This window comes from Scleropages formosus, chromosome 19, assembly GCF_900964775.1.
Source record: "Scleropages formosus chromosome 19, fSclFor1.1, whole genome shotgun sequence".
Taxonomy (NCBI): domain Eukaryota; kingdom Metazoa; phylum Chordata; class Actinopteri; order Osteoglossiformes; family Osteoglossidae; genus Scleropages; species Scleropages formosus.
The window spans coordinates 17,227,350-17,297,814 of NC_041824.1; the positions used below are offsets into that span (position 1 = coordinate 17,227,350).

General features: G+C 46.5%; 4 protein-coding genes, 1 long non-coding RNA gene and 1 pseudogene across 10 annotated transcripts; 5 read left to right on the plus strand and 1 right to left on the minus strand.

The window, feature by feature from the left end:
- Nucleotides 1-5,956: 5,956 nt before the first annotated feature.
- On the plus strand, nucleotides 5,957-10,059 carry LOC108939226 (uncharacterized). Of its 2 annotated transcripts, none has more exons than XR_003797132.1 (3): nucleotides 5,957-6,991; nucleotides 7,096-7,143; nucleotides 7,316-10,059. It is a non-coding gene; the product is annotated as an uncharacterized LOC108939226 (long non-coding RNA). The 2 variants fall into 2 exon arrangements; XR_001966491.2 differs by having other exon boundaries at nucleotides 5,971-6,445.
- Nucleotides 10,060-16,933: 6,874 nt separating this feature from the next.
- Nucleotides 16,934-18,491, minus strand: cebpb (CCAAT enhancer binding protein beta). Its single transcript, XM_029246137.1, has one exon. It carries the CDS (start codon nucleotides 18,215-18,217, stop codon nucleotides 17,303-17,305), a length of 915 nt encoding a protein of 304 aa, XP_029101970.1. The 5' UTR covers nucleotides 18,218-18,491; the 3' UTR covers nucleotides 16,934-17,302.
- Nucleotides 18,492-19,263: 772 nt separating this feature from the next.
- On the plus strand, nucleotides 19,264-29,933 carry peds1 (plasmanylethanolamine desaturase 1). 5 transcript variants are annotated; one of them, XM_029246181.1, is made up of 7 exons: nucleotides 23,045-23,118; nucleotides 23,379-23,419; nucleotides 25,373-25,492; nucleotides 25,960-26,051; nucleotides 27,225-27,369; nucleotides 27,518-27,730; nucleotides 29,153-29,274. In XM_029246181.1, exons 1-7 carry the CDS (start codon nucleotides 23,045-23,047, stop codon nucleotides 29,272-29,274), a joined length of 807 nt encoding a protein of 268 aa, XP_029102014.1. The 5 variants fall into 5 exon arrangements, with proteins under 5 accessions (XP_029102016.1, XP_018616001.1, XP_029102017.1 ...); XM_029246183.1 differs by lacking the exons at nucleotides 23,045-23,118; nucleotides 23,379-23,419 and adding an exon at nucleotides 19,264-19,355; XM_018760485.2 differs by lacking the exons at nucleotides 23,045-23,118; nucleotides 23,379-23,419 and adding an exon at nucleotides 21,702-21,840 and having other exon boundaries at nucleotides 29,153-29,933.
- Nucleotides 29,934-33,049: 3,116 nt separating this feature from the next.
- LOC114909180 (uncharacterized) lies at nucleotides 33,050-36,085 on the plus strand (annotated as a pseudogene).
- A 383-nt stretch (nucleotides 36,086-36,468) lies between these two features.
- LOC108939130 (ubiquitin-conjugating enzyme E2 variant 1) lies at nucleotides 36,469-46,843 on the plus strand. Its single transcript, XM_029246483.1, has 5 exons — nucleotides 36,469-36,475; nucleotides 37,114-37,206; nucleotides 39,191-39,339; nucleotides 41,067-41,192; nucleotides 42,571-46,843. Exons 1-5 carry the CDS (start codon nucleotides 36,469-36,471, stop codon nucleotides 42,715-42,717), a joined length of 522 nt encoding a protein of 173 aa, XP_029102316.1. The 3' UTR covers nucleotides 42,718-46,843.
- A 3,957-nt stretch (nucleotides 46,844-50,800) lies between these two features.
- On the plus strand, nucleotides 50,801-52,963 carry slc52a3-1 (solute carrier family 52 member 3-1). The gene is made up of 3 exons (XM_018760375.1): nucleotides 50,801-51,786; nucleotides 51,949-52,072; nucleotides 52,751-52,963. Exons 1-3 carry the CDS (start codon nucleotides 50,801-50,803, stop codon nucleotides 52,961-52,963), a joined length of 1,323 nt encoding a protein of 440 aa, XP_018615891.1.
- Nucleotides 52,964-70,465: the final 17,502 nt, after the last annotated feature.

Here is a 70,465-nt window from a genome sequence, read left to right on the forward strand (position 1 = left end):
GTATTCGAAACAAGATTTTAAACATCCGTCAGGTGCAAGAAATTCTTTTTTCCTCTACGCTATCCTTCGTGGAGTGGAGTATGACCAGCTGTTCTGGGCTGTATCGGCTAAGTTTGATTTGCACGTATTTACAGGAGAGGAGCAGATGGGGCAACTGGTGGTGTAGTGGTTAGCGCTGCGTCCTTTGCGCCAAAAGGTTGCAGGTTCAAATCCCCTCTTCTAGTTGTAGTACACAGCGTAAGACACTGGGCTTATCCAGCTGGATAAACGACTTTAAGTTCTGTTGAAGAAAATCATCAGGTGATTATAAACTAGCCAGGGGGGTGCGGTGGTGCAGTGGGTTGGACCACGGTCCTGCTTTCTGGTGGGTCTGGGGTTCGAGTCCCGCTTGGGGTGCCTTGTGACGGCCTGGCGTCCCGTCCTGGGTGTGTCCCCTCCCCCTCCGTCCTTACGCCCTGTGTTACCGGGTAGGCTCCGGTTCCCCGCGACCCCGTCTGGGACAAGCGGTTCTGAAAATGTGTGTGTGTGTGTGTGTGTGTGATTATAAACTATGGGGGCACAGTGGTGCAGTGGGTTTGACTGGGTCGTGCTTTCTGGTGGGTCTGGGGTTCAAGTCCCACTTGAGGTGCCTTGTGATGGACTGGCATCCCGTCCTGGGTGTGTCCCTTCCCTCTCCGGCTTTGCGCCCCGTGTTGCTGGGTTAGGCTCCGGTTTGTCGCGACCCCACTTAGGACAAGCAGTTTCAGTCATTGTGTGCATGATTATAAACTCAGATTGTAGTGCTGATCATACGCCAGAGTGTTTCAGGCTGCGGTCAAAAGTTTGTATGTGAGTGGGATGCGGCCTCCAAGTATTTTAGAGGTATTTCCTTCAGTTCTTTGAAAAACTCAGAAAACTTCAAAACTCCTTCAGTTCTTGGAAAAATGAACCATTTCCATTAGTGCGCCCTTATCATATAAAACATACTCTGTAATTAATGGCGCGGTCATGTGTTGCCCAGAACAACTGAGATTCCGTATGGGGAATTACACGCATGTGTTCAAATAATGGTCTAAAGAATGAACAGAGGTTTGACTCGTTGTTCTTAGAATTCGAGGAATTCCAGGAAAACAGCGTGGTGTGATGGCGGTAATAATGTCTCCTGCTTGGGGAATGTGCCTCGAGCGAGACGTCTCCATACGGGCCCAAGCACTGACCCGGCGCTCCCTCCCAGCAGAGCCCAGTTCGCCTCGCCTCTCCTTTCACATGACATTTTGACATGATCTGTCACCTGTGAAAACCACACTTTGCCTTAACACGTGGCATGTTTTTACTGTGTTGAGACGTGCACCTGGTTCCCCAGCTCAGGACCTGCTTCTTGGAGTTTACCACGTCCCCACCGGTGTGCTGTGATGAGTGTTGGCCTCTGGAGTGCATGGACGGCGTCCAAGGGTCTGCTTTACTCTTCTGCACTTTTAGGCATCAATTCTTGGCAATTGTATCAAAATCACAAGCACAACACTGACATTGTGCATCTTCTTGGACAAAGGCCGAGATTACATAATAATAATAATAATAATAATAATAAGCCAACTTTAATATATGGTTCTGTAAAGGAATACTGGGCCCTCGCACCTTGCACTTCCAGGACTGGCTGTGGCCAACAGTGAGTGGATGTGAGTGAGTGGGTGACTGAGTGGAAAATGCAGTAATATACTGTAGTAACATATAACCCTATAACTGTGTCATACAGACTTTATATATTATATATTTTACAGTTTGGCTACAACTATAACATAAAAACAATGTAATTACATTAATTAAAATACAAGCTGCAAGGCTGTGATGCAGCGGGTTTGGCTTGTGCCTGCTATACAGCAGGTCTAGGGTTCGAGTCCTGCTTGGGGTGCCTTGTGATGGACTGGTGTCCCGTCCTGGGTGTGTCCCCTCAACCTGTGTTGCTGGGTTAGGCTCTGGCTCGCCATGACCCCTCTTGGGACAAGTGGTTGTAGACATTGCAACAAGAATAACACAGTACACTGTAATATCATGTCCAATGAAAAATCTTGGGCCTATTTGGAGAAAATCCAACAAACTTCCAAATACTCTGTTGTTCAGAGTTATGTTGCATTTTAATGTTTAGTTCATGTGAAATTAGAAAGAATTCTTATTTACTTGCAGGATCACATTACACTATTATTTTACTAGTAATAATATAATGATCATGCTACATTATATTATTATGTGGTGACCACATGACATTATAATAATAATAATAATAATAATAATAATAATAATAATAATAATAATAGGGAGTGCGGTGGCACAGCGAGTTTGACTGGGTCCTGCTCTCTGGTGGGTCTGTGGTTTGAGTCCCGCTTGGGGTGCCTTGTGATGGATCGGGGTCCCATCCTGGGTGTGTCCCCTCCCCCTCCAGCCTTACGCCCTGCGCTGCCTGGTTAGGCGCTGGCTCGCCGTGACCCCACTTGGGACAAAAAGTTTCAGCGTGTGTGTGTGTGTGTGATAATAATAATTATTTGGAACAGGGGGCCTGCTCAACAGTCATTGTGTTCCTTTGTAGAACTGTCTGCTGTAGTGGAGACTTGCCCTACAGAGCCAGCCAGCCAGCGCTTCACCGTGGGTTAGTCATTAACGCGGAACTTCCCAGCTCCCCGCCAAGGGGTTCAAGGTGTTGGCGCTGGAGGAGGGATCACGCCTCCATTCCTTGCCTCTTTTTTTCTGCTCTGCTTCCTGGACGCCTGCGTTTCTGGAAACTCCAGAAAGTAAAACCATGTGGCAGAAGGAACTGACAGGCCTGAGCACTCGCCCGGCCAGCTGTGAATGACGCATCCGGGTCGCCGCTCCATTACTCTGTGTGTGTGTGTGTGTGTGTGTGTGTGTGGGTGGGGTGGGGACTGACACCGATCGCTTTTGTCGTATTTTATCTTTCAAGAAGAATTCCACTGTACTAAAAATATCTCATATTCCCGAGGTCAAGTTTCATGCCTTTTGTGCCTCGGGAGTTTGCGCACAGCTGATTTCCCTCCTCTTGCGTTCTGTCTGTCGTCTGTTCATCCGTCATTTGTCACGCGTTCATTTTGAGATAATAAAAGGTATTTGTGGTCAGTGTCCTATAGGCAGTCCTTTTTCCTGGTTTCTGTTACAGAGGAATTTTTGACGTTCAATACAGTAGTAGATGCCTCTACGTTGGGAAAAGTACACGCTGTACATAGGAAATAATATTCATAAAAGGTATTTTCACACCAGTTCTGGACTCATCTGAGCAACAGATAGTCTGGTTCATCCGAAAACAACTTTCTTCCTTTTCCACTCCGTACCTGTAAGTTTACACCCCTCCACAGAGTGACGTACACGTGCATGTGAAGCGAGAAGCGGCGAAGTGGCAAAGGGGCGAAGGAATATTCGTCCGTCGCACGTTTTTTGTTACGAGAAACGCCGCTGGACGGCGAGCCCAAGCATACGCACACTTGCCACACACTGTGCTGAAATCCAGCTTTTGCCTCTTCTTCCCCTTCTTTTCTTTTTTAAAAATGCTCGTTTGCGCCGAGATCTGGTCACGCTCCGCAATTTATTTACAAACACTTGACAGCTAAGCAGGAAAGTATTTACAATCTGTGTCAGTGCACAAATGTTTTCAGTGTTCACAATATTTTTTTTATTTTTTTTTTGGGGGGGGTGGGGTCAAGTTTCCCAAACTGCTTGGAAATTCAAAACAAATGCTGTTGCGTGTCTTCACCCCAACCCGGCAGAAACAATCCTCTTGACCTCCGGTGCCGTGTCACTACGGTGACGGTTGCCATGACGCATGGTTATGTTTAAAAGCTGTTTGTATCTGATTGCTCTGGATCCATGCAGCGGTCGCTCAGATGGGACTGGCTTATAGTGCGTAAACAGCGAGGGTTCGACGTGAGCAGGCTAAGGTGGGGACTGTGGGGGGGCTTCCCCTAACGCGTCCTCACACTTCCTTCTGGTTGCCTCGAGCTGCGTTGACGTACACACCGATGCGGCGTCTGTGTCAAGCAACCCCCCGTGCCTCTCGTTTCATGGCCGCTCCGGCGTCCGGGGTGGCGCGAGAGTCCGCTCGGGGCCGGACGAGCCGATGCCGCCGCCCGGTTCCGTGCGCGTTCGCCGCCGCTCGCCCCGGGCGGTCCGTGCTTCGCCGTGTCCCTACGCATCGCCGCGGGGGCCTTTGGCAAGACCACGCATCAGCAGCGTGCCGCACGCATCTCGTGCATCTCAGCAGCACTCTTTGATGTCAAACCACAGCGCTGCGCGAGGACTGTTGACACAGAAAAGTCCCATTTGCAGTGTTTTCACCGCGAATTCCACCGCGTTTGCGGCGTCTTTGTTTGTTTACCCCTCAGTGTCACATTAACGCCGACTCGCTGCTGGCGGCTGGTGGCCCGTCAGCAGCGTCTTACCTTCGGCCAACGAGTGTTTTCCGTCCCTGCAGCAACAGACGACCCCAAGGAATGGGATCAGGTCGCTGTTTCCTGCACGGGCTCCGTCAGCAGCGTCTCACCTGTAAACGGCTGCGTGTCCCTTCCTTCCTACAGAGGTGCTTGGGAAACGCAGCGTTCCCAACCAGCGTCTTAAACATTATGTCATTTTATTAAGCAACCGAAGAACGAATGATGATTGAATGTGAAAGTTGAACAAAGCGCCGCCCGATCAAACGGCTCACTACGATTACTTGCAAAAATGCAGGAAAAAAACGTTTCGGTGTTCACACTGGTGGCATGCAGCTTTACAGGAGACACCCTGATCAGACACCCTGTAAATTACCTTTTCTACCTTGTGTTGTGGAAATTCAGCCTGCTCGGTGCAGTATGACACCCTGCAATGGCCAGAGAGCCCAGAGCTGCTGTTTGCTCCATGTATACCATGTATATATAATAAAACTATTGCTTAATTGACATCGGGGGGGGGGCGCATTGGTGCACCGGGTTTGACTGGTGCCTACTGTGTGGTGGGTCTGTGGTCCGAGCCCTGCTTGGGGTGCCTTGCAATGGACTGGCATCCCGTCCAGGGTGTGTCCCCTACCCCTTCGGCCTTGTGCCCCATGTTGCTGGGTTAGGCTCCGATTTGCTGCGACCCCACTCAGGACAGGTGGTTGTAGACTTTGCATTAGAGGACATCCGAAATGGCTTATGGTGTTACATTTGCCCAGAATATTGATAAGTAGTTGTACTTTCGGTCATTTTTACGGTACTAGATTGCAATAAATACCTTCTAGTACAGCAGGACAGGAGATACAAACCCAGCTCTTTGGGCTGGAGGGCAATTTTTTAATCACTACGCCAGCTGCTGTCCAAATTCTTTAACCCATAGAACTGGTATGTCATGTGTCTTTTACTTGGTATTTTACCTCGTAACGGTGTTCTATGTTTCAACAGTTTCTTCCTGGAAACGTACTTTGTTTGAAACCCAAAAACACTTTTATGAGAAATGCGATCCTTGGTCTCGCTGCTCACTGAAACTTTGCCTTCTAAATTTCCTTAATTTCTTATTCGGCTTCAGATTACGCCTTCCGCAGCAGTCATCCGCGGAAGGAAGACGGAGTAAACAAAGTTACAATAAAGTCAGATAAAAAACAAAGGTAGCTTCAGCGCAGGTGCTGACGACCTTGTGTGGACAGAGCAAACATTGTTCTGTACCTGCATGGCTCGTGCTGAGCTACGCTGCTGTTGTGAAACCGTGCGGAGTTCCTGCGATGAAGAAATCCTAAATCAGAGAGCACGTACTGAGCATGCTCTCTGCAGGCCTGCTACATAACCTGGCCAAGTTTCAGCATATCCCTTCTTATCAAATATTGCTGAGTCAGCTGTTGTGTCCAGTCAGGGTCATACTGTGAAGAAACAATAGACCAGGTTGATGAGTAACGAGGTCTCCTCGGTATGCCCACCGAAATGCATATGGTTGAAAATGAAATGAAAATCTTCCGTTCAGAATATCAGTTTCGGCATTCGGTGCATATTTATGAAATACCTTGTGAACCGAATGCATTTCCTTATCTGATTCATGCTCATCTGAAAGACTCCTTTCATTCGTTCAAAAACCGAGCTGCTTCTGGGTTTACGAGGTGAAGTCCAGACCAGTCCTCCGGCCAGAATTTGTGGAAGATGTTTACCGTGCCTCTTGCGTAAACTGAAACGGTTGGTATAACAGCCAGTTACATCGTGGCACATGCCGTGTCCCATTAGGAGGACAGAGACACGACTATGGCCACAGTAGGACTTCCTTTATGGTGACTAATAACAACCGAAGGAGGCGAACCCTCGGAGGGGAGACGGAAACATAACCGCGCAGCCCTTTGCGCATTTCTGGTCCCGGCGATTTGAAACTCTTCTGCTGGAAGTGTGTTGGATCAGTGGGGGTTTAGATGAAGGACGAATGTGTATTTACCACAGACTTTGCTGTACCACAAAATAACGCAATCTCAGAGGTAAGGACACATATACTGATTTCATTCATTTATATATCCATTTTAGGCCCTTTTCCCCACAACCCCTTACACATTGCGTGTAGAATAGTGTGTTACTGCAGGCCTGGACCCAGGGGTCACGGGCTGTGTAATGAAGGACACTGCCTTGTATCCTTAAGACTGTTGGTTCAAGCCCCATTTCTCTTACTGCTGTTTCAATTTTGATTGTGAAAACTGAAAATTTTCTTTAAAATGTCTTACGCTGCTAAGGTACTTAAAGTGATTTACCCAGTCATACAGTTGGGTAAATCTAACTATCTGAAATGGACGAGACTGGGAGACAGGGGGATAGGTAGGCCCAGTCGCCAGAACTTTTATTAAGAACACCAAAAGGGCAAACTAGAACTGTAGTCGTGGGGCAGGCAAGGGTCAGTGGAGGGCCAAACGCTGTTCCGGGGACAAAACAGGAGCAAAGGTCGATTTAGCAAAGCAGAGGTCTGGAACCGAAGCCGTGGAGCCACGGCATCGGGAATGAAGGGGCGAAGAGGATCGAGAGGGCCAAGGCCGGTATGCTCTGTAGCTGCATGGTCAACGCTGTGGTTTCAAAAAGTTTCCACAACCTGGTGAGTCGACTTAGTTCTTTTATACCCTGCTGCTTTGCTTCTGTGCAGGTGCTGACACTTGGGCTGATGGCATGGGTGTGACACCATCGGTCGAGGGTAAGTACATTTCTCAAGGCTGCTAGGCTTAAAATCCAGCAGGAGGACCGTTGAGTGCAAGCTGGCTACCCTAACCACTATGCCACTTGCTGCACCTACTGGCTCCACTTTGTGTACTGGATTGCAGTCATCCAGGCATCCGTGTGCATGACGCGAGTCCCTGCGTCCCCAGGATTTCAGACGGACCGGCGCTCCGACGAAACCTTGGGGTTCCCTGGTGCAACAGCAGGAAGGGCAGCTGTTACTCAAGATTTCCCCCCCCCCCCGCCCCACCCGGTACTTTGGTCCCTCCAGCTCCCGCCGCCACCCCAGCCCCCACAACCCTTTGCGCGTCAACAGGACCTGACAAAGCTGATGCGCATTCGTGAGAGGATGGAAAAGCAGAAGTGGGGACATGTCGAAATTGTGTTCGGCACTTCGCCAAGGCGGCTCTGGTCACTTACGGGAGCTCAGCAGCTCTGGATTCCCGATAGGCCGGAGGTCCGGATATCCGTAGGGCGTGATCTGAACACCAACCGCCGCATATGATCCAGCTTGCGTTTTGACTCTACATGCCATGCGTGCGCAGGTCATTTGGTGAGGCCGACCATGCCCTCGACAGCAGCGTCCTTGCCGTAGGGCGTCCTCGCCGGCCCCAGCATTTTGCTGCTGGAGACGCAAAATTTCTTTTTTCTTGGTTTTATCTTTTTACATGTTGCATGACTTCCCTAAATGCAAAAATTTGCACTTTTCGCTATCGTTGTGCTTGTTAATGCTCACTTTTTTGAGCCTAGTAATCTTAGGTTATTCAAACCGTTGTGTGACTTCCTCAAGTCAATGAATTTGCACCTTTTGCTGCTGCTGTTTGTTGTTGGTGGACTGATTCTGTTAGCTTGACGGGGGGGAGCAGGATATGGACAAATTTATGGAAATTTTCAACACCGGCATAAACATACTTCCATTATACCCATGCAGTACTGATATGTGATCCGATAGAGTCAATGGGCACCAATAGCTTTAATGTTTCCGCAGTATCCATATCGGTCCTAGGTGTAAACTGTGTAAAGGCAGTGGGTCATTGTAGGAGTTAAGGCCTTTGCCTTGCATTGTGGAGGTCCTGGGTTCGAATCCCACTCCTGCTGTAGTAACCTTGACCAAGGAGCTTACCCCGCAATGCGGCCATACTCGCTGAGTCTGTAAATCGCAAGCAGTTTGTCGTTGTACCATCCAAACATTTTAAATTGCCTTGGGTAATAGTGTCAGCTAATTATCACATTATCATATAAACAATAAGGTGGTCATGATATAAAGCAGGTAATAATACTAATTTGTCATGGACTGCAGCATTAGATCAACACCAGATAATATTAAACTGCTTTGAATAAAGGCATCAGATAATTATACAACATTATAGATAGTAATATAAAGCTCGTAATGGCAACAACAAATAAGTGTTACCCTTGGTCAAAGGTGTCACCTAAATACCAGAGTAATAACAGAAAACATGTTACTGATTACAAGAGATGCTTCACAAACATCCAGATTTGTACTGTGACAAACAAAATTTTGAGCCAATAAAATTCTTATTTCAGGGAAGTTTTCACTCGCTGTATTACTCACACAAAAAATGTGGCACAAGTGTGCATTATAAGACTGCCAGCAATCACAGCAGATTCTATGAAATGCTGCTCCAGGGTTTTCAAGGAAAAATGAGGCTTCTGTGTTTTGGGGAAGTCGCTTAGTTTTCACCACAAAAAAAGAAAATCGAGGAAGGGTAAGTAAAATTTTAAATTTCACAAGATCACATTTTGCCAGAACCAGGCAATACGGTTCCCCAACAAGGAGCAGAGGAAGTCTCAAAATAGAATAAAAAAGGCTACCAGTGTCCCACATGCTTCTAGGCAATGCAGCAACTTCAGAGAGTGGGCCGGAGCGCCGAAGAGGTTAAAAAAGTTTGAGATAAAGGGTGACGCAACACGTAGTTTACGGACAAGCTCTCCTTCGCTGACAGTAAGTTTGTAAGGAAAAAAGGGGCGGGACTTTTATTCTAGAACAAATTGAACTCTTCAGGGAGTGTGGGAAATCCCCAGAACTGCTCAAAAGTAAGCAAGTACACCGCGGGAGCGGGGAGGGTGTACGGGGGCTCGGGTCCAGAACTTTGACCCCTTGTGTGCCGGACGGAGCATTGCGGCACGGCGCATGGCGCACGCACGCCGCGGAGTGACGCGCGCGGTCCCCGGATATTGTCTCGATTGTCGCCGGGCTGCCGCTGTCGCCGATGGTGCGTCGCAGCGTTGTCCGTTTATTTTCCTTTTTCTTTTGGCTCACTACGGATCCAGGCAACCACACGGATAATAACAATACCATGCAAGACGCTTGGCGGCAGGTGGCACGGTGCTTAAAGCTGCTGCCTTCCACTTGAAGGCCCCGGATTTCAATGAGGTTTCATACTTACCCAGAACTGATACAGTAAAACTGCCCTGTTTCATATTTTAGGTAAAAACATCTATTGATGGGCTCCACCACGTGCTATTCATTAACAGAGATGATATTAAATGGAAGAAGTTCAGATGACATACCCGCTCTAGGGTTCCCCAGCAGGGCCCCACCTGAGACCTGGAGCAGTGACCTTGAGGCTGCAAGCCTGTGTCCTTAAACACACTGCAAGCTGCTGCTTTACCACTTACTGGATATTCATTTCAGGAGAGCAAGTTCAGAGCCCCACCATGTTGCTGTAACAGTACAGACACACTGACACTGGGGTGTAAAATGACCAGAGAGGCCAGTTGCGTATGTAGACACGCACGGACCGAAAGGAACACGTGTACTTAATGCTGAAACGTCTTGCACCCATTCCTCAGCTGTAAGGCTCCAGCAAATTAAAATGACATAATTCATTCAAAAATTTTACATTTTATATATATATACATTATATATTCCTTGCATAAATACATACATTTTACATTATATATTACATTTCACATCTATCTATCTATCTATCTATCTATCTATCTATCTATCTATCTATGTTGTTACAGGGCTGACTTTTTAGTAACAGTTGAAGTTGCAGGAAGTTAGGGATCTTGTGCAATAGCAACTCTGACATCCACTATGGGAAGTGTTTTGACATTATCTAAACTAAAAAAAAAAAAAAAAATCAAAACTAATTTGGTCAATTAAGTTGGAAATGAATGAATAAATAAATACACACACACTTCCAGAACCGCTCATCCCATACGGGATTGCAGGGAACCGGAGCCTACCCGGTAACACAGGGCGTAAGGCCGGAGGGGGAAGGGACACACCCAGGACGGGACGCCAGTCCGTCGCAAGGCACCCCAAGCGGGACTTGAACCCCAGACCCATCGGAGAGCAGGACCCCCGAATAAATAAATAAATAAATAAATAAATAAATGCTAGCTTTAAGGGAAGGGACAGTTATTCACTCCAGTGTTTGCTGATAATCTTAAAACTTCTTGGCAAACACTATGTTACTGCTTTCTCAGCTTTCCATCAGGCACTGGGATGTTTTCAGATATGTGCAGTTATATATTACTGGTCACTCTGATGACTCTTGAAACCGCTATGAGATCACATTTTACAATGTAAATTTCAAGTCAGTCTTTTATATTAATGCATTATATATGTTTAGTGTATATAACTTATGCTATTCCATATTAAAAATGTATTTTGATTGTCTTGACATTAAAACGTTGCAATTAACTGCCACGGTACTTACAAACGCATCAGTGATTCTTTTTTTTCCCCCTTAGATTCACTGCATTTAATGTATTTTTAAGACCTTTCCTAAGATTGGGGATCTTGGATTGCAATGGCTCCTCTTGCTGGGCGGCATGTCGGAGGCCTGAACCCGCGCCAGTAACAGCTGTCGGACAGCCCGACGCGGTCATGTTACGGCTCTCAGAGGCTCGGCCGTAGGACAGCGCTGGGTTCTGCACCTCATGGCCCACACGCCAACTCTGGCACATCTCATGAGGACTCATTTGCGGTTGTGTCCTCCTGCTGAATGATGAGAGCAACACACAACCATTTGCTCGCCTACATATGGACACATCAATAGTAGATGATAGCAAACTAAAGCAGGGCAGACACACACGCAAATAAATGACCGACTTGGCCTTAGACGTAAGTAAAGCTTGAGATAAACCTGTTTGCACATTGTTAATCATTTACGAAAGACGCAGGATTTGAGGGAAACAGAATTTATGAACGCGTGCGGGTTATTTACGGGGCAGCAGATAGTGCAGTGGTTAGAGCTGCTGCCTTGCGATGGAAGGAACCAGGTTTGAAACCCACCTCCTGCCTGTAGTACCCTCGATCACGGCACTTACTCTGAATTTTCCCAATATAAATGACCCAGCTGTAAAAATGGATAAATAATTGGAAGCTGCTTATCCTTGTAAGTCACTTAAATAATTAGGTAATTATTAGATAATTTCAAAACTCCGTTCGGCATTACTTCCTACATTGTGTTTTTTTTATGTTCTTTGTATAAATGCAGCTGCTTTTGGAGATCGCCAAGGAGTGGTCCGTTTTAACGGTGAGCCCAGCGTTTCCTGCAGCGGAAGGAAATTCATCGAAAGGGGGAAAATTGTCCACATTTGCTGTGTTTTTTGTCCATTTGGCATTTTCGGTTCCTTCTCTCTCACGCAGATACACACATTCATTCAGAAAGGACTTGATCGTGAGTTGGGTCATTCTTGGGTTTCCACGTTTCTTTGTGAAATGCATAGGTGTAACGGCGGAGTCATGCCCCCCAGTGTTTACCGAAGCACTCAATTATCCCCATAATACTGAATAAATCTGACTCCTGCCCCATTATATGTGCACACCATCCCTCAACACTTGACAAGTGTGTACCCTACTGGTAAAGTATATTATATCGAAATCTTTTCTGATGGTGTATTTATATTCAGGGAAATCTGTATTTTCTTCTCTGTTCATCTCTTCATAGGTTGGCATGAGGGCCATTGCTATCAAGCACCAATGTGTAAGTGAATGACACGAACACATTGCCCAGTTTTGTGTCTCCTTGAGAACACATTTAGATTATTTTTTCTTTATTCTGTTACTTAACCAACGTTCTAATGCAAGATCACTCGTAGCTTGACATAGCTGGGTAGAGCCTACTTCACTGAAGCAATTGCAATATTCATATCATTAATTCTAGCAGCACCACTGCTGGGACTGGAACCTTCAGGTTGTTATCTGTCCACGAGCACCGAACCACTAACCATCAACGTGTGCTAGCTGAATCATTTTCCTTTTTTATCGAAGAAGTGTGATGTTCTGCGATGCTGTTTAGGCACCCGCTGATAACCGAACTGTGAACCGTGCCTTATGGTCATGTTGCCAGTATGCTGTAGGGAGGTCCAGCCTGTGTTGCAAGTTTTTCTTCCCATTTTATTACTCAGCAAAAGTTTTAGGGAATCAAAAGCATCTAGAAAGCCAAACTTCTTCAAAATCACAAAGTTTAACTTAAATTTCAGTATTTTTGTGCTGAATGCTGAGTGGAAGCTGCACTTCAGCTATTAAAAGGGTCTGAGTGTGAATGAAAAATCACTGCTCTTCCAGCAATCCACATTCTTTTCACATGAATATTGCGAACATGTTTGTCCCTCAGTTTCAGTTTCTCAGCTGGTTTTGTAAAAACGGTTTTTTTCTTCCCTGCAGCAACTTTTGTTAGGAGTCTTAACATCATGCAGAACAAATAGCCTGCTGACAGTCCCAGCTGGTCCCAGCTGGATGTTATTTTTGCAAGAAAGATTGCCTTTCACAAAACTGGATATATCCTACTAAAATGCCTTTTTTCAGCTTGTCGTCACTCCAGACACACACACACACACAAACTCAGTCTCTACACTACTGTCGATCAGCATATGTTCATACTGAGCAGGCAACGTAGATTACTCACAGTAGTACTCAGTGTAGACAGATCTACACAAAACAGTTTCTGACAATGTATTTCTGAAACATATACCTACAAATGCTTACCACTCGCCACGTGAACGTAAGTCAAGCATCTTCTTTGAAAAATATGTTTTAATGGTCCGGACACAGACACATGGTACAAGTGAAATGAGGTGGAGCTGAAATAACAGCTATTGTAATCTATCTATCTATTTATCTATCTATCTATGTTTGTTCGTTCAGCTAAAGCCTTTGTCCAAGGAAATATATAGGGATATATGGCCCATTTTGCTGAAACCCTGCAGTGTGTTTGTCTGCTGCAGTAGTGTGATGGATAAGTTCTTCTCATCACAAGACAAGTGAAAAGAGGAAGAGGTGAGAATCAAGCACGATCTCATGGAAACAGAAAGGACAGCTGCTGACTTTCACCCCCATGGGTGCAGTGCATCTCCTTCAAAAGACTTTTTCAGCACTACCTTGGTGAAATTCCTGAAAGGTGTTAAAATATATTTATAATGAAAAGTCAAAGAAATATGTATAAAATGTCTACTGTTTAGCGACTACAGCTGTGGTACATACCGTCCTCCACACACCTTTATTATGCATACATCTTCACCCTGTTGTACCCCAAAACCACAGCTCTTTCAGTATGATCCAGGTTTCTCTCTGTTTAATTCTAATGGGAGGCCTTGTGGTGAAAGTTTTTAAATCCAACCAGTGAACCTATTTAAACTTACAGCAAATGCCATCTGTGTCAAACAAGCAGCTTCCAAATTTTCTCTTTTTGTGGTCAGTTTACGAGCATAGTTTATTTTTAATTTACTTTATACCTTTGCTGAAGACAGCTTACAGTTATGTACCCATTCTCAAAGCTCAATATTTTTCTACAGTAATTTTAAAGTACATTTACATTACTTCATTTAGCAGACCCTTTTCTCCAAAGCGACTTCCAGTGAACATTATGTAGCGTTACCAGCCCACACACCTTATTCACCGCGGTGACTTACACTGCTAGATACACTACTTACAATGGGTCACTCATCCATACATCAGTGGAACACACTCTCTCTGTGTCACACACACACTATGGATGAACCTGTGCAGCATGTCTTTGGACTGTGGGAGGAAACCAGAGCACCCAGAAGAAACCCTCACATACAGGGGGAGAACAAGTAAACTCCACACAGACTGAGTGGGGATCGAACCGACATCCTCTTGCACCACCTAGGCACTGTAAAACAAGTACTCGCTTAAGGATAAGACAGCAGGAGGGGAGATTCCAACCCAGGATCTTTACACTGGGAACCTTAACTACACTATAGAAGCCGAGTGACTGTGGTGATCTGAGTCCATGACGCTCTAAGCAAAGCCTTTAGCTATTTCCATGTTTATGTAACACAGTATAGTGTAGAATCTTTGTTACATTTGTAAGCTTACCAAACTTAAGCAGAAACAAATATATCTGATTACATTATGTTCAAATAAACAGTGCCAGAAAGGAAAAAATGATAAAATGTTTAAACTCCAAATGTCACTTGAACATACTACTCTACTAACTGTGATGTTCACGTTGTAAATGTAGCCCTATCTAGTTTCTCATCTTTACTTAGCAACACTGGTGAAGTTTTTAAACCATTGTGTGATATCTGAAATCATTTCTAAAAACTTTGTCATTTCAAGGTTACTGTGTTAAAACCATTAAATACCCCGTATAGTCTCAGCCCATTGCGTGCCACACTCTCTAAATGCCTTCAGCTCATATACATGATTATGATACCACGTTTACACATATTTAAAAAAAAACAATTACCAAAATGTTCTGCTTAGTTTTTTTGACAGCGAGTTAATTTTTAATGCTTCTGTGGCCTTGAACCTAATTTCATGTGGAGCAGTGATCTTATCTGAATAAACTGTTGATCTCAACTTGGTCTTGTGCTGGTTCACAATGCATGACATGTGAAGAAGGCAGCGCGTGGAATGTGTTAACAGGAAACGAGGAGCCACCCTTCACGAAAAAAGCCAGCACGAGAACAGGTGACACTGCGATAAAGCGTAACATTATAAAGGTTGCTGGTTCAGAAAACGGCCGAATGATTCAATTCTGTATTACTTCAATAAAACACTAAAATATAATAAAATAATACTAATAAAAAAAAATACATGCATCCGTACGGCTTCTCAAAAAAACTGCGCATACATTTTAATACAGGAGAATTCAGAGGTGCCTAGATGTTACGGTGATCATTTCAAACATGTGGTCTATTTCACCATTTATCTCAAACCCTTCTTTCATTGTACACCAAATATCTACCCGCAGTAAATTATTTTGAAACACATTGTGAGACATTCTGTACATACATACACACATACATACATACATACATACATACATTTCTATGTTCCCAATTTCAGTGGATGCCAGTTATTATTCACAGGAGGGTCTCATTGCTGCTGTAAGACAGTTGACCAAAGTAATAATTTTTCTGGCAAATGCTGAATTGCCAAATGAAGGTGAAAGTAGTTTTATCTCTGAACTTTGTATAAACTACTGTGAAAGCAACACTGGACTGTCAAATTATAGTCAGGCTTGTGTTGAAATAATACAATAAATTAAACATTTTTAATGAGGATACTCTGTATGCACTGTCATCCCACCCAGGGTACCCCCCCCCCCCCATGTTGTCCCAATGTTTCCAGCGTAGGTTCCAGATCAATGCGACCCTGCTAACAAGACAAAGCAGTTCCTGAAATTGGATTAATGATACTGTATATGTAGTATTTCCTGAGGTGGCACATTTTACTGGTGCTCCTCAAAATATACACAACTCAAAACAGAGGGCCAGATATCACCTGGGGACCTCCTACAGAGTACAGTTTTGTACAGTTGCAGACTAAAAATATCAGCTATAGTTCATCAACAAATTTGCTTGAATTCTGAGTCATATGTCTGCCCTTTTTTACACCTACACTAATTAAAAATATTAACAGTTTGTATCAATTGACCTGCTTATTCCAGACTGCTGGCAGTTTGTTTCTATGTCTCTCAAGCTAAATTATAGATATAATAATACGCAGGCAATTCCTGCAGGTCAATGGCCTTTGTTCAGAGCCAAATCGGGTCTAAGACCAAAGATGTGAGTTAGTCGATTTTATATACAGAATGCACCGTTTGGGAGTAGGGGGGCACGGTGGTGCGGCAGGGTGGTGCCACAGGTTCAGCCGGTGGCCGCTGTATGGAGGTTCTGGGGTTCGAGCCCTTCTTGGGGTGCCCTGTCCTGAGCGTGTCCCCTTCGGCCTCGTGCCCTGTGTTGCCAGGCAAGGCTCCAGCTTGCTGGGACAAGCGATTGTTGACAATGGATGGATGTTTCTGAGTATATCCTGTTAACTGTATGTCATAAACTGTATGTTGATTTTTCCTAAAACAATGTATGTGTGTCATTGCCATGGAGGATGGGAGAAAGCACTGAATGGTTAAGGATTTAATAAATTAAATCGTGCTTTGACAGGGTCGAGAAACACATAAGAGCCCAGCATGAGGACAGGCGCTTACAGTCTTCTGCTGCTAATTGAATGTACAGTTGACCTAGTGTTTTATTGACTGCTCTACCTGCATTATATATTTCCTTATCATAAATGTGCTGTTGTAGTCTATGTATTTAAAATAAAGACTGCTATGTTGAGTCACCAGTCAACAATTAGGCACACGTTATTTTCAAAGTAAAAATATTATTTATTCAGATAAAATACTTTAACGTTACAAAAAAACATGTGTACGGTTTTACATCTTTAACAGATTACTTCATAGTATTGGCAATGCATTGAAGTAGTTACATACAGTTGCATCATACTCATGCAGACCAATTCTTCCCTTGACAACACATTTTTTTTAAAGAAAGAAGGAAACGGTGATGTATTTAAATAACATGATAATACTCGGTGTGTTTAAAAGCAAAACGCGTACAAAAAAATGAAAAATTTAAAAAAAAAAAAAAAAAAAAAAAAAAAAAAACAACACACACGAAGAAAGAATCACAGTGGCGCGCCGTCGTTGTGCGCGCGCTGAACTTCGTCCGTTTGTAAACAGTTCACGCGCTGCTGTGGCGCGCGTGGCTAGAGCGTGCCCACTTCAAAGTGTGTCCTGAAGTCCCCCCCCCCCTCTCCCCTCTCCCCAACGGGTGCGAACCTGTCCACAGTTCCAGCCTGAGTCGGAGGTTCTCGGTACCATGCCGTGGGAGCGGGAGCGGGCACATTAACACTGTCCGGTGGCGGAGAGCAGGTTGCGCAGCGTGGTCAGCTCCCCCGACAGCTGCTCCACGCGCTTCTGCAGCCGGTGGTTCTCCGCCGTGAGCTCGAGCACTTTGTGCTGCGTCTCCATGTTGCGCATCTTCGCCTTGTCGCGGCTCTTGCGCACCGCCAGGTTGTTGCGCTCGCGCCGCTGCCGGTACTCCTCGCTGTCCTTGTCCAGGCGCTTCTTCCCCTTGGCGCTCGAGGACACCTTTCCGTTCGGCTGCGCGCTCCTGCCCCCCTTGTCTTGCGGGGCGGGCGTCCCGGGCGGGCTCGAGCAGGTGGACGAGGCCGTGGAGATGTTGCCGAGGCTGCCGCTCGGGTTCGACTGGTACTGCAGAAAGGGTCGCACCTCGTAGCCCGAGGAGCCGTTGTCCATCCTCGCGTCTTCCTTCTCCGCTCGCTCGCCGCCGGCCTTCAGGTAGCCGCCCAGGAGCTGCGGGCTGAACACGGTGTCCACGCGCGTCTCCAGCAGCTCGGGGTATCCCAGGAGGCTCTGCTCCCTCCCGCCAGCGCCGCCGCCGCCGCCGCCGCCGCCGCACGCCTCCTGCTCGCTCCCGGGCAGGTAGTTCCTGCAGTTCTGCAGAGCCGCGAGCCGCTTGCTTTTGTGCTCTTCCGCGAGGAACTCGGCGAAGATGTCGTCGGCGCGCGACGCGTGCAGGCTCTCGCGCTGCTGCTGCTGCTGCTGCTGCTGCTGAAAGTGCGCGGTGGGCTCCAGGTAGATGCTGAAGTCGATGGCTTTCTCGTGCTCCGCGATGCCCAGCTCCGTCATGGAGGCGCCAATGGAGTGCTTCCAGACCCCGCCGCCGACGTGACCGCCGCTGTTCTTGCTGCCGTGGAGAGCGAAGCAATCCCCCTCGTAAAAACCGGCCACTTCCATGGATCTTAACACCCGCCGGATTGGGGGGACCACGGGAGTCAGGCGCGCACCACCCCGCCGCCGAACTTCGCCCTTATCAAAGTGCGGAGACGCCCCTCGCTGTCGCTGAGTTGCGCGCGGTGCCTCGCGAGCGACGCGACGCTCCGGAATCAGTGTGAGTTTCGCGAGACGCGGTCCGTGTGCGTGAGTGTGTTTACTCGTATGTTTCTGACTCCGAGTCCAGCGAAGGAGGCGTTAAAGAAAGTGCAGTTCGTGTTGACGGTCCATCGTGAACGTGCTTATATAAGGACCGTGGGCGGGAGGGCGGCGCTCCCGGAGGCCTCGGATGGCTGCGTGACGTGTTTTACCGGCTGAGCCTCCAGAACCTGAAATCCGAAGGAGCTTCCCAGGGTTCATGAACCGAAGAGACGTGAAAAAAAAAGCGCAAAAAAGGAACGACGGAAAAGGAGCGGAGATCGAGATGGGCTCCCATCGCGGAGCCGACTGAGAGTCTCGAGAAAAAGTTCTCCACTGCTGGTTCACCAACCATCAGTGATCACACACAGTACCCAACTTGCGTCGTTGGTAGGGAACTTTTCTTAAAAAACGGTTTTCTTACTTCTTATCAGGGTTTTCCAGCTTTAAACAGATGACACGTATAAATTCGTTTTAGCCACACACTTGACTTATAACTCAAGGTAAATAAAGTGTTAATGAAACTCAGTAAAACTCAGGAGGCAACCGGGTAAGGGGATTGTGTGCTTCTTTGTCATCAGCCCTTTAGTGGTTAAACCTAATGTGCCCCCCTGTGTTTTGGTATAACACTCTGTTAATAATACTTCTTTATCCAATAATTAGCGGTGACACCAACAGTTTTTTGATACAATTGTATACATGTCCATTTGAACAGGTGGGGGGCACGGTGGTGCAGCGGGTTTGGTCAGGTCCTGCTCTCTGCTGGGTCTGGGTTTCGAGTCCTGCTTGGGGTGCTTGTTGTGACAGACTGGCATCCCATCCTGGGTGTGTCCCCTCCCCCTCCAGCAGCTCTCCGCAACCCCACTTGGGACAAGTGGCCTCCGACAGTGTGTCTGTGTTTGGACGGTTAAACTGATCCATTGGTTTGGGTTACGAAGCAGTCACCCGCAGGTGTACGCTAGAGGTAAGTTCTCACTAGATGTGGTGTAGAGTAATGAAGACCAAACACCAGCTGAGGCTGGTTCAGAAGTGAACTGGTGAGTAATGCAGACTAGTCAAAACCAGCTGAGACTGTTATTGATAAGGCCTGCCTTTACATGGGAGGAACACAAGGGTGCATAGAGGACATTTTTACAGGATTCAATACTCACCCCCCCCCCCCCCCCCCCCCCCAAGGTGCGGAACACTACAGTGGAATAATAAAAGTATAAAGGGGAAACAGTTTTAAAAAGGTTTGTCTGTTAGACCATGTTTGCTGTGAGACTGATTTGACTTTTCGCAGTATACTGCACACATCCTGTTAGACCTGTTGATTACTTAAACACCCTAAGCTGGGTGTCTAATGTCTTTTGTAATATATACAGTAATTGATAACTGATCCTCTAGCAAGATGTGTACAAACTGAATTACTAAAATAGGTTATAATAAATAAAGTTAAAAGTAGTAACTCGGGCCTTTCAATAAGACGCTGCTTTGTGTTACCAATTATTAAGCCACAAAATATGGAATAATGTAATAATGCTTCTTTATTCACGTTTTAGACGTGTAGAGTCACAAAAAACTGTTTTCCGAGTAAACATCTTAACCATATAGGGCCCTTCCACGGAGAATTGTACTGACATCTACTGGTCAACAAATTATTATTTTTCCTTGAGTCGTCTTTTTTGAAACAATAAATAAATAAATAAAGAAATGAATAAATAAATAAAGGATTCGCGGTCGGGATACTGCTGTTGCCCAACGATTAATGAATACGAAAAAACAAATCAATTGATGCATCTGTTTGTTTATCGTTTAAAGCTTCTTGCAAAAGTCCTTATTGAATTTACCAGACGGGATTGGATTTTTAGTTTCTACAGTGTCAGTAGTTTATTCTCTCACTGCAGAACGGCTGTACTACAAGCTCTAACAGATCCCTCTCATGGCTTCTTTTATCCAGCATTGTATCATACAAAATGTAGCCTTGCATACAGTATTAAAGTCCAGCTCTGGCCTAAAAGCTTGCTTTTTTGTTAGTTCTTATTAACTAACCTAAACTTATCAAATATTGAGAAGTAGCTCTTAGCTGGTGTTGTTTTACTGCCACATTTCACAATTCATCAAAACAGTTATATTAAAACACGCAATTGTGAATTGTTTTAATTGGTATCTGCGTTTTTTCCCTGAGGGGGGCGTGATGGCGCAGCAGGTTTGGCCCGTGCCCGCTGTGTGGGAGGTCTAGGGTTCGAGCCCTGCTTGGGGTGTCCTGCGATGGACTGGCCTCCCGTCCGGGGTGTGTCCCCTCCACCCTTGGCCCTGTAAGCTGTGTTGCCGCGTTAGGTTTTGGGACAAGTGGTTCTGGACATCGGTTGGGTTAGTTGTTTCTCCCTTAAATTCACTAAAATTAGTAATATATACGCTAAAGTGAAAACCCCAATCACAGAATTGAAAAGTAACGTTTTACATGGCATCATCAGGTGTTTTAATTTAAACGGTCGTATTTAGTAATATATTTGTAGGAGTGTATAATCTACAACTTGTTTCAGAAAACGTATTTAGAAGTAATAGGAATAATAATGCATCCATCCTTCAGTTTGCATTAGCCACTTGTCCTGGTCAGGGTCGCGGGGGTCTGCAACCTATCCCGGAATCACTGGGCGCAACGCTGTGGTTACAACCTGTACAAGACGCCAGTAATAATAATAATAATAATAATAATAATAATCTAAAGTTACAATGTTGGCTTGGTGAAGAGCGCCATAATGAAAATGAAAGCAAAATCGTATATAGTTCAAGATAAACTTATAGTAATGACTACACACTCGCGCTTTGTTTGTAAAACTGGTTAAATTAGTCATTAGAACAACTTCAATTTTTCCTATCCAGAACGAATGGAGAAGCATTTTTAAATGGCAGAAGCTCGTTTAAATCCGAGACCAAGTCCCGTCAAATTTCCCGAGCGATCGGCTTTTCTAACAGGTGTCACGAAGTCAAATGACGGACGCGTGGGGCGCGCGAGGCGAGCGCCGCGATCTTCCGCATGTCGCCGACCAAGGAGGCGTCTCGTCTCACCCAAAAGCCCGTCGAGCTCTTGTCAGCCTCTCTGTGATTGGTCCGCGCAAGGGCGTGGTGAGGAAATTCCATCCCTCGCACCGCCGTGATCCTACGCGCCGCGCATCGCCGATTGGCTAAGAGGAGTCGCGCGGTCGGCGCGATAGGCTGCGAGTTGTGACAAATCGGCGCTCTGGGGGAAGCGTCACGGAAGGACTGCGATTCCGCCTCTCCTGTTGGTCGCTCGCCCGGACGAGGGGGTTGGACGTGCTGGGGAAACATGGCGAGTGAAGAGAATGGAGAAGGGTGTAGGCAAGACGTCCAGGAAGAGCCCGAACCAAGGGGCCCGGGCCGGGGGGAGCACCGATGGGGCTCTCAGCACGCAGGTGCCCGTGAACTTGCGAACCTGTACTCGCCAGGTGAGGCTCAGGTGACGCGCGGTGTGTGCGGGGCAGTTCGAGGAGGAGGAGCGGGTACGGCGTACGGTACGGTACACGCTGTGTCGCTGTGTGTGTGTGAGAGAGCCCAGCCAGGTCAGGTGCTGCCCTGCCTGTCTCTGCTGCTGAGACACGGACGGCGGCCGACGGCGACGCGCGCTCGCACTGGCACTTTGTCACAGTCGACACGTGCGCGTTCCGCTGTACTTCCTTCGATCATTCCCATCACTCACTGTGACTCTGTGCTGCTGCTGCTGCTGGCTAGAAACCTTAATTTACTATAGTATGGGGGACGTGGTGGGCGCTGCACTGGGGGGCTTAATGAGAGTTTCAACTTGTCACTTTTAATCTGATCTTGTTCTAATTATTATTGTATTACTGCTATTTGTAACTTAAAGTTAAACAGTCTCAAGACTCAGCCTTAACCCGAGCAAAAAAGTGTGTCAGTCAGTGTTTGATTATTGATTTTTTTTTTTTGTTTTTTTTTTTTTTTTAATTATTTCCATATTACACGTTTGTACAGTTGGATGGTCCCTGAATCAGTCAATGCAAAGATATGAACCCTTTCTGGTGCGTAGGCTTGGCTTCCTGGGTTTCTTATCTCCGCTTTCCTAACCTGTCAAATAAAGGTTGTAGGTGAAGTCTTGGCTAATTTGACTAGTTTTATTTGTCCAAAAATCATTTGTTCTTGTTCTGCGCTTTAAGCTTCTGAGTATCGTCAACATTACATCTGCATGCCCTGCTATGTTTAGCAAACAGTAAGACCTTCTGAGATTAATAAAAACAGTGTGATTTTTTTCCCCCACGTGGAAAGCTCTTCTATACAAACCTTTTTTTGAAATTTGTTCTGTGATCTTATCAAATGTCAGGTTATTCATCTTGGTGTAAATCAGGGCAGCGTGTTTTATTATGGCTTTTAATAACAGCTGCTTTTTTTTTAATGGCCTGTATCTATTAATAAACTATCAGCACTGATTTGACCTGCGGTGCTACTCTGACACCAAGGGCTACGTGACTGCAGACAGCCCTCATTCAGGAACACTCTGGAATTCTGTCGGCAGAGGTGACGGCCTTTGTGTCTTTTCAGCCCTTTGGGATTAGAGATTGCCAAACAGTTGTCCCAGGTCAGGCCAGCTATTTATATTCACCCTGGCTCTGAAGTGTAGCTGTGTAATGTTACCGGAGTATGACGGCCCATGGGAGCGAACTGCACCACCGCGTTCGGTGGGATGCTGAGGACTCTCCTCTGCGTCGGAACAGGTGAGCCGGCATGTTCGAAAGCCCTAAATGAAAGGAAGCATTTTAAAGCTTCCTTCATGGATCACTCATTCTGACCCTCTAAGTGTGGACAGCAGCTGTTGATTTAGGCCATTTGAGCTGTTGCCATTAGCTTGGTGAAGTTGCGGAAATCTCTTGTTGTTGTAACATATGTGAAGGCCGATGCGTCATCTTGAATTGCTTCGGCAGGCTGCGTACCCCGTACGTAAAATGGCCTAAACCTGTCCATTGTGTTTCCTTAGAGCCCCTGCTCCTGCTTCACTTGAAGTCTTCTTGAAAAAAGGTGAAAATCAGAGCCGAAGCAGGGCTCCTTGACTCTTTGTCCGCGGTGGCAGGTTCCCCATGTTCTGCGTGTACATCTATACCCCTGGCGTTGAGTTCCATGTAGTCTTTTTTTTTTATTATTTATTAAATGTTTGGGCCTCTTCTGCCAGGAGGAACTTCCGTGTCCTTGAGCAAATGAAGAAGTCTGCAGCTTTTGTCCGGGGGGACTCGCCGAGCTGGAGGACGGTGCCGCGGCAGAAGGCCGCAGAGCCGTTTGTCAGCTGGGATAGGGCAGGTGTTTCACAGCGCGCTGCTTTTGGTACGCGTGAGCGGCTTTGCTCGGGCAGGGTGGAAGCAGGTTTGACGGATAATCTAACTGGAGCCAACCTTTTTTGGTAGTCTTTCTTCAGAACAAGCCTGAACTGGAATGGAAGTAAACTTATGGCCTGCAGTCTTCTTTGACCGGTCTGTGTGTCCTGAGTAATGTAAGGACATGTTATTACCATCATTCTTGGTTTCAAATAAATGGTATATCAGACATCTGTAAGTGTTGTAAGGAAGATGCTGATTTATATCAGGCACCCCATCCCCAGTCACTGCTCTAAGTACACTCTTTATCGAGAGGTCTGAGCTGGTGAACCGGCCACACCTGGTACTCATTTCCCGTAATGGGCTGTGGCTGTCAGTCTGAAGATGGGGGGTGTGGCCAAATCCTGGCCTGTTGAATAATCGCGCGCACTCACTCGCACACTCGCTCTCTGTTGGAAACCGCTTGTCCCGAGCAGGCTCACGGCAAACCAGAGCCTAACTTGACAACGCGGGCTGCAAGGCTGCAGGGGACGCGCCCAGGACAGTACGCCAGTCCGGCACCCCAAGCGGGACTCGAACCCTAGACCCGCCAGAGAGTAGGCACACGCCAAACCTGCTGCACCACTGCAGCCCCCTCTGTTGAATAATAATAATATTATTATTATTATTATTATTATTATTAATTATTATTCTTTTTCGTAGTACTACTACTACATAAGGTTGTATCCCATCAAATATAATGTTGAATAAATTGTGTGCCAAGCAGTAGGTGGAGGCCAGTAGACCGAGAGCAGTATCGGTGATATGAATCCAGAACGTGTGTGTGGCCACGTGTTTTTTCCCACACTGCATTGCAGGACTGAGGAGCTGCCTTGTTTGAAGTGGCTGAAACTCCGGCCACTGCTTTAAGCGCACAGGGCAGTCATTGTTTCCAACAGACGTCGCAGCCAAGCTGATTTGTGGTGTCCCCTCCCCCCCATTTGCCCATATCCTGCTAAAGAAATAGCTGTAAATTATTTCACCGTAAACATATTCATATATTTTGAGTGAGTGAACACAAAGGCCAAGTTACATTAGGTGTCTAGTTCATATTGTCGCTCGGTTAACGTGTCAGGGTTTATTCATCAACATGTTTTCACGTACTTTATTTTTGCATCGGTCTCAATGTAGGTTCTTTCCGTTCCTGTAACGCACTCTTTGTATCGATCTCTGAGATTGCTGAATGAGTAAATGTAGGTGTAGGAACACGGTTCACTTGACACCTCTAAACAAGGTCAGTGATATTCTTACCCAGATTTTTTTTTAATTATTATTACTTTATTTAGCTGAGACTTTCCCCCAAAGCAGCTTACAACGTAAAGCTACTTACAGTGATATTTGCATTTGTACAGGTGAGTAATTGTTACCGGTGCAATTCAGGGTAAGTACTTTTATCCAAGGTATTACAAGAGGTGAGATTCAAACCCGAGTCCTTTTTATTGCCAGGTGGCAGCTCTGTATGCTGTGTCACCTGTCACCACGTCGTAGTCCATACGGACACCTGGTACTGCTGGTTTTCTGCCCTAATATTCTTTTAAGATTTTGGTGTAAATGCCCAGTGCAGCGTAAATACGTCACGCTTTGGCTGAAGGCAGCGGTTCTCAATCCGGTTCTGTCTCTGCAGGGAAAAGGTGCCAGGAATGGATCAGCGTCGTCCTCTGCTTCTCTCTCATGGCCTTCAACTTCTGCTACCTTCTTGCCAACTTCCACCTGGGCCACGTGTGGTACATCCTGCTTGGCATCGGTGGGTCAGCAACCAGCCCGGGTCTCACTCCTGCAGAGTCACCCGTGCCGCTCCGATGTTTGGCTCTGGAACTTTCGTGAATGAGTTCACGCTTTTTATTTTTTTTTTTTCCCCCATTTTCTGAAATTTTGTTTAATTTGTGTGTTTTATTGGCGTGACAATTTTTATACGCTTCTGTTGGCAAAGCTGCACCTGAACAGTTATGTGAATAACAATATTTGTAACAAAAATGATGGATAAATAAATAAACTTACAATATATAGATTACATAAATGCAATAGAGACATAAATAAGCGGATAATAAGCACAACAATTGATCCCTGAACCAGTAACAGTAACAAGTGTGTGTGAGTCAGTGGATGAGTGCAGACACTCCTCTTCCCATGACAGGTGTGTACATTGTCTGCTGTTAGTTTCACACAGTCTGCTTATCTCCTAATAAGCAAGGTACCTCCCATCTTTCTCAGTTGCAGGAATCCTGACGGCGGACTTTGCGTCAGGTCTGGTCCACTGGGGTGCCGACACCTGGGGCTCAGTGGATCTGCTGGTTTTTGGAAAGGTATGGAGAACTTCGGCTCCCGGGAGCCCATTCCCATCCTTGCAGCGTGTGCCGGTTTGGCAGACTTACTGAGTTACTCAGTAGTCGCTGACATTGCCAAGGGTGCGTTTTGGGTAAAATCGCAAGATAAAACTGCACTGTTGCTCATGCTGCTGGTTTCGCACCCTGTAGGTGTTTCTCACTTCCACCGTAGGTCTTTCAGTGCTGAAATGAGACGAGTTGTCAGCGTACACACTCTCTCCAGGTACACGTTGTTGGCAGTGGATGAGTATGTACCTGTCCTCTTACCCAACCGAGGGAACATGGGTCGGTTTGTGTTCCGTGGGCTTCCTCAACACACATGGATAGTAATTATTTTTTCATTTAACTAACGCTTTTCTCCAAAGCAACTCGCAGTGTTAAGCTGCTTACTGCAATTTACCCATTTATACAGCTAGGTCATTTTTACAATATCAATTCGGGGAAAGTATGTTGATCAAGAGGTGGGATTTGAACCTGGGTCCTTCAAGCCTGAAGCAGCAATTTAAACCATTATGCTATCTGCTACCCCCAGTGAAGTGTTATTGATCTGTCTGTGAATGATGGTCATGTTGTGCTGCAACCAGACAAGACCGCATTGCAGCTCTGTGTCTTCTACTCTCATGACTTTTGTAACCTGGAGGTTGCGGGCCCTCGGATTATGTTTTCACAGGGTACGAAAAGTACCACTGAGTTCAGTTTGACTCGGCGACTACTTCCCTGGGATTCTGTTGTAAGAGAGGGTGTGGAAGTGGTTAACTGTTGCCGCCTCCTACACATGTCTTTGAGTTGCGAATATGGGGAGGACATCCCAACTCCCCACAGACCGACCTGGATTTGAACCTACACCTAAACCAGGAGCAGCGAGCCACAGGGGTTACCCACTGTGCCACCCTGCATGTTGTATATCAATGTAAATCTCTGCATGGTAAATGGTACTGGGTGAGTAAAAAGTTGGAAGCTGGGTGCCATCCATTAAGAATGAATCAGCCTTCCCATCCCCTCGCGTGGTGAGAATGGAGTCAAGGTGACCTTCCACGAGATGTGTTGTGTTCCCAGATTTTACCCCTTCTTGTCTTCCATCTCTGTTTACACCTCACTTAGACTGAGCCCAGTGTTTTTCCTCCTCCTCCTGCCCCTCTCCCTCCCCTCCAGGCTTTTATCCGGCCCTTCAGGGAGCATCACATCGATCCCACTGCCATCACCCGCCATGACTTCATCGAGACCAATGGGGACAACTGCATGCTGACCCTGGTCCCGTTGGCGAACATGGCCTACAACTTCCTCACTCTGTCCCCTGGTGAGCAACCACTGTGAACGTGGCACCGACAGCATTTGGTGGGACAAATCCTTCTGTCCTTTGTCCATCTTGGCCGTCGTGAACCGTCCACCCGAAGTGGACTGAGGAACCGCGAATGTTCAGCGCTCCCCCCTCTTCCTGTCTGCAGCTGAGCTTTACCACAGCTACCCGTGGAACTGCTACGTCTTCGCGTTGGCCATCTTCGTCACCCTCACCAACCAGATCCACAAATGGTCACACACGTACTACGGGCTGCCGTGGTGGGTGACGCTCCTGCAGGACTGCCACATCATCCTGCCACGCAAGCACCACCGCATCCACCACGTGTCACCACACGAGACCTACTTCTGCATCACTACAGGTCAGCCTGCCGGGAGTCACACTCTTCAAAAAGTCAGGGGATTAATACGAGGGATGCAGCAATCAAATAGGATTTCCGAGTTTGCTTGCTTTGGATTCAAGTGTTGGTATTGGTGGAGCGGTCCAACTTCTTTGGAGACCTGTATTTGAGAGATGTTTACTGTGTAGGGGATGAGTGCGAAACCACACTTTGGATCTCGTGAAAGCAAAGACATGCCTTGTAAGTCGGAGTAGGTGTGTTAAATGACACTTATCGTCAAATTCTTGTAACTGGAATGGGCGCATTGTGGGGTGTGACTGTAAAGTGCCCTATAGTCATGTCAGCCTCTCAAAAAAAAATGAGGATAATTTGTGTTCCATTCTTTGTTTTGCTGAAGTTTTGTCTCTAAATCAATCTTTTATGACTGAGGAAATTGACTCGGCTGTAATGGAAGATGTTAGGTTTAAATCGGTAAGTTGAGGTCGCAGTGTAATAACAGATCCTCTTGTCTTTAATTCTGAGACCAACAGTGATAACTGCAGTCTCAGGTCCAAAGTAACACTCTCCGCATCGAATAACTAGGAGCACAAGAGGATCTTTTTTTATTACACTGTGTCCTCAACTTACCGACACAAATACAAATGGAAATCTGTTTGTAAATCCAACTGTGTTATAGAGTCTATCGAGGAAACCCAGACCAGGTGATGCCCCTCTTGTCACAAGATTTTAATTTTCTTTTATTAACGTGAAACGACATGTGACATTCGTCAACATCTGGCCAGTTTGTTTGTTTTATTTGTACATCAGAAATCTTAATAATAGAGAGGTACCTTGATTTATTTGCTGGGTAGGATCTGTAAATGTTTTAGTTATAGCTGTAATAAAAATATGGTGTAAGACTTTTAGCTACACTAAAATTCAAAATAAATACACACACACACACACTAAATGAAAATGTCCCCACACATTCATGTTTAATGCAGATTGTTGGCTGATTTTGTCCCATAAACATGTGCAGAGTCTGTCATCTTATTATTTATCAGAATACCAAACAGTAGCTCTAAATGCGGCGCGAGTCGACAGAAAGTGGTGTCTCATTCCTGTATTGTTTTAATGCTCTTTCCTTTCTACTGATCTCGGGATGCAAAAAAATGCAGGAGGCATTCACTCGCAATAGATATTTTTTTTTTTTTCATATCTTTAAAAATTCTGAGCTTTTGTAACACAAGCACCCAGTCTACAAAGGCTCTGGGATTCAAAACGACAACATTCTGGGTAAAATCGGGTTCCGGCTGAACTATAAAGCAAAGTTCTTTCCTCGATCTGCTTTGACTGTAAATAGTGCCTCAAATCCACGTTGCTTTTGGTGTAAAACGTTTGGTACGGATATAAATAATGTAACGCGTGTCCTAAAACATTTCCCTGCTCCATCTCTGTCTGCAGGTTGGTTAAACTATCCGCTGGAGAAGATCGGGTTCTGGCGCAACCTGGAGGACCTGATCCAGAGCCTGACGGGAGAGAAACCCAGGTCGGACGACATGAAGTGGGCTCAGAAAGTCAAGTAACCATCCCCGTCTTCGACAGCCCTACCTCGGACGACCCGCCCCTCCCTAGACTCCTGTCTCCTTCTCTATTTGCATAACTCTGCCCGTAATCAGCAGGCAGATTTAACTAGGTGCGGTCTCAGAGACGGCATAGTGTTAAATCCACAGTTTAGAGCTACGTTTTTAGTTCGACGTCTGGGGGCTCGACATGCTCTGGCCTTACTGGCTGGATCATCAGAATTCAAGTTATGTGTGTTGGTTCTGGGTTACAACAAAAAAACGTGCTTTTTAGGGGGTCCCCACTCGTGGAAATGAGAAATGCTGGCTTTGCGGTGTTCTGTTTGTCACCTAGAGGGGTTTCCACAGACAGGTGGCATTCACAGCCATGTAAAAGGAAGTACTGGTGTATGTTTCACCTGGATGTGGCTGCACGTTAAAACACGCTCGACTACATCAGCATTCTGTGCCACTGTGTGTCAGCCCTACCTTCCTTCCCCTGCCCCACCTTTCCAGCTGGTTCCAGCGTCCAGCAAAAACGACAAAAAAAAAAAAAAAAAAAGCCATTGTCCAGATGTGGTAGCCTAGCATGGATTGTCTTCTGCCTACTATACATTGACTGAAAGGTCAGGCTTTAAATCTTTGTAGGACAAAAAAAAAAAATATCCTAAACAATACTTGAAGCACAAAAACAGCTTTCTCACTATTCCTTAAGCTGTTCTGCGGAACAGAGAGAAACGAATATCTGAAAGGCTGGTTGAGAAGTTGTCAGCTTCCTCTTTTCTCCACCCTCCCCCGCAGTTCAGCAGTTTTACCGCCGTTCTGATATCCCTCGCAGCCGAGCACCAGAACCCGAGACCGTGACCTCCGTTTTGTTTCCTCACCTCTTGCTACTTAGAGATTGACTAGATCGCTTGTTCTGAAGCGGACCCTGGTCCGGAAGGTGGGGAGACGGGCCCGCGGCAGGGTCCGTGTCCGTGTCTCGCTCCTTCCTGCCAGGTTCTCGTCACGTATGCAGTTCTTCCGAAGCAGCCTTATGCGTCGTGGATGCTGCAGCCTGTCGGCATCATCTTATGTTACACAGCGCCTTTTCTTAGAGCCCCCATCATGCTCCTCGGGGGAGGAGGGCTTGGTTGCTGGCCTTACTTCTGCTGCCCCCCCCCCTCCACCGGAACAGCACCTGAACCAGATTTTGTGGCAGTGTGACCCCCCCACCGCTTTCGGAGCCCGTAGCTCTCCATCCACTGCCAGAACCTCTCAGGTGCTGTAAGACCCAGAGGGGTGGCACCACTTCGGCCTGGGCGTTGACATACCACGTGGGGTTTACGAGCACCAGGGCTACTCATCGATATGAGCAGGTTACATTATGAAAAAACAGTACTTTTCGTTAACTTGCTATGCTTTTAAATGCACTAGAGAGAGGAATATGGACCTTAATATTGGGTTTATGTCTTAAATTTGATAACCGATAACACTTGTTTTTGATTTTCATTACAGCTTGACTGAAGCTGTAATGCTGCTTTCTAATAATTGCCATATATAAATAGATATATTTCCATGAAATGGAGCAAGACCAAATAATATGATACAGTACTATTAGCAGCATGCTACCCCAGCCCAGCTCACCGATAAATGCTTGACAGTGCAAAACACTTCATTTCGAAAATGCATATTTTCAAAACAAAGATCACATGGTAGAAGTGTAATATGTAATTGTAATGGATTACTGTTTATTGATTTTATCCAAAACTACCAATTACCTGATTAGTACCTCAAATCTGCACGGGGAAATATGTGAAACGATTTAATCATTGTGAAGCTTTTAATTTTCTTTTTTTTTTTTTTTTTCCTGAATATGTATTTTTACTTAAGAAAACCAATGCAACACTGGGGCCATGTGAAGGAGGAGATACCCGAATCGTGTTACTTGAAAGGGCAGCAGAGTTCAGAGGGCAGCGGATGACTTTGCACTATGGGAAGTGGACTATGTTGCCCGAATTACGATTCCGCTTCTGCAGGGCCAACCACGAGCTGACAGTTGAAACAGCCATGGCTGTGTCAATTCGCATTCCCCAAATTTGCGAAGATGCCTCTCAGTGTGCTCTGGGATGGTGTCTCTGTTAGGTAGTTGTACTGTTGTCTTGGTGTATTAGGGAGAGAGAGGAGTACCTTTTTATTTAGAAAGTTCTTGTTTTGGGAGCATCAAGGTAGGATCTGGCAGGATCTGCGCCAATAACTGGAACTGAAATGCAAGTGTGGGTCGGTGTTTGTCGGAGTCAACGATAAGAGGGGAAGGATAACTTTATTCATCACATGGGATGTCTGTAGTTACTTAATAGTAAAAGCCAAAATAGCTATGAGGTCAAAATGATGTGTTTTTTTTTCTTTTTTTTACTCTTGAATGTTATACTTTTTATCATGGTTCTCACTGATATTATAATAGGTCAATGCTCAGAACTTCTATCAGCCGCCTAAAACTTGACTTGCTTTACGTCAATGACTGGGAGATCCTGCTCCAAAGAAAAACAGAAAACCTGAAATAACCATACTTTTTTTTGTTCTGTTTAATTTCATTTCATCTGAACATCTTCCTCAAAGGGCATGTCGACCAGGAAACGCTTGTGTAAGATATATATATATATTTTAAAATGTTTTACAGATACGAGGGCCTGAACGGAACCATCTTGTGTTCTGTTAATGTGTCAGAAGAGCGGCGTACCGGGAAGTAAATTTTGAGGAAGTATTTAAGCATATCAGGGTGCTGTTACATATGTCTTGGCAGGTTTTTTTTGTTTAGCCCCACACCACAAAAGTTCTTTGAGAGAAGTTGATGGTCATAATCAGTTTTTTCAATCAAGCAGCTCTTTGAACGCCTCACAAGCTCTTATCTGACGAGCGCATGACTGTTTCTCGTTGACGTGGCGACTTGGCCGAACGTTTTGCTTTTTGCTCTCTGCAGCAGTGTTGGAACTGACTATTGCTAATGTTCAAACCAAGACGGATGAAAAATCGCCAAAGCCAGGGCTGCTTACCTGGTCGACACCGAGTAATGTATTCACTGGCGACTCTCGGAACGCTTTCTAAAATGTCCCCACACATGGCCTTTTCTTAATCATCTCTTAATATTAGGGAACAGATAAATAAATGCCAGGATCATCACGTTTGTACAAACATAAAAAATAATGCAGCGCAGATCTCGGTCACTCAAAAAGAACCGTTTTCTGCTTCTCAAAAATCTCGTAATACTCGAATTCTATATTAGATTTGTTTTCCTATAAATTACACATTGCCAGTGTTGAGTTTGCTGCTAGAATATGTGGCCATTTTAGCTGAATTAGCTCCTGCATAAAGCAAAAGTTAGACTGAGTGAAACTGCGTGGAAGGCCTATATTTTGACTGGTCATTAACTGATTTCCTCCCAGTGTTTGTGGATTTTGCGGCTGTCCGGGTAGGCCGTGTTCAATTCGATGTGCGAGTCAGTTTGGGCGACTTCTTTTGGTACCGGTAGACCACGTAAAGCCCACAACCTACATAGCACAATGTTTGCTGCTGAAATTAAGTAATTACTAGATACTTTAGAGTGTATTGTAGTGAGATATTTTACTAATGCGAGAGAAATGTATAGCTTAGTCATTGCCATAATTAGCTTGCTATAATGCAATGGGCTTATTGCTGACAAAATGCAAGAACCTCATGGAAATTGCGTAATAGGATTATTCTGTATGTGGATGTTTTTATCACTCCAAATGCACATGGGGTGTCGAACTGTTACTTTGAAGAAGACTGGTGATTTTTGACCATGAAAGTACTGTGGACTGTGCTTTAGAATATGTTCTGGAGATGCTTTATATGAAATGAAACATGCTCAAAATTGACAATTTTGTTTTCTTCATTGTACCTGTATAATGAGTTTGAGGGAAATTTTACTCTTTGCCGGAAACCGATTATATAAATAAACTTCTTTGTACAATTTTAGTTGAGCCTGAGAAACGCTTTAGGTGATTTTTCTTTTTTCCAAAAACTAAATTTATATTATGAATAAGTTTCTGCAAGAAAAGTACAAAAGATTTAATGACCATGTATTTGTTGAGATATTTGTGATTAAAAAAAAATACTGTGATTACAACTATTCCAAACTTTATTTGAAAGTGTGTATACTTGAGAAATATATTAACTTGGGTTTTCACTTGATATAAAGCATTTCTCGGGCAACGAACAATATGGGTTTCTTGATGAAGTGTGGTGGATAAATTGTGTAAATTTTAAAAATAATGCCTTGATGCCTTTTTGTTTTCTTCCAACTGGGAGGCTGTAATGTTACAATGTACATATTATATTTATAAGGAAACTAAATAAACAACTATGTACTAGCTGGTGCTTCTTCATTTTACACCTTGCATTGCTAATCTGAATTTAAAACCACCTTATCATTTTAGCTGAAAAGATACTATTTATCAGGGCAGCAGGTGGCGTAGTGGTTAAAGCCACCACCTTGAACTCAAATCCCACCTCCTGCTGTAGCACCCCTGATTGAGGTACTTACCCTAAATTGCTCCAGTAAAGGTTACCCAGCTGTATAAATGGGTAAATTACAGTATGTGGCTTAACAGTGTAAATTGCTCTGGAGAGAAGAGTTAGCTCAATGAATAAATAACATCTTAAACTCAGAACTCACTTATAAGATGCTTAAAATTATATTCTGCATTTTGTGAATTTACTCCTGTTTAGCAATAGTGGTAACACATTCAACGTATCGTGGAGAAAACAATGTTTCTTTATAAACACAAGGTGAGGATTTGCTTTCTGTTCTAGAAAGTTCTCTGGTTGGAAGGATGCTGTGCTCACAAGGTTAAAAGACACAGAACACAGCCACTCCTGTAGCCCTCTCCACTGACTACTCTTTCTCCCACGCTCTTCGTCCCTCCAGCAGAGATAGAGGCACAGGCCTGCTCATCACTCCCTGGTGGGAATATCCTGTTCTCCCTCTGCATGACCTGTCCTCCTTTGAATCGCACGTTGTCCATCACTGCCTCAGTCACTCTTGTCGTGGTTGTTCTTTATCACCCTCCTGGCCCTCCCGGCTACTTCCTGGATGACCTAGACATCTTGTTGAGCTCTCTCCCAGGGAACAGTGCTTTGTTGATTGTCCTGGGTGAGTCCAACCTGCATGTCAAGAACATTCATGCAAGTGGCCTTCTGTCGCTCCTGCAGTCCTTTGACCGCTCCCTGTCCCAATCCCCAGCTACTCACAAAGTAGGCAATTGTCTTGACCTTGTCTTCTCCCGTAACTGTGGCTGTCCTGTCCTCTCTGTCACTCCGCTGCATATCTCTGATCATTTCTTCATTGCCTTTCAACTCTGCCTCACCACTAATTCCTCGCCTTTTTCTGCACCCATTCTCACCTTCCGACGTAACTTAAAATCTCTCTCGCCTTCCTGCCTTGCCCCTGCCACACTGCCCGCTCTCCCTCCTGCTGCGCAGTTCTCGGATCTATCAACAGACAATGCCACTAACATTTTCCTTACTTCCCTATCCTCCTCTCTTGACTCTCCCTGTCCACTATCTTCCAGACCAGCACGCCCCAGTGCCACCTCATGGCTAACTGATATGTTACGTCCTAATAGGACCAAACTCTGGGCTGCAGAGTGACGACGACGAAAATCCAAAACTCACAGACCTGGATGTCTACAAACAACTTTTAACTACTTTTCACTCTGCCGTCTCCTCAGTCCTCTCCTCCTTCTTCTCTCACTTCTGATGACTTTGCTTCCTCCTCGACCTGTCTGCAGCATTCGACGCTGTCAACCACCAAATTCTACTCTCTTAGTCAGCTTGGAATCAAAGGAATGGCACTAAGATGGTTTGAATCCTACCTATCTGACAGATCCTATCAAGTGGTCTGGCAGGGCTCCCGTTCTTCTCCTTTGCCTCTCTCAACTGGTGTCCCGCGGGGCTTGGTATTGGGCCCTCTGCTCTTCTCGATCTACAGCTCCTCCTTCAGCCTTGTCATCACCTCCCATGGATTCAAATACCACTGCTATGCTGATGATACCCAACTCTTCCCCTCCTTTCCACCTGGAGCATCAGACATTAACGCGCACATCGCTGCCTGCCTGTCGGACATCTCTGCACGGATGTCTGATCACCAACTCCAACCCAACCTCTCTAAAACAGAGATCCTACACCTTCCAACTGGCCTGTATTCCTGTCGTGATCTCTCGATCAAACTGGAAAACTCACTCATTTTGTCTACCTCCTCGACTAAGACCCTGGGAGTGATGATCGACTCAAGTCTACCTTTCTCTCAGTACATCGAAAGCACAACCCGGACCTGCAGATACATCCTGCATAACATCCGCAGCATCCGTCCTTACCTCACAAATGGCTCTGCCCAACTACTTGTCCAGGCCACGGTGACATCCTGTCTGGACTACTCTAACTCTCTCCTATCTGGCCTTCCCACTACTGCTATCAGACCTCTACGACCTCTACAGCTGATACAGAACGCTGGTGCACGAGTTGTTTTTGACTTGCCGAAGCGTTACCATGTATCTCCTGTACTTGTTTCTCTGCATGGGCTTCCTATAGGTGCCTTCTTATTGCCTACAAAAGCATCAGTAGAACTGCTCCCAGATATCTACAAGACTAGATCAACCGCTACACCCCAACCAGACCGCTACACTCTTCTACATCTGCCTGCTTGGTGGTCCCGTGCACAAGAGGTAAAGCATGGAGGCTCTCGGTTCTGACTCCATTGGGGTGGAACAACCTCCCCCTTTCACTCAGAACTGCTGAAACTCTGTCCACATTTAAAAAGGGTCGGAAAACTCACCTCTTCCAAACTCACTTTGCCCACGATCTCTTAAGTTCATGTAAGGTGTAAATGTTCATACACCATAACTTTAAGATCATTCCCGGATCAACCCCTTACACAGCTACTTGTAAAGTTAATATGTTCCTCCAAAAAAAAAAAAGCTACTAGGAAGGTGATCAGGAATCGTCGATATTCTGAGTTTTATGCAGCTACTCGTATGATGAACGTTGGTGTACATGGTAGAAACTAACTGTACTTCAGAGTCACACGTCTGCAGCTATGTCTCTCTCCTAATGTAATGAAAAAATAGTATTTTCTAGGAGATGTACGTCGCTTTGGAGAAAAGCATCTGCTAAATGAATAAATGTAAATGTAAAGTGAAACTGTAAGCGCACGCTTAAGACATGCTGAGTATGAAGTTCTGATTTTTATTTGTACAGTCTGTATGTGAGGGGATAGACTTGTCAAATGACTCTCAAATTCAGCACAAGTAATAATCGACCCTCCTTTACTGGTTTTATTCTGTGAAATGCTTTAATCACAAACATGATTATACAAGCTAAGGTTGGATGTAAATATGAGATCAAGCGAAAGATTAAAAAAAGAGCAAATTCTCAAATAGTGAATACTGAATATGAATATTTGTTCCAGTTGACACACAGGCAGTTTTATTATAACTTCTGGATAAATATGAAAGGAAAGCGTTGCACATAAAGGTGTATATGGTGAAGGGACCAACATGCCTGTGCTCTAACTGTAATACTTCAGATGTGTTAAAGATAAATTCTGTTAACTGTTAAAAGTTCCACACTTCATATGACACCTAATTATTTGTATTTTACTCAAAGTATACTATTAAACCAATGAATTTACTGCCTGACTTCTTTTGCAGACCTGCTGCTGCTCTCGTGGAATCATGCATTATTATTAACAACATAAATACCTATTTTTACTATAGCACAAATATCGATAGCCGCCATTACAAACTAGCCATAACACAAGAAGTTATTTTAAACGACTAAGTTAATTCGTAAAACGAAAGCCTGCAGGTGCCCAACAACAGCGCGCGCGGAAACGCCGGGGCACGTTAGCGTGCGCGTACCCGCAGCACAGCGACAAGATGGCGGTCGCCGCCGGATCAGGTAAAGCAGTTTCCGACGAATGAATGGGTTTTACTCCTGCGGCCACTGCGCTAAACCCCGTTCGGTTCAGTTCGTATGGAAGGTCAAGCGCGAGCAGTCGCGTGCGGACTCGCCTCTGACACACGCGTCACTGGGAACGGAGGCGAGCGCGTGCTTTGTGTTCCGCGGCGCTCGCTTCTCCTGTGACAGTCACAGTGTGATGATGAGCCGGGGACGCGCCGCTTTTCGGCTCGCTCCCGCGTCAACCGACCGGCTGACCGTATGGAAGCGTCGCCTTCTCACTCTGCTGTTTTTTTTTCCCCCCTTAATTTACCGGGAGCTGTTCTGTGTTCGATGTTCCGCTCGGCCACTGGCGCGCACGCCTCTGGAGTCGCTGTTCACGCGGACGGGCGCGCTCCCGACGCCACACGCAGTGCGGGTTCCTAGTCCAGAATCCGTATGATCTCGGATGACAGGCAACCCGTTTAGTTATTCTTCTGTGTATTAAATGAAATTACAAGTGCATTATGTGCACATTATGCGATACTAATATAATTATTAGTACGCGCGAGAGGGATCAGTTACGGTTACCTTTGGTTTTTTTTTTTCCATAATAAACTACATAAAATTTATGGAATGAAAAAATGTGCAAACTTCTTTATGCTACATCTTAATCGCATATTATGTGTCTTAATTTCTCCTGCTAAGTGTTAATTACATGTCCCGCTCGTCCTTTTTTCCCCCTTTCATCTTTTTTAACTTTAAGTTATTTGACACTTCTCCTCAAAGTGACTTACACAGTATTACAGTGATGTACACATTTGTACAGCTGGGTAATTTTTACTGTTTCAATTCAGGGTAAGTACTTCAATGTTACAGCAGGAGGTGTGCCATTTGAATCTGGGTGCAAGACGACAGCTCTAACTACTACGCCACCTGCTGCCCGGGATGAGCAGTAGTTTAATAGTTTAAACATAGTTAGTCAAACTGTATTAAGCTTGACCGAGTCATTCCAGACACCTTACAGTGATACATGGTGGACTTTCCAGTAAGTCTTTAACCGTTTCTGCAGCGAGGCATTCTTACGGTATCGATTCAGAGCGAGTACCTTGATCGAGGGTGCTGCAGAGGGACGGGGACGTGATCGCAGAACCTTCAGATTGTAAGAGAGCGCTTTGCATCCCATTGACGCTCAGAATCGTCGCGTTGTTTTTCCACATTGTTTTCGGTTGCGCGTCCCTGTAAGTATCACCCCGAAATTCTGAGGTTGTACCAATATCTTCTGCCGCTGTGACGCGACTCCCCCAACCGTGCCCCGTCTTTGTGCCACCTTGAATCAGCCTGCGGGTGGGAAATCGGTGCGAGGACAGACACCCATGCGCACAGGGTAGAGGAAGAAGCGGGCAGCATCGCTAGGAGCGTCGCTGGGTCTCGCTCATCACAAACAGCCTTTGTGTGTGCACTGGCCTGGCCCTTGGTGCCTGGGGGCCGCACGCCGTCCACGCGCCAGCCTCAAGCCTCTATTCCCGGCACAGGAGATGTCTTTGCTGTTGAAATAGTGGCAATTTTAGCTTCCAGCGCCTGTTCCCGTGAATTCCTCTAAAGCGCTAAAACCTCTCGATGGATCGCGTTTCCCTTTAGAAGCCCTTGGCAGGGCACCGGCCTTTCCCCTCCCGCACAGCTCGGTACCTCCCGGGCACCTGTGTTGTGCCGGAGCGTCGGTAACCTGACGTGGTCTGTTTGCATGGGCTCGGTAGAGTCTTGGGTGGGCCGGTTAAGGCATCCGCAGGCTTGCAAGCAGAAGGTCGAAGTCTCGAGTGAAGGCCCTGCTGTTGTACACGTGAGAAAGGGACTCACTCTGAACCGATGGGAAAATATTAGTTTGCTTTGTAAAATGAGTGTTAAAACAGAAGTTACTTGGGGTGAAAATGTTGCCGTGTGTCCGTTGCTAAGCGACGCGAGTGTGCGTTTCCTCGGGGACCCTCTTGTGTTTGTGCATCCGCAGGCGTGAAGGTTCCTCGCAACTTCCGGCTACTGGAAGAGCTGGAAGAGGGTCAGAAGGGCGTGGGGGACGGCACAGTGAGCTGGGGTCTGGAGGATGATGAGGACATGACCCTCACGCGCTGGAGGGGCATGATCATCGGCCCGCCCAGGGTGAGTGCTTTGTCGGGGGGGGGGCCTCGATGTCCCCCGTTACCTCTTTGGTTCTGGTGGGGCTCAGTGGTTCAGAGGGACGCTTTGGCACTTCCTTTTTACCCTGCTTTTCTTCCTGCCATTTGAGCAATAAAATGCTTTTAATTTCCCATTCATTATTTTACGACGACTCTGGCAAGTTTTGGACACGGTACGGAAACTTCGCATAGTTTAGACACCGAAGAATTTGTGCTTTGAACATTTGAAACTATGTCAGTTGACATGTCCTGATCGACAGCTGTGTGATAGTGAAAATTCCTGCAGTTGGCAGGAAAATAAACAATTCTAAAATAAATGTTTCCAGAATAAGCTGTGGACAGAATTGTTTAGAAAAATCATGTAATAGTATGAATATTTTAATATTACTTAGTTATTCCTCCTGGGGGAGGGAGGGGCACAGTGGCGCAGCGGGTTTGGCTAAGTCCTGCTCTCTGGCGGGTCTGGGGTTCGAGTCCCGCTTGGGGTGCCTTGCGATGGACTGGCATCCCGTCCAAGGTGTGTCCCCCTCTTCCTCCAGTCTTGTGCCCTGTGTTGCCGGGTTAGGCTCCAGTTCGCCGCGACCCCTGCTTGGGACAAGCAGTTGTAGAAATTGTGTGTGTGTGTGTGTGTGTGTGTGTGTGTGTGTGTGTGTGTGTGTGTGTGTATTCCTATCTCTTTGCTTTAAAAATCAAAACATTTTGCCTGTTCTAGTCCCAAATATTTATAAAGTACGCACAGGTGTCATGTAACAAGGTCTCATACACCGAAAAACCACTGCAATGGATTATGAAAATATATAAATTTTGTATAACAAACTTATCATTTAGTAAAGCTGCAATTTACCTGGATACATTTAACTTCCACACCACCAGCTATTTTATTCACTGCTTACTATGTCTTTCTCTCTGCAAAACACATGGACACTGTGCTACATTCATAACAAAAACCAACTTCTCTATATACTTTCTACATCCTATCAAAATGACACACTCAACCAATGCCAACCCTTTATTATGGTAAATATAATATCAGTTTGTGTACATCTGGGTATTTTTTTTACTCATTAGTAAGCAGTTATTTACAGTAAATGAATGAATGAAGGGAGGAAAATAACCCTGAAAGACAAAGTAGGGATATTTTTTGTTCTAAAAAGAATAAAATGGAGTTGTTATTGTCATGCATAAAAATATTTCATTTTGCTGTTTTAATTAATTTTAGGTGACACGTTCATCCAAAAACGGTTTTTTCCTCCCATAAGACATTATGGTAATTAAACCCCTTACTGCTGGAATTTGCCTAATGTGGTGATTTCACAGAAACGATGAACCCTTTTATGTGAGGAATGGGTGTACAGTGTATTAAATGTTTAATTTGTTTAAGTGTGACTTTAAAAAAGAAAAAAAAAAAGCATGCAGATGTATAGGATTGAACTGCTACTTTCTCTCCAGGAGGTGTATGGTGATGTAGCGAGTGTTTCTGCTGACTGTACAAACAGTTGTTTTCTCCCATGAGAAGTTTTTTTTTAGGTTCAGACTCGGCTCCAGGTGTCAGCGTTTGTGAAAAGCTTTATGTTTCAACATCCTTTGTGATTGCGGCTTAATGAAACGGATTGAGGTGCGAGCAGCCTCTGTCCAGCGTATTTAAACTGATGAAAGAGCCCGAGTGATGTAACTGCCGCTGACGTTTTGGCATCTGTACCCCGCTTGCAGACAATCTACGAGAACAGGATGTACAGCCTGAAGGTGGAATGTGGGCCCAGGTACCCAGAGACGCCTCCGTTTGTCCGATTTGTGACAAAGATCAACCTCAACGGCGTGCACAATTCCAATGGTGTGGTGAGTGTCGTCCTGATTGCGGGGCCTATGAATTACGCACTCCGCTTTCACAGGTTCAGAAATAAACCTTTTTTTGCGAGTACATCATTCAGGCTTTTAGGACATGGATATTGTGTACCAGTTCCCATACAAAAACATTTTAATGTGCATGTCTTTTAGAGAAGTGAATGCCTTTAGTATAGACTTGTAATACATTGCCTTCTTATGCATATTTGGCCATGTGCTTTTTTGCCTGATGGACAGAACTCAGTTGGTTGGATCAAAGACACAAAGTTAAGCATTCACTTTTAAATTATGAGAATCCTCATTTGGGAACATTTCTTCTCTCAGACATTTTAAACGAGCCCATTATTTTTTGATGGAAGCTATTTTTAAAAAAAGCAGAATCTTTTTCTGTCACAAGAACAGGTTTTTTTAAAACCTAAGGAAGAAGGAGGCATTTCCTTAAATTGATGAATTTCAGAGGTTAGCAAGGAACTTTACAATGGAAATGTGGATCACATGTAGGGCTTCAACAAACATTTCCCAAAAATATCTGTATGTTGATATTTTAAGTGGGTAAACCAAGTCTTTGTTAATTCTGTCCTGACAGGTCACCAAAAGCCTTCTGCAAACAATCAGATTAAATTAAAGATCAAATAAAAAAATAAATAGGTTATGTTGTAAATTGTAAGTGCAATAAATTGATTAAAAGAAGTAATATGATATATTTAAAAAATCTAATTTCTAGGAAAGTTTTACATAGCCACAGAATTGAACATAGTCAAATAAAGTTCATTTTAATGTTCTGCAACATTCCACCAGTATCAGTTTCTGGAATACTCTCTGACGGTGTATACAGTGTATTTCTTTGACTGAATAGATTATAGAGTACAGTTAATTACATCATAACTCAAACACCTTCAAATACATTATTAGAATAAGTTACAACACAAAAATATATATAAAATTGCCATATTTACATTGTCTGGTGCCTTCTTGATAAGGACTTTTTAAAATTATTGTTAAGGGGTTAGGGGGGCCATGATTCTGTTTTGTAGACTGTGTCATTGTCTTGCATCCAACCATGGATGAGTGACTTTCTAGATGCATGCATTTTGTGTCGCTGCTTGGCCTGGTCTCTAAGGGATCGGAGCAATGAAGAGGACTCTGACCAGGCGTGTTAGGTGTCCGAGACGCTGACACTGCACCCGTTCTCCGTCGGGGGGACACAGGCGGTCAGACATGGAGCCTCAGTGGTCTCCAGATCTGGGGTCACAGTGTCTCTGAAGACCCTTGTTGTTGTTGCAGTGATGAGAACAGCATGTGACTGTGGGGTTTCGGGGAGGGAGCGCTGGCGAGTCCAAGCACTCCTGACTCTGTGCCTCACCCCCCCCAGGTGGACACACGGGCGGTGTCAGCCCTGGCCAAGTGGCAGAACTCGTACAGCATCCGCGTGGTCCTGCAGGAGCTGCGGCGGCTCATGATGTGCAAGGAGAACATGAAGCTACCCCAGCCGCCCGAGGGCCAGGTCTACAGCAACTGAGGCTCCTTTGTGCTGCTTGGCCCCCTTCTCAGCCCCTTTCCTTTTCCATTCTGCTTCTTTTTCTCCTTTTTTGTTTCCTTCACTCATCCCTCCTTCATTGACCACCCAGCCACAGCCCACCCCCCTGCTCTGTTCCAAAGTACGTACACAGTACCCAGGAACACACAGCACACAGCCCTTTCCCCCTGTACCTCGACAGTTGAAGCGCAGCCCTTCGTGCGCCAAGCCCCCGCACCCTTCTGGAGCTTTCACTGGACGCAAGAGAAGATGAAGATGATGCCCAGACGTCAAGCCCAGTGCTTGCCACACCCAAGCCACCAGTCATTGAATACTGTGCATCGTACTAGTCTTTTTTATTATAATTTGTTACAAATGCAGATTGTACAAAGACATAAATCCTGTTGCGTGCACCACTGAGTGTGACATGGTGGAAGAAAATCTCATCAGCTGTTACAGGGTCCAACAGCAGAGCACCTTCAGCTCCGGTTTGTAGAGAATGCTGCCAATGTGTGCTCCAGAACGTTGGTTCAAAAAGAGGTTTTAGTCATAATCCAGTCCATCACTGAAACCGACCAGGAAACCAGCTTGGTCAGGTGATTAGGCACATTAGAGTAACTGGTTTATGATGTCTTAACTAGGATAGAAATAAAAAGTGCATCAGTGTAAACAGCCTTTGGAAGACATAACTTATGCTACCTTTGGTTCTAAGAGGACTGAGTTCTGTCACACACAGTCAGTACGGTAGTTCGGACAGTGGCTCTATGGGGAGCGGTAAATAAGTGCGATAGGGCTCCAGCAACAGGGATGGTCGCTACATGTGTCATGCTTCTGTGTCGGTGAGCTGATGTCCATATTCTGTGCCTTGGGCTCCTCTTTCTGTTGCAGTGTGAGAGAGATATTACTGGGCGAATGTTTTCCAGTCCCAGCAAATTTTTTTTTCTAATTAAATTTTGGTCCAGCAAATGTGGGTTTTTTTTCTTTTTTAAATTAAATTTTGGCCAATGTTGCCAGTGTGGGACATGACTCTGCTTGTACTCTGCAGAGTGAACCCATTAACCTCTCGGAACGTACCTTTAACCATCATTCCACTGCTTTGTGTTGCCCTGTCCTGCCTCCTGCACGTCCGCGTGTAAAAGAGCAGCTTTCTTTTGCGATTGTTGTATCAGCCATCCTAGCTAGTGTTTAAATGATTTCTTTCGGTATAAGAACTGTTGCAGTGAGTGTAGTGTATTGTCAGTTATTATTTTCTGTTACTCCTATGTATGCGAGAGTATGAGTTATGGGTAATGGTTAGTGGAGTGGCCCAACACAACTGCCGGAAATTAATATGTATTTGACTTTCTGGGACATGAACTGACTCCGGCGACCACGATATGCCGTGACTGGACTAAGGGGATTTGAGGAATGGCTGATTGTTTGAAAATGTAAAATTGTCTTTCATTTTGAACCATTTAATGATTAATTCATATTTAACTTTACAAGTTTTTCTGTAGTTTAAGGCACAACCACCAACCCAGACTGCTGGGTAGGCTGGCTAAACTTTTTTTTTTTTTTAAGTTTTGGAAGTGATTTGCTGCCTGCCTGTCTTGTGTTTATTCCAGTAAAGCCCTTGAGCTCCATTATGTAGCCGCTCACAGTGCGACTATGCGTAGAGTCGGGACCCCAACGAGCGCTGCGTTGAATTTGCCCGAAAGCGTCACCACTGCCGTTCCTTTCCTTTTTTTTTTTTTTTTTTGCAGTCCTGTGCTGCACTGGTGTGGAAAACGGTTAAGAGGCATTCTTCATGAGTTTGTGTGAGAGTGTGGGCCAAAGGGCACACGTGTTCTTTCAGCAGCTCTCCTGCAACAATGGCTTGAACCTCGACCCAGTGACTTTTGCCCGTTGATACAGGGGTGTGTTCTGTGCTGCTGCGCCACACATCGTAGCCCCACGCAAACCTCTGGTGAAGCGCAAAGAGAGCGAGCAGTCGTTGGAATCCCTGCTGCAGTGGCTTGAATAAGGCACGTTTAATTTTTGACCACAGGTGAACCGCCTGAAAGGTTTTTGCATTAGCGCCCTTAGGTGATGAAATTTAAAATTCTGTACAATTTCAATAACATACTGTGCTGAATGGTTTGGTTCCAGTAAACATCAGTACAAGTTGACTTTGCAGTGCATGTTTGTTGAACGACAGAAATTACCTACCCTTAGGGTTTTTAAATCAGGCGAAGGGCTGCGCCTGTACTTTTACATGCTTTTGCGTATCAGTCGTGCCAGGGGAGTTTTGATCAACAACCTTTGCAATATAAAAAGCTGGGTGTACATTGTGACACGTGCACCCCAAGTGAGTGAGTGAAGATCAGCAGCTGGATGTCTTTGCCCTTCCTGACCATCATGTGTACCCGTTAAGACAGCTTACCAATTGTCTGAGGCTTCTGGTACCGCGTATGAAAAAACCAGCAGTGGAATTTGAAACTGACCGTGGACGGTCATGACCAAGCAGGAGAGTTCCAGACGTGTAGTTAATTTACACAAGGAGCTGTTGATAAATAACCAACTTTATTCTCCTGTTGAACTTTCCAAACCTGTGATGACACCAAAGAACGGTCTTATTTGTCACCCCCCCCGGTTGTTTGAGCAGAGTTGTTCTCATTCTGTGTGGCTGTTGCTTTGTTCAAAATGATGTCAATTGGAAGTGCAGTTCCAGAGCGGTCCCTTTTCACACCCTCATCAGCTGTGGTAAAATAAGGTCACAGGTCAGTAATGCATTTACTTTTTTGTATTTCAACAGAGAACACTTCACTGCTGGTTACTTTAATGTAATAATGATGCCTTATCAGGATGAAATCAACTTTTTTTTCTTTTTTTTTTTTTTTTAATCTGAGCAAAATAAAAATGTGTGAGTTGAGCAGTAAGTTCCCAGATATTAGTTGGACAAACCCCGGTTCATTTGCATATTAAAGCATGCTAACTTTCAGCATGACTGTTGAGAAAATGTCGGGGTTTGCTATGGAAAAATGGAAAGCAAAATATTTCAACTATTTGTTTACAAGACGAAACAAGATAAAAGTCGCTGATGATAGCAGAGTTGTAAGCAAAAAGCAGTTGTGGGTTTTGCCTGTTAGGCCTGTGTGTGGTTCTTGACTTGACCTGTTTCAGTAAAATATGTATAAATGGGTAAATAATAATGCTCTAAGTAGTGTAAGCTTCTGTGGACAAAAATGTCTGCTCAGCGGTTTAATTATGTATATAGCCTGGAATATTATGGGGTCTAATTCCAATATGCTGAAGTTCATTAGTATTTATGAAAGCTCATTTAATCATGGACGGTGAAATTAGCATACCAGCCGTGCACCTCATTCAAATCAACAATAAAATACAATGCTTCTTGATCTTGTCTGTTGGAAAATGTATGTTTCTTTACGTGCCATGTTCTTTAACGATAAGTAACAAATTGTTCTGTTCTGTTCCAACACAAATGTTCCTGGTCTTTTCTCTTTAACCTTAAAAACCTTTAACAGTGGTAATGTCCAAGGGCTCTCGGGAAGTCCAGAGACCCTCGTAACACTTCCTTTTGTACTGCCTCTCTCTCTCTCTCTCTCTCTCTCACTCACACAATTAGATTTATTTACCAGACTCTTACAGTTGCATGTTCCCGTCATTCCTTCACTGCTGTTTGCCTTTAAGTGACGAATGAGATTTAAGAGCCGTAGAGTAGTAAAGGAGAGTTAAGCGCCCATGCTCTATACACACATGGCACATGTGACATTACCGAAGGACAAGCTGTCCGGCCTCCTGTGCTGCTGCGTGTTCTCTTCGCTGGGGCTGGACTCTGGACGACTCGCGTGGGAGCGCCTTCTCTTCCCCTCTACGCGCGTGGGGAGAGACAGCAGTAGTGTCTTAACTTGCATGGACAATCATGTCCACGGTATGCTGATGAGAACAAGAGGAGGTGGGACGACTTGGGACTGTAACTACACAACAGTGAGGATTGCGGGGTTTCAAAATGCAGAACAGCTCTACCTCGGTGGGAAGGCTGAACCCGTGGCAGTGATTTATGCAGGACTGTGAGAACAAGACGTTTTGGATCCAGCATTTTGAAACACACAGGTGAGGCTACTTCCTTGTGGCTTCTGCCATGGAAGCAAAGAGGAGAATGGGTCATCTGCTGTGTCTGCACTGTCTTTCATTCCTAGATCCTTGTGGATACTGGTTTTGTTCCAGTGTTGCTCAGGTTATGATTAGATTTTTTTTTGATTTTGAAGTTGTTTGAACTGATAAACAGATAAGTTTGTTTTGCTGATGTTTTTTTACATATGCTTATCAAACCAATGTTAATTTTGTCAATTTTTTTTCTAGTTTTTCAAAACCTTGTACCTGTTCATACATTAAACAATTACATCTTTATTTTGTAATTAAATGTAGTTAATCCTGAGCCGTTAGGGGCTTGCTTGTCTTAAAAATCCAGAGGAGATGTCAAAAGCCACCCTGCTGACACATAATTTCATGTGTGGTTTGCCATGAAAAGATTAATTAAATGTTAGATGCAAGTCACAAACAAATAAATACAGTCCTAAATATGTACTTAATTATTTCTTGGTATTTTGCTATTGGTTCCTTGTATCCTGAAAGAAGAAACCACTTTAAGACTGGTCATTATATATACACCAGATGACTACATATTTAAAATATACTAATTTGAAGCATCACTGCAAATAAGAAGACTAATGTCATCTATTTTCCACAGTGTATTTGTAGTTAATTGCAATGCTTCACTACTTTAGCCTTTTTTTTATGAAATACAGAACTGTATTTAAGATGTGTACGGCTATTGTGCGCCTTTGGCTTGGGCGCTAAGGAGGACACTTAGTCATAAACTCCTAAGGGTATCTTGGTGCAAAGCGAGTTGCAGGATGTTGAAATTAAACAGTTATAAAATAGAAATACAAGTTTGATTTATTACTGAAAAAAGGTTGGAGTTCATACAGATATACAGTATTTTCACAATGATGGGTGCATGAGAACATGGGAGAGTGCCAACCATTCTGCTGAGTAGTAGTAACAAGTTACATTTACAGCACTCTTACTTCTAATTAAATCCATTTCTTGAGAAATTGTACATACTTTCATTTACTCTGGAGTACATAAACACTACATTTTTCAAAATTTTCTTGACGCTTCTGGTTTTGTCGCATAGTGTTTTAACTTGCCTCAAAACTAATCGAGCCACTATTACTGCAGGCCATTAGCTAGACCTCCTTACAGTCAGCTGATTCCTTCCAATTTCATTGGCCGTTGTTGGCTGTCAGTCAATTCTCCCCTGCTGAGAGGCCAATCGGAGCTGACCAATCAGTTTAATGTTGAGTTTTGTACTGCCTTCACTGACAACCAGGTTCATTCAGAGACAAGTGAATTCCCGGGGAAATATCTTTGAATATGTGAAATGATATCACTAAGTTTTCCAATACTGCGAGGGCTGGATTTTCTAAAAATTAAGGTGTAAAAAGTATATACTCCCTGTATGATTGGTCTAAGGTATTTTAGTTTGCTTATAACTGCTACTAGAGAATTGCGAGTGAGCATTTGTTGTACAACTACTCAAAGTTTGGAAGTTTGGCGGCATGGTAGCACAGTGAGTGGCACTGCTGTCTCACAGGGCCTGTGTGGGGTGAGAGGACATGGGTTCAATCCCTGCTCAGTCTATGTGGAGTTTGCATGTTCTCCCAGTGTCTGTGTGGGTTTCCTCTGGGTGCTCTGGTTTCCTCTCATAGTCCAAAGACATGCTGCTCAGGTTCCCCCATAGTGTGTGGGTGATACAGAGAGAGTGTGTTCCACTGATGTAAGGATGAATGACCCATAGTAAGTAGTGTATAGTGTAAGTCACCGCAGTGAATAAGGTGTGTGGGCTGATAACACTACACAGAGTTCATTGGAAGTTGCTTTGGAGAAAAGTGTCTGATAAGTAAATAAATGTAAGTAAGTTAATTTTCTATTGATTAATATACGAATTGCATGTGCCTGGTAAACTGGAGCGTGTGACAGTCGGCAGTGGCTGCACACAGGTAATGTGTTTTTGGAGGATAACTTTTGCGCTGGAGAATTTTGTTTCCCTTCACTAAAACGGCCGTACCCAGGGTAGTGCTGCGGAAGAAAAAAATCCTCTACGATGATATTATAACGGAGTATTGACTCTGTGAACTTATTTGTTATTTATTATAATTTAATGTCAAAATTAACTTGCGTACTATGAACACGTTTCCCTAATGTGATAGAAGACTGGTTAATTTTTCCTCTGCTTTGTTCCTGCTTCTCCTTATGGCACATCCGTCTGGAACCAGCAGTCTGGTTATTTGTGGGTTGTCAAACAAAGTATGATACAAGTAAAAGTATCCTGGTATTGATCCTATCTCTACAGGGTGCCCTGGCTTCATGCCCCCTACACTTCACACATGTGTTTTCCGTCTCTGTACGCGAACTCTCAATCCAGCCTTGAAAACAACTTGTTGCAGGAGGTTGTTGCTCTTGGGTTGTGTAGCTAGCTTGCTAACCGCTCACTCGTTAGGTAGAAAGCTCTACTAGCGTTAGAACCCGAACTTCAATGTCGGTATTAGCGCCGTAATATGACCGAAATGCGATGTTTCGCTAACGACGATAAAATAGCTACGTAGCTTGTATTGAAGGCAACGCCTGAGGAAAACAGGGTTGGAGAATTTGACAAACCCTATAGGTGTGTTAATCGTTAGTGTTTTTTTTTTATCTGAGCCTTTTTATTCCAGTCAATTTTTGGATGAGTTATTTTACTTTTTTTTTTTTTTTAATTAATCCAACATCATTTACTCAAGTATTGTTTTACTACTCTACCCACTTCTGCTGCGGACACAGCATAAGTGCTCTTGCAGTTGACCTACTTGTGCTTGTGAAACACACACACACACACACACACACACACACACACACACACACACACACACACACACACACACACACACACACACACACTTTCTGAACCGCTTGTCCCATCCGGGGTCGCGGGGAACCGGAGCCTACCCGGCAGCAAGGGCGTAAGGCCGGAGGGGGAGGGGACACACCCAGGGCGGGACGCCAGTCCGTCACAAGGCACCCCAAGCGGGACTCGAACCCCAGACCCACTGGAAAGCAGGACCCGGTCCAACCCACTGCGCCACCATGCCCCCACTTGTGAAACACCTGCTTCTTATTTAACTTTGAGCCATTTTAAGATGCCATGTTTTCGTAAATTCTTTTCTTAATGCTTAAATGTCGATCCCCCGATCTCGCAGTCGGGTAATAAACACGCGTTTATTAATTTTTAATAACGGAAATCCCTGTACGCATCTACTCGTCTACTGTACACCGGTTCATACGGCGGATTGCGACAAATGGACTGTTCTCTAGACTCATGTGTCTTATCCAAATCTCCCTCCTTCTGCTGAAATACACTCTTTGTATTGTTCTCTGAGATGTTTGTCGCTTTGGAGACAAGTATCTGCTAAATGAATAAATGTAAATGTAAATATTTATTGTGCTATTAGCTCAGCTATAGAATGCACCCATGTGACGGCGACTCCTTTTCCCCACGCTGTTGCACCCGTGTTTAAAGGTCAAAGTATGCATTGCGTAAGATGTTTTCAGTTAGCATAACTGAATTGAATAGTGATTTTCAGTCAACAGTGTGAAAGCAGGTGTGAACATGCAGGAAGGACACAGGTAACAAAGTGAACTTAAACGGATATGAAATTAAAAAAAAAAAAAAAAAGACACAAAGGGCGCTTTCACCTGGTTGGCCATACACTCTGCGTAGTCTGACACAGATGCCCTTTTGCTACTGGAATGTGGTACCAGTCAAAAGTTTGAGCACAGCTAGGCAACCCTTGTGTGAGACAAACAGCACGCAGGAGTGAAAGCACAGCAACCGTAGTCGCTGCTTCTCGTTGTCACAGTGATGCATCACAGATATGTCTTGAATGCTGGTGGTAAATGTAGCAATAAAATAAAAGCATATTGTCCTTGTAGGGAAGCTGTGTGCAGACTGGAACAGAGGTGGGGACACAGGTGAGACTTTTGAGTCCAGCTCCTTTGACCCACCATGGCTCTGCTGGTCCACTTGCTGTCCTGTTCCTTTGGACTGGGCTCCTGGGTGGCTGTCAATGGCCTGTGGGTGGAGCTGCCACTCATCGTAAACCAGCTGCCCGAGGGTTGGGACCTGCCCTCCTACCTCACGGTCATCATCCAGCTGGCCAACCTGGGCCCCCTGCTTGCCACACTCATGCAGAAGCTCTGCCCCGGCCGGCTGAAGGAGCGTGCTGTCATCTACACCATCCTGGTCACAGGGGTGGTGGCCTGCTTCCTACTGGCTGCCTTCTGGGCTGAGACCACGGTGGTGGGAGGTGCTCTGCACAGCACTGCCTTCCTTATCATCACCTTCTTCCTATCCCTTGTGGACTGCACGTCGTCCGTAACCTTCCTGCCTTTCATGATGCAGCTGCCACCCAAGTACATTACGACATACTTCATTGGTGAGGGTCTCAGTGGCTTTGTGCCTGGCCTGGTAGCGCTGGGGCAGGGAGTGGGTGTTACCAAATGTGCCAATGTCACCCAGCCCTCTGACAATGAAACCCACATGGAGACCCAATACTTGCCTCCCCACTTCTCCCCAGAGGTTTTCTTCTTCTTCCTGGCTGTCATGATGGTGGTCAGCCTGACCGCCTTCACCCTTCTCACCAGGGTACCACGCACATTTCAGTTGTCCACGGAGGACCTCGCGTGCGATCCGGTGGCCTCGGTCTCCTCCGGCTTGGACAACCTTGCCACTGAGCACCCCGAGAAGCACAAATCTCATTCTGAGTGGACTCGATCCAGGTCACTCCTGGCTAAGCCCAGATACTCCGGGTACCAGTTTGGCTTCATTTACTTCCTGGTGGTGTGGGTGAACGGGCTCACCAATGGCCTGCTGCCTTCAGTGCAGACATACTCCTGCATGCCCTACGGAGATGTTGCATACCACCTCTCCGCTGCCCTCTCCTCCATGGCCAACCCTGTGGCTTGTGTTATCGCCATGTTTCTCCCCAAAAGGTGAGGGACACACGCCCACACACAGTTAATATATATGTGTCACATTCATTCACCACATTTAATGTGATGTTTTGTTAGGGTTGGAGATGCACAGCTGGGAATCACAGCACACCGCTTCTCCTGCGGTAGCCTCACTTTGTCTATTTTTGTACTATGCTCCAGATCACTGGTGTCCCTGGGGCTGCTGTGCCTGGGAGGGACCGCCTTCGGTGCCTACAACATGGCCATGGCCGCCCTGAGCCCCTGCCCCCTGCTCCAGGGCACTGTTGCAGGCCAGACCCTCATCGTGAGTGCACCCGTCTGCCCAGCTTCACATGCAGCGCACCTTCAGCGTGGAACTGTGTCTACGAACTTCTACAACACCCTATAAATTTGTTTATATATTTAAATTTGCTTTTGAAAGTGTGGGTGCATAGGCTCAGCAGGCCTACTGCCCCAAACACAGACGTATTCCAGCATGGCCCATGAGACTATATATATAATATACACACACACACACACACACACACACACACACACACACACACACACACATTTTCTGAACCGCTTGTCCCATACGGGGCCACGGAGAACCGGAGCCTAACCCGGCAACACAGGGCGCAGGGCCGGAGGAGGAGGGGACACACCCAGGACGGGACGCCAGTCCTTTGTAAGGCACCCCAAGTGGGACTCGAACCCCAGACCCACCGGGGAGCAGGACTGTGGTCCAACCCACTGCGCCACCGCACCCCCGCTTAAAAAAAATATTTTTCCATAATTAGCATTCCATATATTTTATGCATTTTTTTCATATTTTTACATATTATCTTGCTCCTTGTTCACCGCCTGCAGCGAAGACACATTGTACACTTTTCTCCAGACAGTGACGATGAATCGCAATTCACTGAATTTAGCTTTATTTAATGATTTTGTGATGACTGAGTTTTTGTGCACATGGAAACTTGCACTGCTCTTCCGGATACAGGTACTGTCGTGGGTCTTCTTCGTTGGTGCTCTCTCCTACGTGAAGGTCATGGTCGGAGTCATCCTGCGGGACGAGGGCCACAGCGCCCTCGTGTGGTGCGGAGCAGCGGTGCAGCTGGGCTCCATGGCCGGGGCGCTCACCATGTTCCCGCTGGTCAACGTGTATCAGCTCTTCCAGGCTGGCGACACCTGCAGCACCAGGTGCCCGTTGTGAGGCAGCATGGCACGGTGGTCACGGCTCGATCCTTGAGCCAAGTCCTTGACGTGGCTTTGCCTCCATGCAGCCGCGTGCAAATGGGTCACGTGGCACGCAGCGGGTCCGAATGACACAGCTGCCCTGAAGTGACAGCAGGGGGCGTAGTGGTTATTGCGGTCACCTTACTTCAGGAAGGTTTCTGCTCTGAATCCCACTCCCGCTCTAGTACCTGGATTGAAGATACTTACCCGGGACTGCTGCAGTAAGAATACCCTGCTATATAAAGGGGTGAATCACCTAAGTTACCTTGAACCAAAGTGTAGGCAAAACAAAGGTTAACAATGCAGGTTAATAATAAAAGGGTCTCATAAGTTGGGTACTGTGTCTGAATATGACTCATATACCGCAAAAGGTTAAATTACTGTTTTTTCCCCACACGAAATTATTCTTGGATGACCTTTATCATCGGAGTGTTGTATCTGATTTGATCCCTTTTTTTATTTGCGGCAACAAATGATGAGAGTAGAAATGTACCAGTAGAGGGCGGGCAAAGCCCAGGGAAAAAGCTTTTGTCACTTGTACGGGGCATAAAGAAATAAACTGGACTGCAGCTCACTGGCTTCAGAAATTAATTTACTGCACAAAACATGTCATTGAGATGTTCTGTCTGCTGGCATAACTATTTTCAGACATTTGTATGAGCATATATATGTGGCTTGGGCAGAAGTGACGTAGAGATTAAAGACCAAATAAAATATTGTGCTGCATAAATGCACAAATAATCATAAATAACTTGTGCAAACGGGGGGCGTGGTGGTGTGGTGTGGTTCAGCCAGTGCCTGCTTTCTGGTGGGTCTAGGGTTCGAGTCCCACTTGGGATGCCTTGTGATGGACTGGCGTCCCATCCTGATTGTGCCCCCCCCCCCCAGTCTTACACCCTGTGTTGCCGGGTTATGCTCAGGTTCGCCACGACTGTTGACGATGGATGGATGGATGGAACTTGTGCAAACCTAACACTGTGAGCCAGCTTGGACAAAGGAGGCATCTAAAAAAATATTAGTACACACAATTTCAGATGAAAAATGTGTACTGCTTTGAGGCGGAATGACCAAAACAGTCCAGTGTAGCTGCATATTCAGAATTTTGAAGGTTTCAAGTCAAACATCTTGGTGGTAAACAAAATGTGTGTATGTGTGTGTGTGTTACAGAGAGAGAATTAGTAGGTAGTGGAGAAAAGGACACCATTTAACACTCACCCACACTGGCTGTTATATTCAGAAAATATGTTGAAAAGATCATTTCTCTGCTGCATATATTTTAAAAGCTGAAATAAACAGTTAGAGGCATGAAAAGCATTTTTTTCAGTTTCCTGCTATAATAAATAATGAACCCAGTTTTTTTTTTTCCTTAAATTTAATTAATTCAAGCAAAGTACAAGAACATCAACACAGAACAATCAAAGTGAATGGGGGGGGTGTAATAAATAAACAAATATAAAACAAGCTAGGAGCCACTCCAAGGAAATCTTGAAGAAATTACACTCATGCAGTCAGTGCGCCATCGCAGCTGCTCGCTCTGTCATTGACGCGTCCCGTGTCCCTTCGGGGTCGGCGGAGGCGAGCGTGCGGCGCGGTCACCGCGGTGACGTGCATATGGCCACGCCTCCTGGAGACCCAGAGCCGTGCCAGACTTCCGCTGGGAAACAGAGAGGGGTCCCCAGTACGCAGCTGTCGCCCACTTGTCCGCTTCCCCTCAACCTGGGTTGCGGAAGAGGGCGGCGTATGGGGAGGAAGGAGGTTGGGCTGCTTGGATCGCGGGTTCAAGGTGGAGCTCGGGGTCACTGAGGGACGAAAAAGAACCGCCACGCAGGCTCTGGCTGGGCATCGCAGGAGGAGGAGGAAGAGGATGCTTTCTGCTGCAGGATGTGTCCTTCCAGGGTACGGCTTCTGCAGAGCAGCGGGGGCCTCGCGAAGCCTGTCCGCCGCCACCGGGGCCGGGGCTGCTGGGAAATCGCCCCCCCTCAATCCGTGAGCGGTGCGTTTGTTATCGGCTGCACAAAATCAGGAGTCCTCACACATTTCCCCCAAACGGTGGCCTCATCGGCCCCTGAAGTGCACATTATAGTCCACATGGGCACCAAATGGACATTGGGGCTCCACTGAGCCATCCAGCTCCTGGACTGACAGATCACAGGAAAGACTTGATATACGTATTTAGTGAAATATCCAAGATTACTCCTCTTTATAAATCAACCAGTCTGCTATTTTGACTTTTGTGCTCATTAAACTTAGACATGACCGACACTTCCCTGTAAATACCACACACATTTTCAGAACCACTTGTCCCATACGGGGTCACGGGGGAACCGGAGCCTACCCGGCAACACAGGGCGTAAGGCCGGAGGGAGAGGGGACACACCCAGGACAGGACGCCAGTCTGTCGCAAGGCACCCCAAGCGGGACTTGAACCCCAGACCCACCGGAGAGCAGGACTGTGGTCCAACCCACTGCGCCACCGCGCCACCTGTCCTGTAAATACTAGTACTATTTAAACAGTGTTTACTGTGTTTTCTTCACACCTCGGTACTTTACACTAACTCTGTTGTAGAACGTGGTCCTGTTATAAGTGTTAACTACACTTTTCTAAAGAGGGATCCATGTTTTGAAGAAACAGCCCCTTAGCAGAGCAGGGATGTATAATCAGAAGAACTCTGGGTACAGGTACAGGTACGGGTACGGGTACAGGTACGGGTACAGGTACAAGTTGTTTCTTCTGGTGCATCTGTTCGAGAGGAAGGACCTTAGGAGGACGACAGGAGTCTCCCCCTCGCCATTTGAACCTGCGGCTTTCAGCCTCCAGTCGTCCACGTCCAGCTCCTTCCTGTCTGCTGCATTCCTGGATTTTGTTTGTTTTTAAATTATTTGTATTACATTTTATTTTTTTACCGGGGCACCTGCAGCACTGGGCCACAGTGACATATTGAGAGAAGGGCAACAACCCATAATAATATTTAAAATAGCTGCAAGTATAAATGAAGGAGAGAAAACTAGAGTGTTTCTCAGAAGTGACCAGCTGCCACTGTCCAAGTCTGCTGTCCTGAACGGGTCCGTAGCCCATGAGCCGTCATTCAGATCCTATTCTAATTTTATCTGACAGCAGAAAATTCGTCAGTAGGATCCTCCATATATGAAAAGTTGTACGAGTACAGCACACAACTGCATAATACTGCAAACATATAAATACGTAAATAAGAAAGATGTCAATGGAATAATGAACAGATTGATTTTACGTTCACTGTAATATTTCTGTATATATCACAATCCTCCAAGCTATAAATGTATTAACATCCCAAGTGACTCCCGTTTTTATAGAACAAGGAGACACTGGTCATTTCAGACGCAAGCAGTGTATAATATCAGGTGATTGCTACTGGAAACGGACATTTAATTGCGCAAACGGAGAGCGTCGCGAGGCTGACGCGGTTGCGGTTCGGAGTTTCGGCCACGAGACAACAAACAGACCAAGTAGCACGGATGAGTGCAGCAATCCTTGGATATCGTCCCGAATTTCTGAAATTATTCATAAAAAAATGCAAACAATACGATGGCTGGAATAATTAGCTCCATTCGTTAATTGGAACATGTCGGCGTGCATTGAAATGCAAAGCGCCGGTTTGAGAAAGTGTGGCTCCTCCAATTTGTCAGATGGCCGCTGCTCCTCCAGCTGGCCGGGAGGGGCCCTCACCACCTGGACGAGTACCCCCCGCACCCCCTATCCCCACACCCCCCCGCCGCTCCGCTCCTGCGAGAGACCCTGCCGCTGGGAGACAGGCAGAGACCCATCTGCTCCGGGGGGGTGACACCTCGACGACGCGGGCCCCTTCCTCTGGGGCCCTTCCCTGGCCAAGTGAGCAGTCTGGGGCCGTTGTTGGGGGGCTGATACGGGATTAGCCCCCTCCCCCCCCCCCCACAACTGCTCTCCTCCAACAGGGAAGGAACTCCACCACCACTTGTTCGCTACTCGCCCCGGCCCCTCTCACCTGTGGCTACTGCCAACCCGCTCAGACCAGGGTAAACACTGAATCAGTTTATACCACGATTACACTGCAACTAAAACCGGTACTTGCGTTTACTTTGACTTTTACATTCATGCATTTGGCAGACGTTTTTCTCCAAAGGGGCGTACAGCTCTGAGTGAACAACAGCTCAGAAACACGCAAGCGATTACTGAAGCACAGCTTGTTTGTGTATTGCACTTGTCACAACACACACACACACACACCTTCAGAGGTCACAAATGAACAGCTAAACAAGTAGACAAAAGGTGTGCCAGGTGGAGGGGGGCTAATTGATCTACTAAGGTGTCAGGAACTTTGGAGGGCCTGGAAGAAATGAGTTCTGAGACCATTCTTGAATGCTGGGAGGGATTCAGCAGTTCTGAGGGACAGTGTGAGCTCCTACCACTGCACTGGGGCAGACACTGAGACCCGACAGGCTTTAGATTCTCGCCCCTTGTGAGGGGGATGCGCAGGCGTCCTGAGGTGGGGGCTGTGTTACTACCTGTATGATTTTCCCAATTTCATTGTTTTGTAAAAAAATGCAAACTGATGTAAATGATTTCCTAACTAATAAAGGAAATCAGTGTATATCAGGCATTAGGATGTGTACAGCGAGGTCCACTGTTATGACCCAGACAGAACTCCACAGCAAGCAGCAGGTAAATATTTATGAGCAGCGCAATCTTAAATGAAAGCTCGCGCAGAAACACTAACAGTGTCCATGAGTGAAGGGAGGAATTTACCAAGGTCGTGATTGACAGGTCTGACAGGTGACAGGTGAGTGACCTGTCATGACTAAGTATCTCTGTGCCAGACGGGCATGAATTTTATTCATCAGAAGCCTGCTGTGAAAGGCTTCCTGGCCCCCGGGCACTGTGGCGGACAACTTGCGGCGTGTCTTACCTTACTGCCCCATGTGGTCCCTCCGCTAGAGCCACGCCCCCCTTCCCCGTCTCCAGCTTCCCTTCCAGTCCAGCGCCGTGAGCTACAAACCGCATCGCTGAATTAATGAACTGCCGACACCTCCCCGTGGGGAAGTCAGTGCACGCATGTGGACGCTTCCTGCCCTCCCATTGTTGCGAGGGGCCACTGGGGTCACTAGGGACCCCCGCCTCCTCGTCCCATGGCCCCCCTCTCTGGGAACCCTTTGTTAAGCAGGTTTACAGTACCGCATATGGAGGGTCCAATTAGGCAGCTGCCCAGCAGGGAGGGGGACACGTACTTGTTACACTCACGCGCCAAGCTAATTACCACACTCACGCTGTGGTGGGGCTCCGCCGCCGCTTGTCATGCCCAGCGGTGGGAACCCATGGGGGTCTCGCCCCTGACGTACGAGGGCCTTCGCCCAGGGGGCCGGCTGGGGGGCCTGGAGTCCACTGCAAATATATTCATCCATAATTAAGATCCCATTGCTTGTGGGGCTATGAGGAGATCTGCATCTCCCCTTGAGCAGCTGTGAGAGTGGAAACACTGTCCAGCCTTCGTTACCTTACGCCCTACGGGAGGCGCGGTGAGCGGCTCCACCAGAAACTGGCCGGGAGCTCCAGAACACGGAAAGGAACGGGAAATGAGAAAAGGTATTGATCACCCAGGCCCACCTCGAGCTCTTTAGACTGGCGTCGCAAGTCTACTCTGTTCCCTCGAACCCCTGCGCACGTCCACGGTGCCGTCCCACACAGGGCAGCTGCCAGATGGGGGGCCTGGGCTGCCAGCAGAACCGAGACAGGGGGCGGAAAGGAAGCCGGAGCCTGGCCCGGCTGGGGCCCACCTCCTCCTTACTGCGGTGCTACTCGGGGGCCCCGGGGGGTCCAATTAGAAGGCAGCAGCGCTGTGAACGGTGACAGTACGCTAAGACAAGCAGGGCAGGCCATAAGCGGGGAGGATATGACGGCGAGAGCACGTTTCCGCCGCCTCTGAGACATCGGAGCGTTTTAAATAAAACATGGAGCAGCCTGTGAAGTGCAGAGTAATTAGTCCCACCAGCTGGAGGCCGCCAGGTAGCGCCCATGATAAATAAACAGGCCTTAGCGGCTGACGGCAGTGCTTGCCGGAACGCCGCAGGCATCGGCGGGGCTCGGCTCCGGCACGGATGTCAAAAGATTTGCGGATGCAGCAGGCCGAAGCTTACAAGGAAAACTTTTCTCACGCTTGTAATTAATACCCCCCGACTCACAGAAGCCAGAGCAGCGCCAGCTCTACCGCGCCGGAGAAATGAGCAAACTCCTGCACTCCCCCGACTCAGCTGGACTTCCAGGGCTTAGAGGTTCCGAAGGAGACAGCGCACTGTTGACGCGTAAAGTTTGGATGCGTCTGCCTGCGAAGCTTGTTTCTCGGAGATCCCATGACACATCTTTATTGCCTCACCATCAGCACCTCGTAGGGTAGAACGCCTTTATATCCATTATTTCTTCATTACTCCAGCAGACCAGCCCTGTCCCATTGTTTTACTCTTCACCTGCAACGACGGCACGATGTTTCCAGGAGAAAACCGGATGAAGTACTTTACATCGGACCAGCTCTTCACCGCTTGCTCAAATGGGCTCCATCAGGTGGATCACGTGCTGATGTGTCAGTTGCTCTTTGGTGAACAGCCTCTTGTAGTCAAAAGACATCGACATCCTTTCTGGACATCCGATGACTTAGCGACCCCTTTCAAAGCGGTCGAAGGGCTACAGAGTTTTGAGAGAGTAGTTCTGGGCTGGGAGAGATGTGGGCATTTCTGTTCTCGATGGGGCGTCGGCCCCCTCCCTTCACGTGTTGCCCCGGGTGCTCGCGGTGACCGTCCCTGATGGTCCTGCGAGACAGTCGGCTGTGTGTAGAGATGTCCTGCTGTGAGGTCACTCCCCAAAAACCTCCCCTCGAGGATACAGGTCCTCCAGTGTTTAGTTACCCTTCAAGGAGCAACCGTGGCCCCGTTAGAGCACTTGGCTGACCAGGAGGGCCCTTGCACCGTGCACAATACCGCAGTGAATAATTGATGCCGTCTTTAAGTGCCTCCTCAAGTGCCGCTCTGCCATGAGACAGCGGAGCAGCAGACCATCGGTGCTTCTCCCCTTCTTCCCCTCCGCGCCGTCTGCTCCCCCAGGCCTGCAGCGCTCCCAGCCAGCACAGCTGCTGAAAGGGCGGGGGCTAGGGGGAGGGGGCCCTTTGTGTGGGGCGCCAGTCAAGTGGAAAATGGCCCCTCTCCAGCAAGAGGCCACTTCAGAGAGCCATCATCCTTTCAAGAGGCCTGATAGCCCCTGACAGCCACAGTGTTAACTAGGAGAGAGTCGGAGCGCGACACGGCCAGCACCGTGTTTACCGGGCGGGGGGGGGGAGGAACACTCGGTCTGCGGTCTGCCGGTACCTCGTCGACTCGGCAGCCTCGGTTCCGCAGCACTGTTTGTATCGCGCAGCCAGTTGCAATTACAGTTTTCCCCACCTTACAAAGGTAACGTGTTCCTGAAAAACCCTTCGTAAGGTAAATTCTCATAAACCAAAGACAAAATTACCATTAGCTTCAATGTGAAAAGTTGTATGCCTTCCTGAGCTCCAAAATTTTAAGTGAGAATATTACCAAATCCCATTATAGTGGACATAATTATTTAAGCAGTGAACGTTAGTTATCATAACAGCTCAGCTTCCCTTCGTTAATCGCTCTGTGATACTGTATGACCGTGTACTGTGTTGTATTTGTGCTCCTTGAGCTCTGTGTCTGCTGTGCACTGTAGATTTAACAAATACAAACAAAACGCACACACATATAGTATGGTGCTCAATGCTTGTGTATTAATTCTACCTTTTAGGAAAAAAATGAAAAAGATTAGTAGAGACAAAAATAATGAATGAAAACAACGAAGTGACACTCGGTGGACAAGCGGACGTGGTTTGGACGGTCCAAACGGGGTCATGATCACTGAGATCATAAGAGGTGAACGAAGCGAACAAGGACCGATGGAGGTTGAGAATTGATGCAGCTCAAGACAAACTAGAAGTGTGAAGAGGACCACATGGTGGCTCTAGTCTAGTGCCGCTCAGCTGTCGGAGGCCTGCAAAAGACACATTTGGTCCTTGTTAATGTGAAGAGTGCCTTGTCAGATGAAGCAGATGTATTAAATTTTGCCCCTTGTAAAGCTGAATCCTCATCCTCTGAATGAGTGCATCTTGGGGAGGACTGTACTTCTGTACTTCACATTTACAGTTATTCACTTAGCTGATGCTTTTCTTCAAAGCAACTTACAATCATAATCTTTTTACAATTATTTACCCATTCATACAGCTGGGTAATTTTACTAGAGCAAGTACCTTGCATACAGCGTAGTATGAAGAACAACACAACTGTAAACTGTTGATAAGGTAGTTGTACCACAATGCAGAGGTAAGAGGCTCAGGTTCTTTAGCTCCTCTAGCCCTCCAGTTGTACCCCGGATGTGAGTAATTCGCACTTTGCTACAGTGGAATATCTGTCTAGAACTAAATGACATTATTCCTTTGTAATAACCTGATGCTTTTCTCCAAAGCAACTTGCAATGTTGATCCAGCTACAATTACCTACCCATTTGTAGAGCTGGTTAGTTTTACTGGGGCAATTTTAAGGTAAGTGCCTTGCTCAAGGGTACCCCTGCAGGAAGAGAGGTTTTAACTTGCAACCTTTGGGTCCAAAGTCGGCAGCTCTAACCACTACACAACCAGCTGTCCCCATGACTGTATTGTCTGAAGGGTGAAAGTTCAGTGCAACAGGGATGAATAGAGACTGGAGATGGCCAGCTTAACGCAAGACAGTATCCCTGTCCTGCCAACCAGTTTGACGTGGCAAGGTTCAATGCAGAAAGGCTGTAAAAGGATGGTTAAAACTCCCTTACCCCCCTGTGTTGGGTACCATTTGGAGCCGGATCCCCAGCTGCTGAGTCTGCAGTAGGAGGAGTGACTGAAGAGCTCAGCTGCCTGCCTTCGGATTGATATGTTGCGGTGCTTTACGACAAACACATCAGAAGCATAAAACCCATTAAATGCAATAAGCTTAGGCAAGTTTTAGTCATATTTATACATTCAGTGAGATATTATCAGCCCGACTGTGGCACTTGCTTTTATTGAAGGCTTTCAGGTTAATTACTGGTTAGCACGTCTTCCCGCACATACCTATAGTAATAGGCCTGGCTGAATACCAGGAAGGCGCTGGGATGCCCTGGGTCTGTTGTTGCCTCAGCCAAGGGAGCTGTGCACCCAGGGGTGTGTGTGGATTCATCTGAGGGGTCAGACAGCACGGTGTCAGTCAAGCACAGTGCACCTGATCCCCCACCCCGCGTGGGACCAAGGGCCTCATAGCTGTCATTGTGAGCAGCACCTTTCCATTCCGAACGTGTGTGAGCAAGCAAAGAGCCCCCACGCGCACGTGCGCGTGTGACGACATGCATGGCTGCCCTACGTCCGAGGCTGCCGTGAGCTCACATTTCTCCAGTTCGGTAACCGGTGCCTTAATTGGCAGGTAATTAAAACAGTTCTGAAATGAGCACAGGCCTTAATTAGCACAAACAGAGCTGGTGTTGCGTGGGGCTGGGACACGCAAGGATTGTTGCTCCACCGCTGCTCCAAGGCAGAAGGATGAAAAAAATGTTAATCCCACTTTATTATCAGCGATTTCTGCAGAGGACAACCTTGAAGACCGCGTTTCTGGAAAGGGCAGTACGACGGCGCCTAGCGCGGCCGATTAGCGCGCTGCTGACGGCGCCGTTTTTTGCCGGCGCACCTCTGACCACCTTATCTCGCATAGCGGAATTGCCGCTGCGTTTGAAGCCGGTGCCACTCGCATGGGCTGAATTGCAAAATGCGTCAGAAGTTATCGCACACTTGTAGCACATGGGTTCTGCCAGCTCAGCGTCACATGTGCCTCGAACTAGCGGCGGGCGGAATCTGTCTGACTCGCTCCCTCGGTGCCACGATGTTCCGCCACTCCCCCCCGTGTTATTTGCTAAGTGTTCCGTGACCCCAGAGAACACAGATAAGACTTTTAATGGCACCGGCATGTAAAACAACATGTAATCCCTTCCCTTTGTTAGTTACGCGCGGGTGTAGCAGGGGCTGTTTTGTCGGCGCCCGCGATACGGAAGAAACGCAACCCGTGAAAGAGCGGCCGGGTCTGGATTGGCCGACGGCTCGGAGTCGGAGGTTCTCTGAAGGTTGAACGCCGGCGCTGTGCTGTGATCTAGGAGGAGACTAGGTCACGCCTTTGGCCTGCTGTGTAAGCGCGTCCTTTTTAATACAGCCTGGCAGGTGCGTCGACGAGGCCCACTACGGACCGGCTCTAGCCTGCGGTGCGGCTCGCAGAATTAGCATTCCCTTTGTGACTCCACACAGAACCCAATCACTCAAACAAACAGGGCCGGAAAGCGTGGCCATTTTCCCGCTTATGATTCACGCGTCCGACAGCCGGCAGAGGACAGTGTTGCCGGCTGTTAATGGCCACCACAATGAGGAGAGTGTCCATTTGGATTGAGGCCAGCTCCACGCTGCATTTCGAGAGACACGCCTGACCTTCGGAGAGCGACCCTCTGTTTTCTAAAGTCGCGCACGGACGATACGGACAGATTTTCCGTCCTGCAGCCACGCTCTCTTGTTTTGTTTGCTTTCCGTGCACCGCCGGAACCTGCCATCGTCGCGCGGGTCACTTTTTCGGCCCTGGAAGTCGCAGTTGCTCCTGAAGGTTTGGTACGGTCTGTGTCGCGGTTCAATCCAGCAGCGGTTTAACATAATACAGGAGCATGTTAATGGAATTGCCTTGTCAAAGTAAATTTACTGCTCACTGATCCCATTAAGAAACATTACAAAGAAGAGGTAAAGGGTACAGTTTCACCATCTATTATACTATGAAGACATATTAATCTTTCAGGGCGATAATGTATCATTTCGTATTGATAACTTTAAAACCACAATGCCAGCGGTGCAGCAGTTGTGTTTTGGAAACTTGTATTCTGTGGGAAACCTGGATGATATGATGACTTCACAGCAACTACCCTTAGTCCGTATTGGGCATTTCTGTAAAGTGACATTAACCAACAAATTACTCTTAGAGTATTACGATTATTCGGTAGAATCAAGCTTGCTCAGTCATTAGTGAGACGTTCAAGACAAATGTTGCAATGACGCTTATCAATAATGAATGAGAAGACGAATAAAATTGTTTGCTCTTATCACATCAGGGGTTGTGCTCAAAAATGCGCATTTAGTACAGCACGAAAAGCCATTCCTATAAATGATCTGTACACTTAAAGAGGGAGATGCCCTCCAGTTCCACTTCCCTAGCAGTTCTTGGCGGCTTATTAGGTAACTCATGCTGTAAACCTCTGTGTTTATTTATTTATGGAATCATACCAATGCCCTGACAGAGCCCTTGCCTGGATTTCTTATGGAAAATGAAGGATCTGTCAGCTTTGTTGGGCTACCCATAGACAGCCTAGCTGTCCTTCACAGCCTTTGAGTTTTTCCCCATTTTGGCTGGAGCAGGTGACCGTGAGGAGCTTTGGAGTTGCTGAGTTGGAGAGAAGAGTCATTTCCTACAGCGGATCGCAGAGTGGGGAGCCCCAGAGAGGACCGGTCACAGCGATGCCCAGGCCTGTGTTGGCACCGTCGCCCTTCTTTCATTAGCTCACCCGCACAATCGAGGGAACAGGCATCTGAGACTTGGGGATCTCTGCTGCATGGGATCTGCATGTAGGAGGAATGCGCCATTCCGCAGCTTTCAGGCCAGCTCAAGTGCTTTCTGGTGCTTTTATGTGATGAATAATTTACCCATCAGCATGGGCACCTGGGCACGGCGCAGAGTGCATTGCCGGGGTCTGACTCAGCAAGCTGGAGCTGGGCTTCTCCAGTTCACTGCAGACTCGCTATACACTCCCTACACACACCCTTTACATCCCCTATAGGCTCACTTATACATCTCCCTCCCAGTGTACTCTATACCTCAAAGAGTCCTCTTCCCTGGGTCCTTGCAATTTACCTGGCTGCTGTACCTAACAGGGACAGATGTGTTTTCTGCAGTGGGGGAGCGTGGGCTCCTGTCACATGCTGAACATGTCCTCGATAGAAAGTTTGACCTGACGTATACCGACAGGCGGTGGCAACCAGTCCCAACCTGAAAGCGCAGTGTTCACATGTCTCTTGGTGGTATGGGGGGACGGGCTCTTTTGCACCAATGAGAACTGACCCAAATCGTCTTAATGAGTAGGACGGAAGAGGCCATGTGAACGAGAACAGCTATGCCTTTTCCCCAGGCCGTCCCTTCATCTCACTCGGCCCCTCCTGTACAACGCCCAGTCACCCCCCACCGAGACCCCCACCCCTCTCCAGACACGCTCCACATGCCTGTTCTCATCCGTCTACCATATTCGCTCACCCACTCCAAAGCTCTGCCTCCATCTGTTCCCACATCAGCAATGTTCTCTCTCCTCAAGCGCCTGCATCCTGGTTTGCCTTTGCACACTTTTACTGCAGGTGCTTCGAAGGAGAAAGTGCCCTAGATTTTTTTCACCTTTCACTTTTCCTTCAACAACATAAATTGGTTTGGGTGTAACAATGCATTTCAGAGTATCAGATTTTATTTAACGTTTCCTCCGTCTCATTCACTCACTCAGTATCCTTAACCGCTTGTTCAAGTTAGGATCGGGGCAGATTCTGGGCCTATCCTAGAAACAGGGGGCACACATCTAAGCAGTTTACAACCCGGATGGGACTCCAGTCCATTGAGAGCAATCTCTCTTATCAGTGAAGATGTAATAGAAATTCTTGAAGGTAATCACAGTAAGCCAGGCTATTTGGACAGTCCATTGGAGGTCTAGACACATTCATTCCGTTGTGCTGGCGCTGTATGGGTTCCTGTTGGGTCCCTGTGCCCTTGCAGTGTGTGGCCCCAGTGTGCCATGTGAAACTGGTCCACATGCAATGCCTGAGCTCAGACCCAGGTGAGTCCTAAGTGTAATTTTCTCATCGCCCCAGGGATGCATCCTGCACCTGCTCCAGCCGGTGTCCTCTGGTGTCAACTCTGATTTCTGTCTTTTTGTCAATTTCACAACAGCAGCCTGAGAGCCAGGGGGGTCATGGGGGTCCGGAGACAAGCCCTTTAAATTGAGCAAGGGAGTGTTTTTACAGGATTCCTAATGTCATCACACCCCAGACTGACCATAGTCCCAGCGCGGTCATTGTAGGAACCCAACAGATGGGCACCCATGGAGTCGCCTCGAGGAAATGGATGAAGCTGGGAGACAGGAAGAGCAGAAAAATGGGTGCTGTATTTCAGAAAGGAAGCTCATCTTGGGATTTGGTCGTAAAAATAACTGAGACTGAAAACAGAGAACAGTGCCATTCGGCACTTTGTGAAACCATTGCGTGTGTGATGGCTCTCAGATGTTTTGGCAGGTGTAAAAGCAAAGTCGATGGAACACTATGTGAAAACGTGCGTAATGGGTGGGGATTCATGCAGAGTGATGTCGATGAGTTCTGTGAAACATTACTGAACGGCACTTGCGTTTGAACGCCATCCAAATGCCGCAGGAGCAACGCGTCACGCTTCACGTTTCACTCTAATGTGTAGGGCACCGGATCCCCAGCTTTTAGGCGCAGCTCCACAACATCACAGGACAGTGCTTTCCATTGACTCATTATTGCTGTTGACACAGTTAGAGAGAACGAGGCCCCGTTCTGGTGGAATGAGGGAAAAAAGGTAAAGCGGCGAACTGTTGAATCAGCGCAAAGACTGAGCAGATGGGCATCAATAGCGCTGATTGTAATCACTGATAAGCATTGCTAAGCTTTTCCCATCCCTATTCAGAGCCCCGACGGATCCGCCGTCTCCGTCGTTTCTATTGATTGCACACATAATCAAAAAAAACACATTCTGGAAGAAAGTTAATAATCCAGCTTTTTCTTTCTTTAATTTATTTATTTTCTCTTGTCCCAGGTAATTTCATACGACAAATTCTCGTGATTATACACCATGATGTTAATAGCTGATCCACGAGCTGGGCTGGAAGGGAAAATGGAAATTACCGGCCGCAAAATTGTGATAAATGTGGTGCGACGTATGACTTTTGCTGCATACAAATCCAAGATTGCTCCCTCCGCACACCTCTCAGAGTTCGTCTCCGTGCAGAGACCCACTCCAGGAGGAGTAAGAGGTGGGAAGGGAGGTGGGGGAGGGACAGACTCGGGAACACTGACAACGGACAGCTCCACATCCAGGTCGCCCGACCCCTCTGGGCTGCATCTTGCCTCCATTGCCCTCTAAGATCTCCAGAGCAACATCTGCTGGGGTCTGACCTGGCGACACTTCCGGTGATTTACTTCAGTAGCGTGTTCTGTTATTGCTCTCAGCACAAAGCCAGTACCTGCAGGACCATGGCACATTTATATATGGTGCAGCAGTACATTTTTTTAAAGATAGGACTTTCACCTGGTTGATGTAGCTAAAAATAAAGTTCCAAGTCACTGGGCAAAACAGGAGAATCTGTTGTCATTACACAGGCTAAGCTATGACAGTTCTTGAAGGCAGCAGCCACATCAGAGCGCTTTGCTCTTCTTTGTTCTGTCTTCACTGGACCTCCTCTCCGGTGAGTATAATTTTTCAGGTCAAACGCAAGCCTATTTTTAATCTGTGCAAGAGAGTGAGCTGCGAACAGTCGAGTAACCCTGCTCGCAGGAGAAAGATTGCCGAGGAGATCTGGCTGTCGGTGAAGCCTCTCCGGTCTCCAGCAGTAATGGAGGTTTAAAGTATCATAGCAAACGTTATCATCTGCCAGTGGGCATCACATTTATTTCCCTTCCTTTGCCCACTCCACACTTGCGAGTCCCTTTTTCCAGCTCAGCTTTAGATAACACAGTGAAAAAAGCAGCATCCTTTCAAGACATTACCGATGGCCCCTGTATTTTACCCAGAGACTGGTTATGCATATTTATTAGGCCTACAGTCAGATGCGCATCATTTCAAAGGCAGGGGTCACCTTTAGCGGTGCAAAATTAGCCAAGTCTGTAAACTGAGATTATTGTGAACTGCAGCAAAGTGGGGGGAAGACATTCTGGAAGCAGTGGGAGGGAGGTCATCTACGAATATATGATCAAGTCACGTAAGGTGATAGCAGCCTCAAGTACGGGTGTCAGAACTTGCTGACTAAACAACGTTTGGTCAACTGAAGTGTCAGGTGACTCCTTGGAGAAATGACTTCATAGCTGCTTTGATGACAATCCTCTCTGCGGGAGCTGTGGCCAGTGCATCATTCGACTCCTGGCCCAAGCATTTATTTTATTTTATTAAGAGTTTGATTTCATAACGACGATGAACAAAATCAGCTTTCAGTTTCTTCATTTCAACTACGTAACGTATTCATGTTAACTCATTCAATGAAGGAAGGGCATGATAACAGGTCAGCTCTGGGGCTTGAACCTGTGACCTTCCACTCTCAAGGAAGCAACCTTCTGCCGCTGTTTCTTTGTCGCCGGCCTGCCGCGCTTTTCTGACCTTGCATCATCTGCCCTCATTTGTTAATGGCTGCAGTTAAGTGGTTCATAGCTCCCTGAAGCACCTTGAAAGAGGATCAACGGCATTAGCGCAGAGCGGCAGGATTTAACCCAGGGCCACTTGGACTTTCCCAAACCGGCTCTTCACCAAGCCGATCGATGAGGTCAGGAGACAACGGCCTTTGACAGGAAATCGCACAGGTGTCACCCTGGATCCTTAAGGCCCCACTAGAGCTAAACCAACACTCAACAAGAGGTGGGAGGCTGACCATATGGCTGCTGTTTGTCTTTAAGTGCTGGCCAGGCTGCCTAGGGAGTCCTGGGATATAGCAGGGTCTTCCCACTGAGCTTCCAGCCAGAAAATCAAGACTCCATTTGGGTTCCTGTCATTTCTTCACTGTCTTTGTGTCAATTTACTGTTGTGGTGTTGAAGCTCAAGATGGGTGCAGGTGGTTAGTCCCTCATGTGAGCCACAAGCTGTCCTTCATTTAGCCTTTTTCAGAGGGCTCTCCTGAAAGATGGAAAATTTGCATCTAAGATGAAAGAGATGAGACTGAGGGCAGGTAGACATTGTCTTAGGGGTAAAAGCAAAGGAAATCAAATTCGTTTTTCAAACTCTGAAGATATATGAAGATTTCCATCCATCCATCCACTTTCATTAACTTCTTGTCTTTGTCACGGTGGTCCAGAGCCTATCTTAGAAGCACTGGGCACAAGGCTTAGGGGGGCGGGAGTGCACCACGGACAGGACCCCAGTCCATCGCAGTTTTTCATTCTAATTCTAAAAAAAAAATGTTACTCAAACAATGCTTACAAGTGTCACTCACTTATCCACTAAAGAGAAGTGCCGAGAAGAAACCCATCTTTCACTGTGTACCAAATATCTACTTTCAATAAATTATTAAAGGAGCATTTTTTGCCAACTAAAGCACGTAAGCATTTTTTGAGACGCTCTGCATGTGTGAGAATGTGGAACTTGGAATCCATTGTGAGACCAAGAGAGGTGCTATGTGGAGTTATTCAGCGTCACTAACTATGATTTGTTGTATTTTTAAATCATAAGCAGAAACACAACAAGGTGCCAGTGCCTTAAACTGCAGGTAGAGAGTGAGGGGAAAATTGCCTTGGGATTTGATTGATTCACCCTTAGCAGGATTGCAGCATAAGGTATATCCTTATTGGCTTAGCCCAAGAACCCCTGGAAACCCCAGGTCCATTAAGGGGGTATTCTACCGCGCTAGTACAAACACTGCAAGACGAATATATCAGCTCTGGTGATAAATCAGGTTATTCACAGCATCTTCCACTGGTGGACCCCAACCAAAGTTTTGTGCCTCGCCTGGCGGCTGTACGACAGATGTGCACGCTTGCCCGTTCCTCTGTGTGACATTTCTTAAAATGCCGCAGGACGAGTGGAAACCAAGGGGGCAATTTGTAGACTGAAAATACTGTAGGGCGTTTTTGCTGTAGACTTCAGAGGGCTGACAAAAACGGAGGGCTGACACGGCCGGTCGGCTCTCCGCTGCCTCTCCAGGGGGGTGCACGCTAAACTAGCCCAGCGCGCCTCTCCACATTTAACGCTCCCTCATCTGCATCTTAACAGCTGCTTCAGCAGGCATTTAGCAAACAGCAGGCTGGCTCCCTCATTGAGGATGCTGCTGTGCTAGGGAAAGCTATTCACGCAGCATCTCTTTGCTCAATTAAGGTTTCTTTAGCAAGTTTAAGGGATTTAACTCCCTTGTGAGGGTCACAGCTGATTTGCCTGCGACAATGTATTCTCCTTTCTGAATGCAACGCAGACAGATTCCAGACCAGGAAGCCCAAGGCAGCTGTAGCTGCTGTTCTCTATCCTCTCTCTCTACCAGGTCATCTAAAGGAATATTGCTACAGGGGAGCCGTGTTGGGAGAGTGAAGCCCAGAGAGTCCATTCTCCCAGAGAACACATTTCCAACTGGGCCGGAGTAATTGGCCCGTTATTCATA

Bases quoted from the DNA above. Each gene is read 5' to 3' on its own strand.
- cebpb (XM_029246137.1), bottom strand. From the start codon at position 18,217: ATGGAAGTGGCCGGTTTTTACGAGGGGGATTGCTTCGCTCTCCACGGC.
- peds1 (XM_018760485.2), top strand. From the start codon at position 21,702: ATGGCGAGTGAAGAGAATGGAGAAGGGTGTAGGCAAGACGTCCAGGAA. The intron at 26,052-27,224 runs GTATGGAGAACT...CCTCCCCTCCAG, and splicing joins ATCTGCTGGTTTTTGGAAAG to GCTTTTATCCGGCCCTTCAG. The intron at 27,370-27,517 runs GTGAGCAACCAC...TCCTGTCTGCAG, and splicing joins CTTCCTCACTCTGTCCCCTG to CTGAGCTTTACCACAGCTAC.
- LOC108939130 (XM_029246483.1), top strand. The intron at 39,340-41,066 runs GTGAGTGCTTTG...CCCCGCTTGCAG, and splicing joins TGATCATCGGCCCGCCCAGG to ACAATCTACGAGAACAGGAT. The intron at 41,193-42,570 runs GTGAGTGTCGTC...CACCCCCCCCAG, and splicing joins TGCACAATTCCAATGGTGTG to GTGGACACACGGGCGGTGTC.
- slc52a3-1 (XM_018760375.1), top strand. From the start codon at position 50,801: ATGGCTCTGCTGGTCCACTTGCTGTCCTGTTCCTTTGGACTGGGCTCC. The intron at 51,787-51,948 runs GTGAGGGACACA...ACTATGCTCCAG, and splicing joins GCCATGTTTCTCCCCAAAAG to ATCACTGGTGTCCCTGGGGC. The intron at 52,073-52,750 runs GTGAGTGCACCC...TTCCGGATACAG, and splicing joins TTGCAGGCCAGACCCTCATC to GTACTGTCGTGGGTCTTCTT.